This window comes from Arvicanthis niloticus, chromosome 15, assembly GCF_011762505.2.
Source record: "Arvicanthis niloticus isolate mArvNil1 chromosome 15, mArvNil1.pat.X, whole genome shotgun sequence".
NCBI classification, from domain to species: domain Eukaryota; kingdom Metazoa; phylum Chordata; class Mammalia; order Rodentia; family Muridae; genus Arvicanthis; species Arvicanthis niloticus.
Window position 1 is genome coordinate 4,209,707 of NC_047672.1, and position 72,089 is coordinate 4,281,795.

The 72,089-nt window shown below is 46.7% G+C and overlaps 1 protein-coding gene and 1 long non-coding RNA gene across 2 annotated transcripts; one reads left to right on the forward strand and one right to left on the reverse strand.

Annotated features, from left to right (window-relative positions):
- Positions 1-317: 317 nt before the first annotated feature.
- Cnpy1 (canopy FGF signaling regulator 1) lies at positions 318-55,348 on the reverse strand. Its single transcript, XM_076913281.1, has 5 exons — positions 55,112-55,348; positions 36,537-36,649; positions 8,488-8,691; positions 6,729-6,825; positions 318-2,950 (listed from the first exon to the last, which is right to left on the reverse strand). Exons 1-5 carry the CDS (start codon positions 55,212-55,214, stop codon positions 2,913-2,915), a joined length of 555 nt encoding a protein of 184 aa, XP_076769396.1. The 5' UTR covers positions 55,215-55,348; the 3' UTR covers positions 318-2,912.
- On the forward strand, positions 43,492-50,093 carry LOC143434499 (uncharacterized). The gene is made up of 3 exons (XR_013103975.1): positions 43,492-43,665; positions 44,388-45,499; positions 49,473-50,093. It is a non-coding gene; the product is annotated as an uncharacterized LOC143434499 (long non-coding RNA).
- Positions 55,349-72,089: the final 16,741 nt, after the last annotated feature.

Here is a 72,089-nt window from a genome sequence, read left to right on the forward strand (position 1 = left end):
TGAAGAAGCGAAAGAAGTAGATTAACCAACATTACACAAAGACCACCACCTTTCCCACAGGACAGACGATGACAAAGCATAACTGTAACCCCTGCCTCACACATGTCTAGGACAGGGCAGGAAGCACTCCAGCGAGACCATGCCATGTACTGCATCTTTGCCCAGATGATTCTCAAGCCATATTTCAGCTTCATTTGTTGCACTTGATCTTTTCTATTCACTGTTTTCCTTGGTCTAAAAGCAAATTAACTTATAAAGATAATTATATTGCAGTCAGGAAGTTATAACAAAACCACACTGGTCTCTTTTCTTACAAGTATAGTTTTATTGCAATAATTTAATGTTCTTCACTGTATGTAGATACCGAATGATTCTATTGATTGGCCTTTTACATTTCTAAGATTAGCTCACAAGTTTGTATCAAGTTTAAGAGCAGACCGACAAACATTTACAAGATTGACTTCCCCCAATATCCTACCATAATCTGAATGTTGAGACTGATACACAGTTAAACGTTTGTTGTTGTTGTTACATGGAACTATGTGTAAGATTAACACAACGGGAGCCGAGAACTCGTCAGAGCTCCTGCTTTGACTGTGTCTTGGGACTTGTCTCAGTAAAGGTGGATGTTTCCTGGTGGGACTTTGGCTCAGTTCTCCTCTGTACTCTCTAGTGAAATGGGTTCAGTAGTCTTGGCTTGTTCTTAGCAAATAGCAACTTGCAGAGCGAAGATAAGCATGTTGTTTTGGCCAGTTTGGCGTGTGGATTGTGAGAATACAGGCTCAATCATGGAAACACAGCCTCTCACACGGGTTTCCTCCTCCTGACTTTTATTACTCACCCTGTCTTCCCAGGAACTCTAATGCTGTTGTTGTTATTGTGTTATTATTAATTTTTTTTGACCCAGATCTAGACTGATTTTTATTAATTTTCATCTTGCCGCTTGGGATTTCTTTCATTTGCTTGCTTTTAGTGGTGAGTGGTTCTCTCTGTTTTTTCATCTTACTTTGTATTATTTGGGGTCATTTTAAAGTCGGGAGAATGGCAGCCAGTACAGCTTCTCTCTCCTATGGCTACATCCCAGCAAAGCAGGCATCTTACAGGAAGTAAGCAGAGAGACTGGTTCCGGGTAATTCTCAATCAAACCAAGATTTAATCAGCCACTCAGTAAGCTATAGGCATTTACACAAGCCCAACAAGCTTGCTATGGAAAAGAATTTCAAAAAAATATGAGTCATGAGATACCCAAACCACTGTAAGATCTAAGGCCCTGGTTGGTGAGAAATCCAGAACAATTTGGGAAGCCGAGTGTCTGACGATCTATCAGCACAAAGGTCCCAGCAGGTGAAAAGCAGCCTGACAACCGGAAGTTTCCTCACAGTCCACCTTCTCAGCCTTGTTCCCATAAGGGCAAATCTGAAGAAATGGAACATTTCCTAATAAAGCTCAAGTAAGACGATGCTAAAAAGACTTCCTACCTCAAATGCCGAGTTAATCTTACAGGTTACAGAAATAAGATACAGGGACCAGGTCCCCTCTTTCTTTTTGTGATATCTCCCACTATAGCACAGAATATGCTTTAAATAATTTTTTTCTTCCCTGCTGGGAGGCCTCACCTGTCCTTGTATCTCTTCTTCCTTGTCTGTGTGGTGCACAGAATCTCAGGGTTACAGAGGACTTGCAATACAACTACCACAGACACATTGCAAAAGCACACACTCCCTCAGATTCCCAGATAAACAAGTGACATTAAGAGTTAAGACTAAGGGGAAGGAAAAAATAGAAATCTCTTCCTTTTATTTTTGTAAAATTTTGCAAATATAAGAATATATATATTATATTATATCTGGCCGAGGAGCCCAATGCATGACCTAAATAGTGTCATTTCTGGATGGTTTAATAAACAACCATTTTAGCTCTTCTGGTAAAATGTTTGCCTATTACTCCTGCAAGTTTCAATGACAATTTCTTTAATTAAACAGATGTAACCTGTACCCACACATGCTGAATAATTAAAGTTCAATTCCACTGAATGCAAATTTAGCAGAGACAATGAGAACACCCAGGAGAAACTGTTATTACATTTTGTTACAGTAAGTGTGGTAAAGGTGAATTTCCCTCCACATCCAAATATAAATACATAAATAAAAGTCCCATAGAAGAGAGACAAATCAGCCTGTAGGAAAATCTAGACACTGTGATCAGTGAGAAAAAAAAAAAAAAACGAACCAAGAGAGATTCAAGCAAGACAAAAAAAAATATGTTTAGTGCTGCATCTTTAGAAACCCAATATGCAATACCCTGAGCTTGGGGCAAGGCCAGGAAACCCTGATGTGATGGCCAATCCACTGTGAGAAGTATTCACTCTTTTATCTGTTCTATTGAATCTTAGGGGTAAAGTTCTAAATTTTAAGAGTTTCCAGATCTGTAAGTCCCATTCCTGATTGAGAGGGGTGGCTTTAAAAGCACCACACAGAACCTTCCAGAATAACCAACCCATGGTATTAGTTGCAACCAAATGCCTTGAATTTGTGGCTGATCAAGAATTTGAGAAATCAAACTGAGTTCTTCTGAAACTGCAAACCATGTATGGACGTGTCAGGCACATTTGCTTGGACCCACCCTTAATTCTTTACTGACTTCAAGAAATAGCTTCACCCTTTTCCCACGGCCAGATTTAATGCTCTATTGCCAACCCAGCTTCTGTCCAAATATGCAAAGGGGTGATCTGTTTTATAAACTTCTCTTCACCTAGAGAAGACTTGGGGGTTGTCACAATGCCAAGCAAGAGATTTTCAAACCAATATCACGCATGAGACAAGTACAGCAGATGGGGGATGAGTTTCCTTATCTCGGCAGTCACACGATGTGGAGGCGCACAGTGACCTGTCGGGCTGACTCCACTCTCACACCTAGGGTTCAGGACTGTTGGTAGGAGTGCCACACAGATCTGGAGAAAGAGTAATGGTGTCACTAACCAGTAAATCCCAGGCCACTGAGCCATTTTCTCTCCACAGAAAGCCCATGCCGGCAGCAGCATGTTTTAAAGATTTTCTTATTAAAAAATGTAAATACGTGGAAAATTAGAAAGAAACACATTTTCAACACCTGCCTGGATCCCAAGCCCAGTTTCCAGAACGATTCATGGGCCAACCCTACTATTCTCATCCCATCTTCCAGTCTTTTTTGAACAAGCATCATTCCAGGCCTCCACAGGATTGGGAGCATTTGTCCCAATAGGGTGTGCAGCCACTACCCCTCCCCAATTGGGAGCATTAAGGGAGATGTATGCAGGGCATTTCACAATCAGAATGGGTGTGGATGCCAGTGGGGAACTCGGGAGGCACTAGCTACTTTAATTCACATTGCTTTCCTGTTGAAAGCAAGGGTAGCAGTTCTATTTAAGAAAGGCTGTTAGCTACGTAGTCCTTTATGTGTTAGAGTCTATACCTACCCTCTTGGGTTGAGAAGTCAGACAAAACTGAAGATTCTCGCTCACTTAAATGTCAGCTAGCCATTTCTAGATATTTGCTATCTTACACCAGGAGTTCTCTTAATATGTTTCTAAAGGTTATGATTGGATATTAGAACAGGGTAATCAATATAGAATGTATTCATTTATGTTTGCAAATAGACCCTTACATCTCTAGGATACAGTGTAACTACTCACAGTCCACAGCCTCATGCCCTCCACCTTTATGGACACAGTTGTATTTTTTGAGTCACAATCTATATTATATCATGTTTTAGTCATTTTGATTTAAGATATCAACATGACTCTCTGGAGGTGCTCGGGTTGCCACAGAAGATACCATGGGAAAACCTTGTGAAGTTACTTCTCCCTCCCCCTTTTCTTTTGTCTATGAAAAAGAAATGAGAATAGCCTCACTCTCCTACCATATACCATGAGTAGAGTGTGCTCAGTGGTCCTTCTGCCTAGTGCATGACACCACAGTGGTACCCACAGATTCAGGCAGTGCCCACCCATCAGATGACAGCAGTGTTTATGAGAGTCTCCCTGCTATTGCACTTCATAATTCAAACATGGCCACCCTGAGATATAGATGGGTCCTCTCCAGCATTCCCCATTTATATCTGAGCATCAGGGTGAATGGCTGAGCCTTGGTGTGTTGAAGAGCCAGACTGGCCTCATCTGCTCTGCTACAAAGAAAGGAAGACAAGCTAGACAAAGCGGGGAAAAAGAAAAACTCATATATAAAGTGTGTTTGTTAAATATGGAAAGTAAGTGTCCAGAAAATCTGTAGTTATAAAAAAAATCTATTTTCTAAATAATTATTTATCTCCCTGTGACTAATAGACAAGCACTCCCCCAGTTCTCAGGATTGCAACTTACCCCTATATACCGCACACACACATATACAGCACACAGCCCTGAGACACAGTTTACATTGCTGAGATAAGGCAGCAGCAAAGCTGTAATGTAACATAAGACACGCTGAATCTCTAAAATCCAGCTGGTACCCTGCTCTGGTAGAAAGGCCACTGTACTGTGTTGTAGATGACACATCAAGGCACCAAGAGTTTTTCTGTGACATAAGAGTCACATTTCATGCCATGGGTGTCTGAAGCCATCCCGTGTTAAGTCACAGGAGTAGTAAGCCTTTGGTACTCTTCCAGTCATTGAATTTATTTGTTAATTTGGTTTTCTTAATAGAGCCCATGTGGCCCAGGTTAGTGCTCTCTTTCTCTTCTCCTCTGCGCTCTCTCTCTCTCTCTCTCTCTCTCTCTCTCTCTCTCTCTCTCTCTCTCTCTCTGTGTGTGTATGTGTATTGGAGGTAAGATACAGGTAATTGTATATTAACCAATAACTATTTCATAAATAACTACTTCATAAATATATGTTACATACAAGATGCTATCTTGAGAATAGAGAAAACATTCACCGATTGGTTTTAGGGAGACAAAATTATTTAGAGAATACACATTTCTAGAACTAGAAATTTGTCTGGTATCATTGGGTTTTTATTTTAATTTTTTTTTCCTGGCAATAATTTAGGTCAGAGAGCTTGGTCTCTGTTAAACAGCAATTTGCCTCCAGTTTTTGATTTACACATAAGCTACTGTGTCGATCACAAGCTTTGTGAAGGAGCAGAGCCTGAGCGAGTTCTGTCCACCATGCTGGGGCACAGCACTGCCGTTGACTCTGCATGGCCCAGCTGCTGCTAGGAGGAGTTGAAAAGCAATGAAATGCAGAGTTATCTAGTGTCCCCACTTTCACGTTAGCAGTTCTACACAGCTCTTCGGTTTATTCTCCAGGGCTGTAGTTTCCATTTTTATTTCCAGCTACACTTATACAGAAACTGGAGAGAGGGTGCTAACATTACTGAAACTGAGTCATAGTGCTGAACTGAGAACAGTCCTCCCCAAGAAGCTGAACTGAGAGACAGTGACCCTCAGAGACAGAGGCTAACACCCCCTCAGGTCTTTCTGGAATGCTTGGGTGTTCATGTGGTCATCTATGGTGTCTATCACAGGTGACTATGGCTGGTTCATGTGTCTACAAGGAAGACTAGCAGACAGATTTAAAACCCTGCCCATCATATATATATTAATATCTGACACACATCTCAGCAGAACTGATTGAAATACCTCAAAAAGCCTTTCTTTGGGAAGTATGGCTATGAACTTATGTGAACGTCACAGTTCTGTAATTAAATAACTATATAAAACATCTCAGGCTTTTAAACAATTTTCTCTGTCATTTTCCTGAATTTTTCTGCAAGCTCCCAGAGGAATGGAATTTTAAATAGAAAGCAACCTTATTGTCTACTCAGAGTAAGAAAACTTGAATTATCTTGTTAGAGGGTTTGTGGCCCTCTTATCGAGAAACTTCTAACGCCATCAATAAGTAGCTACAAGCAACACAGTAATATCCCTTTAACGACTTGAGCACCATATTTGATGTGTCGTTGGCTTGTGTATACTCTGCTGAATTTGACCTCAAGCATGTGCGTGGCTTCCAGAGCACTACACTGGGTTAAACCACTGTCTTCATGTAAACACATTCATTGTCTTAAAGATGTCTGAGAAACCCTGCTCAACAGACTCAGCCCATTCTTATCTCTGTAGAAATATGTGTGAAAATAGAGCAGAGGTGTGCTCAAGCCCACCAAGGAGGGGCTAGCTAGTAGTCACAGGCTTCTGTTCATTATTTTCCTAGCTTCTAAGTGGGCATACATGTACCAAAAAAATATTAAACAAGTATTATTCAAACGTGTTAGGACAGGAAAAAAAACCATTTTAGATGAAGATACTCAGGGGAAAAGAACCTGGAAAAATCCAAATAACCCCCAACCCAAACAAGCAACAAACTTAATGACTATTCTTTCAAAATAAAAATCCCACCTTCTGTTGTTAGGACAAATACTTGAAAGCTATGAAAGACTCATTCCTTCCTGGACCAGGGTATAAAAATCTAACGTCTATGGCTTTGGGGTCACCCAGCTCTGAAAAAAAGTGGTAAAGTCAAGCCTAAATTCTTTGAAAAAAACAAAACAAAACAAAAACAGAGAAGAAAAGTCATCAGGGAAGGCTCTGGAGTCAGCTTCTGTAGCTCTCCTTTCTGGTACAGGGGACAGGTCCCCAGAAGCCTGTGTTAGAGCCAGGCTGGCAGTGAGATAGCCAGGCTAACCTGTAGATGAACTATGCAAGGCTGAGTGAGAGGCGGCAAGCGAGGCTGGGAGCACGTGTTACATCAGACACAGTACCTGATTTTTCACTGCACAGCATATCAGCTAGATGGTGTGCCTCCTGGGCGATCAGTGCGAATATCTCATCCTCATACTTTTCAATGATGGCTTCGCACTGCAGAAACACAATAGCAACACGTGTGAGCAGAGACACATGGGCAGGGCCCCTTATTAGCACAGACTTAGCTGACATTTTAGTAGCTGAACACAGGAAAGCATGTAACCAAGGAGGTCCATTTTCTTTGGCCCTTTTGGTTTGATACATCCTAAGAGTAACCTTCGTCCAGGAATGCTAATTGTATCATTTTCCTGAGATTTAACTAACCGATTACTGTGTTGGAGGAGGAGGAGGAGGAGGAGGAGGAGGAGGAGGAGGAGGAGGAGGAGGAGGAGGAGGAGGAGGAAAGAAAATGGCTGTTTTCCTAAAGTCTGGAGTGCGGCAGGCAGGAAGTAACAGAAAGCTTTTCTTTCCTGTGCTTCAGCATTTTAAAGACCACTTTTCCTAGAAACGTTTAAACCAGTTCCCTTCCAACTGAAGGTAGTAATCCACTTTGTGGTTTGAAAAGTTGAAACAACCGAGGCTCCTCTGTCTTCATAACATAGCACCTGGCAGGCTAGCTGCAGAGAACTGTGAGTGCCTTGCTGGTCAAAGGAAGTTTCTCTGTAAACCCTTTAGGAACTAAGTTCAAATCTTGGGCTTGCTTTCCACAGCAAATAAAAAATAAAACAAGCTGACACTTCAGGCAGGAGGAAGTACGAAGTTACCATGCTATCTGAAAGTGTTAAATTTTGTGTGTAGTGTTATCTCTCAAGAACTCCCAGGCAGCCTTTTTTGGAATTGTGAGGTTACTTACTGATGGCCATCCACTGGAGACATCTCTAAGTTCATTAAGCAAGACTCTAAGATTTTAAAATGGCATTTAAAAATATTTAAATTCCACTATAATGTGTTTATTTAAAACCTGTGAAAGACAAACATGCTTGCATCCGCATCCGGGTTCCATGGGGCTTTTAGCCCTGAATCATTGCCCTCAGTTTTTAATTAAAATGAAATCTCCAAATGTCAGCTACAGCCCCATGTTGGGGCTGAAGCACGCCTGACATTTTGGCCACTGTGTGAACTTAATAAATTTTTTTAACAAGGCCTGCCCATCACTGTGTGATTCTACAGCATTAAGGGAAAATACATTGCAATGTATTTTTGCAAGGCACACCCTAGTAAGACAGAACAGGGGCCAACTTTTTGTAAAATCAGCTTTAGCTCTTGATCCCAAGCCTTGGTGTAGCCTAGTCTGAGCTACAAAACTTGAATTAACCCTAGGAAAACACTGTCCCCGAGAAGCCTGTAGGGGAGAGAGAAAGGATTTGGGGGTCACTGCTCCAACATTTTTCTATACATATTTGTTGCCTCCATACGGATTTCAGCCTAGAAACCACAACCCTTGCTTCCTTAGGCAACAAGAAAGGCTGAGCTCACTCCATATTCAGCAGAATACCCAGACAAGCAATGTGCAAATGGTGTTTGTGTCCCCAGGATAGGGGACACAAGGCGCCTTCCATAAAACCCCCTTTAACCTCCCCACTGACTGAAGCATGCCACGATCCCTGAGGTGTCTCACAAGCCAAGGCACCAAGTGTTCAGTGAAGACTTAAGCAGTAGGGCAGCACAGGATACCAGGGCTTGTGAGCGTGCCCGACTGCCCACTGCTCATCAAGAACTCAAGAGTAACTACAGGCAGGAAAAGGGGACACCAGCAGGCTCTTAGAGGGGGCTTACCGCGAATTTCAAAGGTCTGAAGGCATCGGAATAAAAGAAGAACTTTTTATATTCTTTGTATATTTTGTCTCCCTTTCTCGGAGCATATCTCCTGAAATACTTCTGTTTGGTCACTGGGTCGTCCTCCAGCTGGTAATCGTTCATTCGCATACACACTTTATCCAAAAGGTCGATGAGGAACGCCTCGGACTGGGCCAGGGGAACCTACAAGAAGAACAGAACCAGCCAGGACACTTGCCCACGCCCACGCGGGTCCCAAGAACAAGTGAAAGGACGGCTTCCCAGTGGAAGCCGCCGCATCGTTCTTTATGCAGCTTAAAGCGAGCTTAAATTCTAGCGAGAAATAACGTGTTTGACAGTGGATAGTAAGAGAAAAAAAAAAATCTAGAAGCGGTACTTGTAGATATCATTTTTAAAAGTTGTTGAGTAGAGGCTGAAGCACAGAAAATGGGAGGAGAGGGGAGAGTCCAGAGCGCATCAGTTCGGTGGGGAAGCCACACTTCCCGCGTCGCACTGCCCCCCTCGCCTTCCGGACTTCTCGAGGAGGCTATGCGGGGTCCACGCTGAGGTGGTCATGGGCAACGGAGCCCGGGGCACCCCTCATTGGCCCCGGCTTGCTCTCAGAACAGCTGGCGCGGGTCCCGGGCGCCCCTCTCTCTCCGGGACCTGCCGGGGTGTGCTGGGCTCTGTGCCACCACCTCCGCCCCGGGCGCAGGTCAAAGAGCACCCCGCGCCCTTGGAAACCGAGACAAAACCTCGTGCGGCGTCTAGACGGGTCAAGGTGCAGGAGGCCGGGTCCCCGCGGCTCCTTCCGGAAGGGGCGTGGAGCCGCCAAGGGCGCCCGGCCGGGCCCGCAGCTTTGCGCGCTTTCTCTCTCTCCACCCTCTGCTGATCAAAGAAGGAAGTTTGCATGACAACTGCGCTGAAAGGGGTTGCATGACAAATGAACTCGGTTTCTGCAGTGTTGATATATCCAGCCCCCTTTGTCCCCTTTCACACGCAGTGTGAACCCTTCCGGTGCCAACGACTGCGCGACATTCACTGGCGCGCTCGGGGCGCACAAAGGGTCCCGGCGCTTCCCCGCCATCTGGCTGCAAAGTCGATCCGCAATTAATATGAAAGCGCAGGCGGCGGAGTCCTCGAGGAACACCCCCAGATCGCCGCCGCCCCCAGCCTCCACCAGGAACCGACCCCAGGCGCGTACTTTACGGGGAGCGCTGGGACAGAGCGCGAGGACCGCGCCCGGTCACCGCCCCGCACCTGCTGCGGCCCAGGCGAACCTCAGGCCACCGGGAACTCTCAAGGCCCTGGCTTCACGAGAGCAATTAATTAAATGCGTCTGCGAACTAGAATGAGAACACTCCACCGCAGGTGTCAAGTTCTTTTTTCCAAATTCACTAAATTAAAAATAAATAAATAGCAACAGTTGAAAAACCAAGATTCTACAATGCCACTTTCAAACACAAATGGCATTTTTATTTGTGCTTTTGAAACTTTATAAGTTGCAAAGAAGAAATTCACAGATTTCCTGACACAACTCAAATTCGGATAGCTGATAGACTCTGGTAAAGTCCCAGAGACCACTGGGAAAGGCGCGAGATCGCAAAGGGGAGCTCTTACGTGAAAGACTCAAAGCAGGCCTTTAACACAACGAGGGCCCGCGTTTTCTGGAATGCCTGAGTGTTGAGCAACTTGCCTTAACTGTTACGTTCATAGTTGTCATAGTTGTTACGTTCATAGTGTCAGTTCATAGTTGTCCACAAAGCAGGATTTTAAGTCACAGCGAAAGTAGGGCCGTTCATGAAAAACCTAATAGCAACTAGGAAATTCACTCTCTCCTTCCCTCACCCATTAAAAAAAGCAAACTGGCTACGTGGGGGTGGGGGGCAGGGCCCTGGGTGGGAGGGCCTAGGCATAAGAAAGAGGGCCTTGGGAAGACCAGTCCGGTTACCAAGTCAAGAATGTCCTCACACACTAAGGTTTCTTCTCCTCCCTAGAAACTGTTCTGTTTTTCTTCCCTTTTCAAGTTGACCTAATACTCAGAGCTGTGTGCAGAAGACTGCTGAGCCTTCTAAGTTTGAGGCAAAATCATGAAACATTACTTTTGAAAGCTTTTACTTAAAAAAAAAATCTTCTGGGTTGCACTTTTTGAAAACAGTCCTTCACTTTAAAACCATCTTGTTTTAAAGTAGAACCTCACACCTTTGGATAGGGATGCAGTGTGCTTTGTTTTAGCACAAATAGATGTGAGTATGCGTGTGTGTGTGTGTGTGTGTGTGTGTGTGTGTGTGTGAATTTCTACAGATTTTGTTTTGCCTTTTTTTTTTTTTTTTTTTTTTTAAGTCTGAAGACTGACAGCTTTTGAATGGCGTTAGCTAGCTAGCCTTTTGCAGGAGTCTTTAAAATCAGGCGCAGTTGCTGCCGAAGGCTTACAGGACACTAGATAAGCATCTCTGGAAAGGGAAAGGGAAAGGGAGCCCTCACAACGTGATGCTGCTGAGGTCATTTCACCAAATTTTGATCTTAAAATCCCCGAGCATCGTGTATTCAGAAAATATTTTTAAAAGATGTTTCTCATCGCAGTTTTTTATATGTGTACTAACATTACATTAATATGACTGTACTCAGCTGAACCACCTTTGCTATATTTAAAGACTGTTCATAGAATAATTCCCCCCCCCCCCACCCCTCGATTGTTCGGATTCTAAGAGTGCAGTAAGTAGTGAGACAAGTGGAATAAGAACCAAGTCTTTCTTTGTACACAGTGAAGGTTTTGAATAGGACTTGTCAATAAAGCGACTCCCTTTGTGATCTTCCAGGAACCTCGCCTCCATGGGCAAGGACTGTCTCAGAGATACTGGCCTCATTAAAATATGAATGGAACAGGCCGCCATCACCGCTGCTGTGTCGGTAGAGAACCGGTTCATGCTTCTGGAACAGTTTTCTTCCTGTTTTACAGAACTCCTATAGCATATTAGAAATGTAAAAGTGATCTGGGATCTTTTCCTCACTATTCTGGGGAACCACAATCAAAGTAAACCCAGCATCTCCCAGTTTTGAAGCCCTCCTACACCTCTAAATCACATGTAGCATATGCAGTATTCACCCCCCACCCCCCTACCCGCCGCCCCCTTAGGCTTCTCCTGACCACTGGCTTGTGAAGTGAGCCAGGGGAACTGGGGTGGGAGATACCCAGACAACAACTTAGAAAGTGAAGGAAAGTACCCGAAATTTTTGGTTTGGCTTTGTCCACGAGTCTGCAGCTAGGGAGTTCGTTACAAACCACTATGACTACACTTTAGTAACAGCCAATTACAGCATGCTCCATGTTTTTTCATTACTGTGTCTCTGTTAATCTTGTAGCAAATTTCTTGCTTGATAGCTATCACAACCAGGCAGGAATACAATTATGTCACAGCACAATGGACGTGTAGACACTGGTTGTGATGGGTTCCTCTTCGCCATCACAGCCTGACAGCCGCCAATAAACTTCATTCATCTTCATGGTTGTTTTGTACTTTTCCTTCAGACAGGAAGGTGGCATTTAACCTGCTTAGTGGCTGATAATTTCATATTGTTGCAAAGATTTTCCTTTCTTGAGGGATGGTTAATGTTGCAATTATTAGTGTGTCTTTACAGCAAATATTGGCTACAGTTTAACAGGTAACGGTCCATTTGAAAAGAATGTGGAGTCATCACTGATACTAGTTAAAAGTTACTATTTAGATTAGAAAAGTTACAGCCCCTTACCTCACTTAGGCTTGGATTCAGAAATTCTTGTAGGCTGACGAAACATACAATTAGCCTGTGTGCTAATTGACTGCTATGAGTTTGTTGTATAACACTCCTTCATTTAATATGCAAATTGCATCTACTGTTTGGTTTTATAAGTCATTATGATTACTATTCTAAAGGAAATCATTTTGATTAGAAGTAATAAAAGTTGATGGATTTCCAGTATCATACATAGCAGGGGAAAAAATTAGTCACTTCTGAACCAAACCAATAAGAAACTTTTTCTGGTACTATATTTAGAAAGCAGCTGGAGCAGTGCAAAATTCTCATTACTGGTGTTTCAAGATTCCACAAACTTCCTGTTGGTACAGGTAGGTCTGAGCTACACAGGCTCGGCAGTCACTACAGTATCCTTTCCTTTAAAGAAAAACCATATCTTACAATCTGAATAACGGAAGCAAGCCTTTCTGATTTGAAAGACTATCTTTGCAAGTATTTTCTGTCCTTGTCATTGGAGTATGAGGTTACCTATCAGTAACATGCGTTCTTAGAAAGTTGAAAAATAGTAGCAAAATGAGAACGCTGTGATTTAGGGACTTTCTCCCAGATGCCAGCCACATTTATTATTATTATTATTATTATTATTATTATTATTATTATTATTATTATTGAAGTTATCTTCAACTTAACAGTGGCAAAAGAGAATTCTAAAAACTCATATTGTGGAACAGCCCCGATGATCTCTGAATGGAGGCAGCCACCTGACTCAACTTGATTTCTACAGTTACAAAAGTATGTATCCTTTTCTCACTATCAAGTACTAAATTGGCACTGTTATTAGGTTTCTCATTCAAAAATACTCTGCTACTTTTTAAAACCTATTAAGTTTTGAACATATGACAAAAAATGATATGCACAGTTACCCATGTAAAAAACAGGGCCAGTTTCCAAGCTATGTGAGGTCCTGGAAGCCAGGTACACAGTCACAAAGAGTCTTTAGGAAAATATGCATTTGGGGCTGGAAATGAAGGATGGCTCAGCAGTCAACAACACTGAATGTTCTTTCACAGGGCTGGGTTCATTTTTCAGGACCCTTTGTGCTCAGCTTTGCCCTGTACCTAGCAGTGAAGATCCCTGCTAGGAGAAAGCCACAGTGCCCAGTTGAGGACCAGAGGAAGACAAAACTGTTTACTTAAGGCTGAGCAAAGTTGGAGACCAGCCTGAGCTAAATAGTAAGTTTCTGAGCAGCCTGAGCTACAGTCCTCGGTCTCCAAAGATCAAAATTTAAATAAAAATAAAAAGTATTTGCTTATTCATTCACCAAACAATTACTGGGCCTTATCTATACTGCAGACAAATGCATTTCTCAAATACAAAATTTTAAAAATTACTGTTTTATTTTATATGTATGGGTATATGCATGTCTGTGTACCACATGTGTGCCTGCAGAGGGCAAAATTATGAGCTGCCATGTGGGTCCTGGAAAATGAACCTAGCCCTGTGAAAGAGCATTCAGTGCTGTTGACTGCTGAGCCATCCTTCATTTCCAGCCCCGAATGCATATTTTCCTAAAGACTCTTTGTGATTCTAAGTTAACACTGAAATAAAATGTTTTAACTACGCTATGTTCCCAGTGGGCAATGGATGGTGGTAACATGGCCATGTCTATGTGTGGCTGCCCAACATTGCCAAGTACTATTGCTGCCCCCTCAGCTTGCAGATTCCTTCCAACCCAGCCTTGCCTTTCAGTGTCACTGCAGACCTCTCAGTGGCTGCCTAAGCCATCTGCTGAGCCAGTCAAGCCAAACATGGTCCACAGCTACTTTGTGGACCACGTTTCCATGCCATGGGCATGTGACAAGGACATGGTGAGATTGTCCAGTGAAACCTGTTAAGTCTAAGGGGAAGATAGTCTGGGACCTGAGTAACAAGTTAAGATGTATCATCTCCACAGAGGGAAAGCACACACAAACATCTATTCCCAAATTTACAGACATGCTTTCACACACATGTAGACATGTTACACATCCATATACAGTTACTCAGACACAGCCAACACGTGCACACATAAAAACATACACACATTTTGCACACACACAGACACTTGCACACACACATACACAGACAAATTATGCAGAGACCACCAACTGGCCTCTTAGCTGACAATAAACCTGAAGGCATTCTGTGGCTGGCTTCTGGGTGGGGCTAGTGACAACTGCAGGCAGAATGTCTACTGGGCTGCCATCCCTCATGAGACTACTGGAGTCTCTCATGAGAGTCCCTGATCACCTAGCCTCCGTACCCCCATTCCTGTCTAAAGCCCCCAGCTCATGGGGCTCTTTCATAGCATAAGAACAAGCTTGTGTTCTGTGAATGAGTGGCTAGCTCCTAGCCCCACCCCCAGCTGAGCCTGAGGGCACCCTGGAGAGTTGGCACAGGCCTTACACACCTCTCTGATGTATTCCTGCATCATTCATTTCCCTGTTCAAAGAATCTAGGGACAACAGAGCTTCTGAATTCAGGTCACTGGCTTGAGCCCTTATCCCCTTCACATGATAGGAGTTTTGGTGAGCAGAGGCTGAGCAACTCCCTGGGCTACCCACATGACCTTGCCTCTAGGCAAGCTATCTTCATAACTACAAGCAGTGGGTGAAAAGGGCTCAGACTGGGCTGAACTGAGACCTTCCTACAGGATAATGGAGCCAGCCTCCTTCCAAAGGCCAGCCATCTGGGAATGATGATGATCCCCAGAGATCACAGAAAGTTCTTCTTTCCACCTGTCTATCTATCTATCTATCTATCTATCTATCTATCTATCTATCTATCATCTATCTATGTATCTATCTATCATCTATCTATCTATCTATCATCTATCTATCATCTATCTATCTATCTATCTATCTATCTATCTATCTATCTACCGATCTATCTAATCTCATCTACCATCTCTCTATTTTTATCTTTTATCCTCAGGCTCCCAAGGGCTTCCATATGGTTGTACCTACTGTGCCTATCTGAGACAGCTTTCTTTAAAAACATTTCTCAATACAAAGGATAACACTTGCATTCTATTTCTTTTTAAAAATCCAAAAGGATCAGAGGGGTAAAACAAATAAGGAGAGTAAAGTTCACACCTACACCAGATCTCAGAGACACCTCTAGGGTTTGCTGTGAACTGATTGAAGCTGTGACCTACCTTGAAGCCATGGCTGTCGGGGCACTCTCCTGTTCAGCCCCCAGTGTGGCCAGCCATGTCTGCCTCTGGAGCGTCTCTCCCAGGAAGACAACCTGGCTGCAGTTCCCTCTGCCCTGACAACACTCCTACGCTGCTGTGGCTCCTTGCTTTCTGGATACTACCCAGTGTCCTGGAGTTCTGTTTCTGAACCAACTGCAGCAGCATCTGTTTCTTGTCATGCCCACATTAGCAGGCAGGGTGGGGCATGGGTGAAGGCTGAATGGTGTTCTCCCAAACTCTTGCCTGCGGGACCTTCTATAAATGACACGTCTATAAATAGGCTCTTGGAAGAGAGAATCAAGGTTAAGTGATATTATTTTTTTGGGGGGGGGGCTTTTTCACTGTGCATGTATGTTTCCTTATAAGAAGAGGAGATTACAGCCAGTTGTGGTGGCACACACCTTTAATCTCAGGCAGAAGCTGGAAACCAGCATGACCTATATAGTGAGTTCCAGGCCACCCAAGGCTACAAAGTGAGACCCTATCTCAAAAAATAAAAATAAAACAGAGGAGGTAATTCAGACACAGATACACAGAAGGATGACATACAGAGAACAGAGCATCCATAAGCCAGAATGACCAGAGGCACTAGACCCCTGGACTCCCTCAACTCTGACTTCAACCTCAGGAAAACTGACTAGTATATCATCTGTGAGACTTTGTCATGGGGACCTAGCTAATACACATGGATCCTGAAGGCTCAGCTCCCACTTTGCTGGCTACAGTGCAAGCCCAACACACTGAACTTAGGTTATAGAGATCCCAAAGGCAGAGACAGCTGTCCAGGCCAAGTCCTAAGGAAGGTGCCACCTGCCCAGTGAAGCTCTGCCTCCCGAGATCCTCAGGGTAACCTGGTGGGGAAGGAGCCTTGTTGAAAATGGCTGAAATACAAGCGTCTAGTCAGACTATTCTTACCTGACTGTGGGTAAGGCTGCCAGTGACCTTTGGCCTCCCAGCATCCTTTTGGGTCAACGGGGCCATCGCAACACCATTCTGTGTTTGAGTAGACCAGGCATACTGACAAAAATGGGCTGTTGTTATTCTCTTCTAGAGGGGCAGACTGCCTCAGAATTTACACACTTCAATGACACAAATTTTAGGAGATGGGGTGCCTCTGTATTCATCAAAGACAAAGGGAGGGACCGTCATTCTCATCATGTTGACAAGCACAGCTGTGGGTGAGCTCTAGTCAGCACACAGGTACCCCTGTGCCCCAAAGCTCTCACTTCTCCCTCTCCAGCGTCTCCTGGTGTGAGAGATTCTGGGAGGTGGCAATCACTAGCTCTCCAAGTGTGTTCTGGGACCCCTACAGAGTGCCAGAAACCCTACTATTTCATGATTTTGCCACCTCATCATAGCAACAGTGAGGTGGCCAAAATCAAGAACAAAGAGCTTAGGGTGGCAAGATGGCTTAGATGGTTTGCACTCGCAGCGGAAACCAAAGCCTGAGCTGGATCTCAGTCTCATGGTAAAGAGAGAGAAGTGACTCCTGAAAGTTGTCCTTTGATCTCTACCTGTACACTATGGGACATGTGTGTCCCATTCACATACACATCATGTGCAAATGTGGACACGAATATACGATAATAATTAATTTTAAAGTTCGCAGACCTTGGGTGTAGCAAGTGCCTGGATGAGGCAGGGCGTGGGTTCCACCCTCAGTAAGGCAAACACAAGTAGACTGAGATGTTCACTGATGCGACAGGAAGCAGAAGCAGGGGTTGGAGGAAGAGTCTCAGATAGAGCCCTGAGCCTGTTGTGTTGTGACATCCCTTGTGCTGTTACAGAACACTGCTCAGCACATTGGCTCTTTCTTAACTTCATTCTTTCCTCCTTCAAGTGTCTGGGGTCTTTCAGGGACCACTCAGGGGACATGTGCTGGGCTGAGATGCCCTCCTGACTGTGCCTCCCTACTGTCTTTGAAAAAGACTTCTCAGCAGACTTGGTCCTTCCAGACTGGAGTTGAGACATGGGTTTGATGTTTAATGTTAGGTTGCTGTGCTCCTTCCTAACTCAGAAGTTTGTCTCAGAAATACCAGGTCATGATGAGATGGTTCAGCCGCAAACAGAAAAGGGTAGGTGAGCCCCTTGGGGTCCGGTCGGCGGACTATGTGGATTTTCTTGGCTCTCTTATACTAGGGAACATCTCCTCGGGTGTAGCATGAGTGTGAAACATAAGGCACACATCTTAGATCTCAGCACGAGGGAGACAGAGGAAGGCAAACCTCTATTCATTCAAGGCCAACCTGATCTACCTAGTGATTTCCAGGCCAGCCAAGGCTACATAATGAGAACTTATCTCAAAAACAAACAAACAAGCAAAGGAAAAAAAAAATCAACAGGGACAAACCCAGTCTATGTCTGTGTCCCCAACAAAAGTAAACCCATTCTGTCCTCATTAAATAACTTCTGACCTTGGTTTTTTTTTTCTTTCTTTCTTTCTTTCTTTTTTTTTTTTTTTTTTTTTTTTTTTTTTTTCCGTTTTCTGAGACAGGGTTTCTCTGTGTAGCCCTGGCTGTCCTGGAACTCACTCTGTAGACCAGGCTGGCCTTGAACTCAGAAATCCGCCTGTCTCTGCCTCCCAAGTGCTGGGATTAAAGGCGTGTGCCACCGCCGCCCTTCTGACCTTGTGGTTCACCTCCTCTGGAGCCGTTAGTATTTGAGCCACACAGTCAATGTCTTAATGTCTTCACCGCCCAAGAACTTAGTGAAACACATGTGTTTACTCCAGCGATGGGATCCAGACATGGGGGGAAAATCCACTCAAAACATCAACATCCAAGGCAGCAACCTGCTCCTTCCAGGGCTGTGACTCCACGACTCCGTTCTGCATCCCACGGGGAAGCAGTGAGCCAGACACTTGTGTCAGTCCACAGTCTGCAAATGTGTTAGCAGAGCACTCTGTGAGGTTAAGCTCATGGCCGGGCAAGGTGGCTCAATGGGTGAAGGTGCTTGCTGCCAAGCCTAAGGACATGAGTTCAATCCTCTAGACCCACAGTGTAGAAGGAGAAAACAGAGGTCTTTGACTTCCTTATGTGTGCTGTGGCAAGTGTGTGCTGAGACATAGACAGACAGACAGACAGACAGACAGACACACACACACACACACACACACACACACACACACACAAAACAAAAACCCTATGAATCCCCTCCCCCAAAATTCAGGGTTCATTTCATTACCCAGTACCCTGATTTGGAGATTTTTAGGGTGGTGATAACATTTAAAACTTATCAACAACAGCGCTCTGCATGCTCTTGTGCATGTAGCATGTTCTCCTGGGCTCTTTTCTCCTGGCATATTGCTAGCTGTAGATACCAGGGATGGGGGCCCCAGTCTTACGTGCATTTCCCCATGTGCTGTCTTGAATGATGTCATTTTAGGTACAGACTCAAAAGAGAACTTGGCTAACAGATGTCAGGAATGCAAACATAAACCAAAACAGTGAGCAGGTCCTTACTGGTGACTTCCTCAACTCTGGAGAGGGATAGCCACCAGCAGGTCACTAACTGGGACTTCCTAATCCTCCACCTATGCTGACTCTCTTTAACCAAGCAGAGAAGGAGTGAGAAGGTAGGGAAGGGATAGAGAGGCAGAGACAGAAAGACAGAGAGAGACACAGGCCACATGTGATATGGGCCAAGAAACCAGAGTCATATGAGGAGCTTTTTAGGTGTGATGATATCTTACTGGTCACTCACTCCACTGGGTGGACCCTTGACAAAACTCTCAGTGGTTTTATTCCCCTAGACTCCTCCCTTGCTAAAGTCCCCTGATTGTCTTGGGGGTGCAATGGGGAGACAGCAGGATCAGGTGCCTCTGAAAGTCTTCACCCTAATCATTCTTTTTTTTTTTTCTCCACAGAAGGGAAACAACCTCTGGAAACAGATTTCTTGTCCAGGGTCACAGGCCTAGTTTACATACTGAAGGCAGAAGATAAGCCAGGTCAATCAGATGCTAAAGGCCCTGACCATCAGAGGCCACACTGGAGAGCACCTCTTTAGATTATTGGAGGGTACCGGGTACCTCTGCAGAGTATGACACTGCCCTGTGCCCTCCCTTGGCCATTCACACAGAAAGCTAGTTCCAACCATCTCTGTGCACTTGTCCTATGGCCATAACTACAGAATAGCATGTTGGACTCATTTTTCTTCCAAAATAATTTGTACCCTTGATTTCCTTTAAAGAACCAACTCAAAGCCAAAGCACATCCGTTCTAGTTGCTTCTGTGCCAGGGCATGGTAGTGCCCATTGTGCCACACAGCTCCTTTTGTCTCAGGGGGAAACGGGCAATCCTTTAAGCATTTCCCCCATTACCCTCCATTCTTCTCATGACTTGTAGAGCCACACAATTCTTATGATGAGGGATTTATTAAGGATAAGTCATGCCAGACAGCTTGACAGCTTGTTTTGGGTGTGACAGAATTACCAAATCCAAGGTCAGATGCATTGTGTATTTAGACTTTAGTGCAATGTCTAAGGCCAGACTTGTAGAAGTAGTCCTGCCAAATGGCAAGAGACAGTCATGTACCAGAAACATACTCAAAGGTCAGACAGAGGTAAAGGGCACACGACATACAAACACACACCCAGACAGGCCAGGGATGGGAGGGAAGAGCATGACATTTCATGACGAGCCATGAAGGCACATGTGAAGGCCTGTTCTCATAGGGACATCATGCAGAAGGAGGGAGAGGGTGCCTCTGACCAATAGGGATGGTGGGAAATCCCAGCTCCAGCCCTCATGAGACAGTGCTTGCCCCAGAACTACTCAACCACAGGAGAGTCTGAGCAGCAATGAGACTGGGTTCAGCCTTACCCATCTCCCACTCAAGAAAACCTTGCAAGAAGGCACAATGGGGGATGAGCCCACTTATCCCATTGGAACCACTGTAGTGTCCGGGTCACCCAGCTCTTTCTGCTTGGTGATAGAGTTGTGTTCACAAGGCATATACTCAGGTTCTGATATTAACCTCCATGTTAATTTTGGTTGGAAAAGGGTCTCACAGGCATGGTTATGTTAGGATGGGTTTGAAAGCCCACATGATGGGTATCCTTATAGCAAGAGGGGAGAAGCATGGGCACACAAGGCCACAACTGTGTGACCCCAGGAATGGACTAAGATGTTACATTCACCAGGCAAGAATCCCATTGAGTATGGAAACACCTCCAGAGGCTGAAAGATCCTGGACTGGGCTTTTCTTCCTCCTGAGTCCCCAGGAAAGCCACCTGCCATCCTCAGTGCTGAACTTCTGGTCCCCGATGTGCTATGAGAAGGTACGGCTTACTTTATTCCCCTTTGCTGTACAGCTCTGGAGGACAGAAGGCTGTCATGTCCCACATACCTCCTCCACAAGGTACAAGTCACTGAAAAGCCACACCTTCCTGGACAGTGACAGGGAAGGGGCTTCTCCTCTCCAGGGCCCCAGAGAAGATTTATGCCCTGAGCCTTTCACACATGCAGGAATCAGTCATGGCTTTTGTTTGTCTTTATAAATGAGTGGCATGCACCGCCAGCATTTGGCTAGATAACCCTAATTCTGTGCTAAGCTACGATAATCTTTCATTCTCTCTCGCTGCTTTGTACCTGCCGATCATTACAGTTTTTATCTGTTCAGGAGTATTGAATCACTTGTCTTCTCCTCCTCCCCAAGGGCAGCAGAGCATCTAGTCTTTCTGTTTGCCCAAGTAGTAATGCCAGGCTTTGTTTCTTAACGGAGTCTTTGGTTAATGAGGTCTTTGTATCCCCACTGTATCATAAACACTGTTACCAGATTTTAAACTCGGGCTAGCTGGTCTGATCCTGATAACCTAGTGTATGAGTGGATGTGCAGAAGAGGGTGGGTTGCCCTAAGGTCCTCCTCAGACCTCCTCTGACCATCAGGCCTCACTATAAGGCAGAATCCCTTTCAGGGACAACAGAGTTCCCACAAGCTCGCTCCACTGTACCTTGCTCTTGAAATGACAGTTCCAATCTCACAGGTGGCTCTCTCTATACTGGGCATCACCAGCTAAATCCTCACAGTACAGATTTATAGCAGCAAGAGAAACAGCTAGCCACTGGGATGGTGAGTAACCCCTCTCCTTCCCTATGACTTTGTTGTTTTCCTTGACTTCACAACAGAGCTAGAGAGGTGGTTGAGAGGTTAAGACCACTGTCTGCTCTTGCACAGGACCTGGGTTCAGCTCCCAGCACCCACATAGCAGCTCACAGCCATCTGTAACTCCAGCTCCAGGGGACCTGATACCCTCTTCTGGTCTCTTAGGGCACAAGGAACACACATGGTGCATAGACATACACACAAGTAAAACACCCGTACACATAAAATAGAAAATAAAAATGTAAAACCCAGGCTTCACAACACAGTGGATGTAGCCAGTCCCAAAGGACCTTCTGGAACTGATAAAGTAACAGGACCACATGAACCATTTCTCCCTTCATTGATTTATCTGACAGGTGTACTGTGAGAAAAAACATTGTGGTGCCTAATGTATAAGAAGTCACCTAAAAATCAGTTTAGTGAGGCTGACACACAGCCCAGCAGCTAAGGACAGTTTTGACATTTCTAGATGACCCAAGTTTCATTCCCAACATCTACATGGGGTTGCTTACAACCAGATGGGCTAGAGAGGTGGCTCAGCAGTTAAGAGCACTGGCTGTTCTTCCAGAGGATCCTGGTTTGATTCCCAGCACCCATATTAGGTAGCTTACAGCCACCTGTAACTCCAGTCCTAGGAAATCTGTCCTCTGGGTGCTATGTACATAAGTTTTGCACAGACATATATGCAAGTAAAACACTCATACATTGTAGCTGTCTCTGGCTACTTTGTTGGTTTTTTTTCCACCCTTCTCCACCCCTTTTACTACCCCCCTCAGCCCCCTAACACTAAATAAGAGAGAAAAAAGGATAAAGAAGAAAGGAAAGAGATCTCTGAATAAAGTCAGGGGTTGGAAAGGTGCGACGTTATCATTAGACTACTTCCTGCTGATTAGGGACATCAGATTTCTTGGGGCAAGTTTGATCTTCACTGTCAGGATATCTAATTTCTTCTTGTTTCTCCCTTGGGCATGACCACTTTACAAACCACAACAAACCTCGGCCAACAATAACCAACAATACACCACTGCCTCTCGGGACCCTAGCATTTATGTGTCCTCTGAAAAGTCTTCAAACATCATACAATTATGGAAACTATCTGCAGCTGGTAAAACTCCGTGCTACATGTCCGAGACACATCAAGTCGGCTGCTATGAAGCAGCCCATATCCCACACCTGGGATTAAAATGAAACTATAGTCTTATACGTCTGCGGTTTTTAAAGAAACCAAAATTCCAGAATTCTCACTGCAATACAAAGTCAATAACTATATTTCCTAAGGTGGCAGACACAACCACTTTCCAGGTCAGTCGGGGAGCAAGGCTTGTTTAGGAAATGGTGCTAGCACAGGGGACTTACTGTTCACCAGGAAGAGAGAGCTGGACTTGAGACTCATAGTACATACCATCCGTTAAAAGATATGTTCAACACAGACACTACAGGAAAGCCTAGAAAAGAAGCGAGGGGGGGGGGGGGAACCAAGAAAACTCAGAAATCATTTGCATGACAAAGCCGGGCCCCAAATGCACAATGAAAGGGGAGGAGTCTGTGTGGGGGAGAAGCCCAACTGCTGGGCATCACAACCCAGGAAGCACGCAGCAGTCTACAGAGATACAAAGTAATAAACTACAAACCATAATCTGATGGAAAAATGGGAGAAGCTACAAATAAGCAAGCAGATGCAGGAACTCCAGACAAAAGAGACTGCTCCTGCCAGACCTGGAAGGGGAATTAAAAGAGGACTGAAATGGTATTTTCTGCTCTTTACCATGTCACCAAAGAGAAGACAAATGGTATTTTCTCTAATAGGCAAAAGTAAAACAGCATATTCTTTCTTACATTGCCAGGTGGATTACAAAATGCTGAGGCCTCCGGGAGGTTATCCAGGGCCACAGACGGAAGTTAAAAACGTGTACAACTTACATGGTTTGACCCTAAAACACTGAAGAATCTAGCATCTATTCTATAGAAATCAGGTGACCAAGGCTGGGGTAAACTAGTGGTAATGTGTTTGCTACCTAGTGCAAGGTCCTGGATCACCAAGCACTGAAAAGATAAGATTCTGAGGATCCTTGTTCGATTCCCAGCATGGATTTGATAGCTTACACCCATTTGTAATGCCAGTCCAAGAGGTTTGCTGCAATGGTGCTGGATGAAAAAAAGTCTGGACGAGTCCAGAAAGTTTACGTGCAAGAAAAGGGTCTGAATTACTGGAGCCCATTTTAAAGACCTCTGTAGCTCTCCACTCACTGCTGTGGAAGGTGGCGTGTGTGTGTGTGTGTGTGTGTGTGTGTGTGTGTGTGTGTGTTCACTGACTGAGATGCCTCATGGCCTGTACCGCCACATCCTTCACTTGACACTTGCCAAGATGTGACCGTTACAGTTTCCCTCACCCTCTCCTGGAGGTCAAAGTCCAAGGTCAAGGTTTGGAGGGTTCAGTCCTAGTGACAGAGCTGTGTCTACAAATGACACTGTGCACTCTGGGGTGTCTTCCTATCAGGTCAGGGGTCTTACCTAAGCCTCACTTACCTCTCAGTACAGTCATGGACATAGAGCTTTGTCATATGAATTTGAGGTGACACAATTAGGCCTATCCCAAGAGGTAAGTATGTATGTGTAAAAATAAGCTTAGTTAACATTTTTATATTCTTCAATGGAAGATATATATATATATATATATATTATAATATATATATATATACATATATATATTATATAATGTATATTACTATAGTTAAAAATAACCAAGGCCAAGAAAACACTGAACCTCTGCTACACGTGTGCATTTGCTTGAGGCTGGGGCCAATTGGGAAGATGTTGAATCCGAGAGGGTGGATGGACTAGGGTAGGGTGAAGGCAGTTTATAGAATTTTTCCGTGTATAGTCAGCTCCCCTCATTAACAGAGACCCAGGTGCCCCCCAAACCACAGATAATGTCAAGTCCTGTTTTTTACTATACGCACATACATGTGAAGAAATTTAGGTCGGGTGCTTAGTGGGTAAAAGCATGAATTAAAACTGAATTAATGTTCCTATACCATATGCTCCCATAGCAAATCACCACACTGGAGAGGGCAAAGAGCAATGAAAGGGGGCGTGGATTACACACCTGGAGTCCCACCGACTACCCAGCCTAGGCTACACAAGGAGATGGCTCTAAAATCAACATGGCCTTGATAGAGTGGTTCATACAATCTCAGCACTCAAGAAGTTGAGGCAGAAGACTGTCACAGTTCAAGACAGCCTAGGTTTCACAGTGGGTTCAAGGCTAGATTGGGCTGCACCAGCAAGATCTCACTGAAAAACAACAAAACGAGGGGCACAGGGTAAGTAGAGACCACCCACATAAAGACCCACTTTGTTCACTTTGTTCACAGTTCAAAAGCTATGACCTTAAATGATGGCTTTTAAGGTAATTCTTCATAAGTCTGATTATTAACTAAGGCAGAGATGTTGTAGTTAGGGTTTCTATTACATTACATTATGTAATATTATCATATTACATTATGACCATTACTTTGGACCTCAGTATGTGTGCAGAAAACTGAGACTTTTGTAATTGGAAGTGTTGATAAAGGTAACTGTTCTATCTGTGGAAAATATTAAAGCATACTATTTTATAATTTAAAAATGTCTATAAAAAACATTTGAAAATCCAAAATACAGCTAACTTTTATCCCAGTGCTGGGAGGCAGAGGCAGGCAGATCCCTGAGTTTGAGGTGACCCTGGTCTATAGAATGAGTTCCTGTATAGCCAGGGCTACAAAGAGAAACCCTGTCTCAAAAAAAACCCAAAAATAAATAGAAAAGAAACTCCAAAGAGGAGTTATTAGATAAAATACACCTCAACACTCCTTTAGAGACAATTCAGGATCCCCTGCTCCAAGCTGGACCTTTGTTTAGGGGTTTCCTGGGAGACCTAGGAGCCAGTGCTATGGTTCCCATCACCATGGGGGTGGGGTGGCACTCACAACACAAGCTCTTGAAAGTCAGTCCCATCCCCTCCTCCCAGGCTACAGCATGTCATTGTCTTCACTCCCACAGAGGACCTTGTGATGTGGTTTTAATTTTTGAAGTCACCTTGCCTTTCACATTTTCCCTCTTCTATTAAAGGCCTGATTATGGCCAGACACTCCACCTATGAGGACACCTCTGGGTGAGGAGAATGTGAGCATGGGACCAGAGACCAGAGAGGTCAGAGGCTCCTGAGCATGCCAAGAATTCTGTTTTTGTTGATTTTTGTTTTGTTTGAAACAGGGTTTCTCTGTGTGGCCCTGGATGTCCTGGAAATCACTCTGTAGACCAGATCTGCCTACTTCCATCTCCTGAGTGTTAGGATTAAAGGCATGCACTACCACACCCCTGCCAAAAAATTATTATAGGAAATACTTGAAAATACATTTGCACACACTTCTCACGGCATAGGCAGCTGGACCTCAGAGTGCATCCCTCAAAGGTTCACCCCAGGTCTCACGGAATTAGATGTTTTCTACTGTCTTTGTTTCCTGGACTGCCCATCACAAATGGAGACTCCACACTAGAGAAATGCATTCTGTTTTAGTTCCTAAGGTCAGAAGTCCAAAAGTGAGGTATCAGCAGACTGTCCTCTCTCTCTCTCTCTCTCTCTCTCTCTCTCTCTCTCTCTCTCTCTCTCTCACACACACATACACCACATCACGTGTGTGAAGGTCAGGGGACAATTTGAAGGAGCTGCTTCTCCCCTCCAACCTTTATTTAGGTTCCAGGGATTAAATTCAGGTCATCAGGTTTGTTGGCAGTCCTTTACCCACTGAGCCATTTTACCAGCCATGAACAGATAGACCTTCTAAAAAGGAAAAACTTGGGTTCATTTTATGCATAAACTCTGGATAATCGTTCTTTCTATGCTGAGTGATTTCGTTGTTAAAATGATATTTCAAAGAACTGGATCTATATTTGCTACAAGGCTTTGTTACTTACTACTGACCTAAATTCTAGGACTTCTTCATCTCAGATTATATAAAGTAAACAGTTAGACTAGTCATGACATTTTCATTTGGTAGGGTAAGACAAGCAACTCAGATGTTTCAAGAAAAATGAATGCAGCCTGGTAAGCTGGCTCAGCACTTGCCCAGCGAGCTCTGGGCAGCCTGAGTTTGATCCCTGGAAGCTCTGGCCGCTAAATTTCACATGCCTACACCCTGTCCCCAACACTCAGGTCTTGAGCTCTTCCACCCAGGGTATGCTGGGCCTGGGGTTGAAACACTACCTCCCTCTCTGCACCCGCCTAATTTCCATGTGCCTTCTTTCATCAGGCCCTCCTCCCACTTGCTCTAAGCACAGGATGTCAGCACTTCCCCCACAAATGGGAGTATAGAGCAGGGCAGAGTTGGCATTCAGCGGGGATAATTCCTTATTTGTCCTTCTGCTTCCTGAGAGCTGCTCAGTTGACCCTTTGGGAGCTCTGGCCTCTTTCAGACACATACAATCACACAGGCAGACAGTGGACAGGAAATCCCTGCAGGAATGTTAGACTCTAGAGGGCAGGCCCAGGGCCAGGGCTCCATGTGGAGAGGGTTCTTTGGCCTCATCACCATAGGGCTAGGCCCTGTGATCATCACATCCCAGAATGTCCAAGAGCAATGGCAAGAATCTGGCCAAAGACAGGCTTCTTGTTGTGGCTGCTCCTAGCCCCTATGTGTGTTCCAATTTGTATGAGATCCAGACAAACTTGCGGTCCAAAAGAACCATGGAGCATGCACTGTGGAATGTCTGATCAACGTGTTAAGCAGGAGTCAGCTTCCACTGAAGTCTAGAGATGTGCTCTGCAGAGTTTAGACAGCTTCTGAATGAAATTCAGGCGACTCATGACAGAGAGTTCTATCTATGCCTCTGCCAGAAGACAGTCAGTGAGGCCCCTGTGGGCTGTAAGTCTGCCTCTAGGGCTTTTTGAAACACGGTCTTTCTATGTAGCCCTGGCTGTCCTGAAATTCCTATGCAGACCCAGCTGGCCTTGAACTCACAGAGATCTGTCTGCCAAGTGCTGGGATTAAAACCCTGTACCATCACGAACAGTTTAAGGCTGTTTTATGATTTATTTTTGTTGAATTTTTAGTTATGCGTATGTGTGTGTGGTAGGGGTGTGTGCACATGGGTTCCCATAGAGACAGAAGATGTTGCATTTCTAGGAGCTGGAGTTACACATAGTTTTGAGCCACCTGGCAGAGGTGGAATTTGGGTCCTCTGTAAAAGCAGTACACGCTCTTAACCATCTCTTTAGCCCCCTTCCTCTAGGTCCTAGCCTTCATTTAAACCACTCTTGTAGAATGGCTTTTCCTCTCCTCTGATAGAACAGTTTGTGTGACATCTGCTGTCTCTCTCATTGTTCAAGCCTTGTTTTCTGACATAGTGTCTCACTGAACCTGGAGCTCATGGGTTTGCCTAGACTAGCTGGCAGCAGGCCCAAGGGATCCCTGTGCCTTCCCAGCACCAGATCACAGGCCCTGCTGCTGTACAAGGCATTAACGTGGTGCTGAGGACCTCTTGTGTATGTATGACAAGCGCTTTGCCCACCAAGCAGCTCTGCAGTTCCCAGGACTCTGTTTGATTTTATGATGCCTTTTGCTTGCCTCTCAGAAACATTCTGGATTTTAAAGATAGTCCAGCTGAACAATTTGAATTATAAACCCCTTTATTATATTTTATTTATTATATTATATTTCTGAATTATATACCACCTTTAGGAGAGCATCCCACGCTATCCTAGGATACAGCCTGCGGCAGCAGGGTGTCTCCCCTGGCCAGGAGAAGCTGTAAGGAAGATCCAGCCCAGGGAAGCAGCTCCTCCGAGCACACTGACCTCACTCCATCTTCAGAAAACAGAAACTGCTCCTCTCTCCTTTCCTCCTCACTATCAACTTCCCATTATTCAAATCAGCACCACTCACAGTCCTACTTACAAGGGTAAGATGTCTGTGAAGAATGTCCAGGGCAGGTCCATAGCCAAGAATAAGTGGGACAGGGGCAGCCTTCTCTGGCACACAGTGTGACAGCTGACTCAGAAACGCTGTCTCCAGGAGGCTTCCCTTGCCTGCTGCAGCCAACCTGCAAACTCAGGAAGTTTCACACAGGAAGCCCAGGGCAGCGGATGCAGGAGAAGGAAAGAGCCAGGTACCCAACAGGGCCTGACATTTTTAGCGGGCCAACAAATGAGGCTGTCTGAGTCTTGGAGTGTGCCATTCTCCAAAAGGGGGAAGGTTTGGGCCATTTTTAGGATGGAACAGAGTTATTGTATGTGCTCAAGAGAGGCCATGGGTGGAGTTTGCAAAATCAGACACTACAACAAGCACCTTTGAGCAGAGAATAATATCGGGGGATTAGAGGGTTTTCTTGAGAAGTTTGTAATTACCTGTTTCTGATGGGGAAGCTCTTCCTCCCTTCAAATGGCCAAACTTTAGGATCTGGCTGCTCCTGCATTGTCTCAATGCCCACGAGGAGGGTTAAGATACTCTTTCTCCCCTTTTTAATTCAAAGCCCCTCCCCATACTGCTAGAGAAGGCACAAATGTTAGATTCCCCTAAGTTTGGGGAGGGGGAGGAGCTTGTTAACCCTTTGAGAGGGTCTGGGAGGACGAAAGGCACTGGGGGAAAGATCCACCTGCTGGCTCTTCCTGGAACAGCACAGGTCCCACAGGACTGCAGTAGGACACCACACTGTGAGTCCTGCCCAGTAAGCAGGAAAAGTGACTTATCTCCCCTTCCCAGCTCTGGGATACAAACAGCTTCCTAATCAATCAAGGTGTCATCATTGTAGCTAAGACAGAGTGCCGCACCATCCACAGTGTGTCCTGTCCAGGCTGTCTCTGCTCTGAGAGGCAAATAAGAGCCTGTGTTTCTGATAGCCACCCACTTGGTCACGTGTACATGTACACATGCATATGTTCACACACAGACTCACTTATACACGTGTGCAGACATATAGATGTGCATACACACACTTACACAGGTGCACACACATACACACACATGCACATACATATAATTGAGCATACACACCCAGGCACACACATATGCTCTTACAGACTTGGACAAGTCATTGCCTGGAACCCTTGTTCTCACCAACTCTGGTTTTCATAATGGCCTGCCTGGTGACTTCAGACTTGTTAACAAGAAGCTGATCAGGAAAGGAGCCTGGCTGCTTGGGACCACGGCTCAGCCTGTTCCCAGCTCAGTGTGCAGTCCAGCTGCATTGGCCTTGAAAGAACCCTGATGGCAGGACCTAGGCATTTGGAGGTCATCTCTGCTAGATAGCCAGGGATTGAATGGAGACTTGCAAATGGCAAGACTTTAGGAGCACGTGTGAAGGTGACAGACATCCTACAGCTAACATGCAGAAGAGGTGCTCAGGGCTGTAGGGACAGTGTCAGCGAATGCTGGATGCTTCGAAGTCACAGAGGACCACTGAGGGGTGGAAGCTGTAGGGCATGGCCTCCATCTCTTCAGGGTACTCTCTGGATGTGGACATATGGGTTCTTCCAGGGGTGTGCGAGATGAGAAAGCCTGAGGCAGCCCTAGTGATCAGGGTGCCAGGCTAACCTAAACAAAGGGGTTAGAGGTGAGCTCCCTGTGCTGGTGTCAGGCATCACACAGACACAGGTGTTGGTCTTGCCTGTCACCCTGTAGAACATCTGGGCCACTGCAGCAGATTGAAGACCTTCCTGCTGCTGCTTCTGTTCCTAGTGTGACTGCACTGGAGAAGAGAGGACTGATCAGAGGTACATCTCCATGAGGTGGGAACTGGAGCCTCCAGCCCCCACAGCCGAGCTCAAAATAAAAGTCCTATTATGTCTCGCATGGGGTGGACACTCAGGGTGGTGATAGAGAGACTCTCCCAAAGGGTAAATAACAGCACAAACTGGAAGGCAATTCTGCCATCTCTAGGCAGTGCAGCCATTTCCCTGACACTGAGGTCCATCTTTGTTCCAGAAGGTTAATGAGTGTGGAGGTGACATTTGGCTCTTGTACTCCCCAGACTTTAGGTGGAGTTCAGGTGCAGCCACTTGAACTGACCACCCGTGTCTCTTCTTTCCCTATTCTTTCCCTATCCCGTGAGCGCTGGCTGCCTCTCATTCATCCTGGAGCTGTCTCCCACACCAGGCCTACTGTGTGTGAAGAGAACAGGTGTGAACTGAGGAGAGAGGCAGGCTTTTATTTGGATTTGAGTTTGTTTCTGTTTTGTTTTGGTTTGTTTTTTGCAGATCCAGTGACTAAAGCATAGCTCCAAGACAGATATTCTGAGCCTAAGCTCAGTGCCCTGGCTAAGACTGCCACCTCCTGACCCACCTTCCCCATGGTGAGTGAGCAGGGCCTCTCAGGGTCAGGTGGTGCTGGATGAAGTGCCTTGCCCCTGTATGCCTGTGCCCTTCTGCTTATGGAGTGCTGTATTTCTGTTGAGACCTGCCCAGGCAGCCTTTAGAGTAGAACTGGCTGGCTGAGATTTGAGCTCCTTGGGATGTACATGGCAGAAAGAAAGAACTGACTCCTGTAAGTTGTCCTTTGACCTGCACATATGTACTGTGCGAACTCTTTCTTGTTCTCACTAAAAGAGCAAACAAATTAGAAATTAAAAAAAAAAAATGGTTTCTCTATATAAGCCAAGCCAAGGAAACAGAAGCTTTACAATAAAATACAGTGAAATACTGTCAAAGAAATTCTTTTTAAAATTTGCGTACAGAACAAGTTACATAGTGTTAGAGACCAGGAGTATTCATCTGTCAACCCATCTATCTACTCATTCATCCATCTACCCATCCATTCATTCTTTCATCTATCTATTCATCCTATCCATTCATCCATCTATTTGCCTATCCATACATTTATCCATCCACCCATTCATCTACCCATCTATTCATCTATCTATCTATCTATCTATCTATCTATCTATCTATCTATCTATCTACCATCCATCCATCTATGTACCAACCATCCATCCACCATCATCTACCCATCTACCCATACATCCACCCATACATCCATCCATCTACAATCCATCCATCAGTCTATCTACCATCCATACATCCATCCATCTACAATTCATCCATCAGTCTATCTACCATCCATCCATCTATGTACCAACCATCCATCCACCATCATCTACCCATCTACCCATACATCCACCCATACATCCATCCATGTACAATCCATCCATCAGTCTCTCTACCATCCATCCATCTATCCACTGGTGTTTGCCCTCTGTGAAGTGATTGGAGGTGCAGAGTTGGGGAAAGGGATGAATTATCTTATTGTCCCTGGCCACAGAGAGTCTTGCTCATGCCATGGTAGGTAGCTGAGAGGTCATGAAAAGGAAAGAGGTATCCTGACATCAAGGAAGGCCCCACCTTCTATTTTCTTCATAGGACTCCTTATAGAACAAGTACAATCCATGTTCCACTGGCCTCTGTATCCCCTGAGTGGTACACTTGCAGGGGATGTGACACAGAACGGGCACTAACTTCTATCTTCACTCTGTAGTTGAGACAGACCAGCACCCTCCCTTGGCTTGAGTTTGGGTATTTCTGAGAGGGTCATAGCAGGCTCCACACCCATGGGTCTAGATGTGGGAGTGAGGCCTTCTTGGCTGAGGTGGAAGGGTCTGGAGGTGGAAAATGGCCTGCAACTTCCCACAATTATAAAAAGGGGCATAATGAGATACCGTTTATCTTTCCACAACACTGGTGTTCACTAAACTGTCTGTCCTCTTGCTAGGCTATCCTAAGGCCCCTCCAGAGCCGGATGTGGCCTTCTGCAGCAAGGCATTCACACTGGGAGCCAGAGTTTAGATCTCAGTGGCTGGTGGGAATTCTTTATATGCTCTACAATTCCCAGTCTAGGCATCAACTCATGAAGGCTGTGAGTCCAGCACCAAGGATACAGTCACTGGAGCTTGGCCCTTTGTGTGGGTGCCCAGTCTAGGCTCTGTCTGCATAAAAGCATATTACAGACCTTTAAACCCCAAGCCATGACTGCCAGAGCCTCTGCATTCAGAGAAACTTGGCATTTTCTTCATAGGCAGCCATGAAGGAGCATGGCTGCCTGTGCAGGTTGAGTTAATAGTCTTCTCAAAAAAGTGTCTTCAGGCTACTCTCCCCTGCTGGGAACAGCCACCTGCTATGGTGGCTTTTGGATTTTTAGACATGGCCTACTTCTTATGTTAATGCTTTATATAAAATAACACAGCTTAGAGTTCTCCTTCTCTAGAACATGACTTCTGGCATTTATGTTTTCTTATAAACACCCTGTTATGCTGATTTAAGGGTCACTAACAGTTGCTAAAGTTCCTGATGGCTGGCTGGGACCATTCAAGTGGGTTGCTTACCTCCAAGCTAACTGTTAAAAACAGAAAAGGAACCAAAGACATAAGTGTCTGGACTTGGCAAAATGCTGGTCCCTGTAGTACCAGCCCTGGCTGATGGCACTTGTCTTTTCAAACGCCTTCTTACAGATAGCATGTGTCTTGATTTTCTCTGGGCAGAGGAACCTTCCAGTCAAAATCATACAACATACTTCCCAGCCTTATAGACAACCAGTATAGAGAGTTATAACCTGTGTCCAGTAACTCAGCTAGGGCATCAATATACAAAGTCCATGACCCGTGTCACCAGCCCCACCTGAGGACACCATTCCTGACACCACACCTCCAAGGTGACTCTGACTCCTGAATTACCTAATCTACATTGCAAATTACAGACAAGGCTTTGGAACACAGTGGGAGATATATGAAGATTCCCCCGTTGGGGCAGCTCACAGGTGTGCTCTCTCACTTGTCCCCAGCCTCCAGTGCTGGAAGACAGTTCTCCGAGATCAGCTCTTTTCTTCCTACAAACAAAATGAAAGGGGCTGGGTGTGGTGGTGCTCCCTTTGGCTGTAGGAGATCTTGTTTACATGCAAAACAAGGCAAATGGAACAGAGTCCCTTGGATGAGAAGAGTATTTCTAACCAAGCCAGGTAGGTAGTTTGCATTTGCGTGAGAGCTGAGGCAGTGCACAGCACCTGTAACTGAACAAGTCTTTCTTATCCACTCCTTTATGAATATCTGTAAAATTGGCCAAGAACACCCTGCTTGCTGGGAGATGATGTCAAAGGATATTCAAATGAAACCTGTTTTCTATAACTCCATCCTGCCTGCTTGCTTAGTAAGAAGGTGCTGAGCTATACGGGACCAGTCTGGCTTTGCGCCTCCCACCTCTCTGAGGGCATCCAAGTTACCAGGTGAACAACTCTTGAGTAAGGACTCTTCCTAAGAGATAGTGCCCACTTGGTGGGAAAGGAGGCAGCAATCTAGATGAAGGCCCTATAGCATCCTAGTACTTCACTGGGTCTGTTTGCCACTAGAAAGCCTCTGGGACACCTGGTCTTACTAGGTGCCGCACAGACACCCTCCTTTGGTGGTGCTCCCCACCCTTATTGGCTAAAGTTCCCGATGGACTGAACCTCTTCTTCGCACCCTGGCTGGCTGGGTCAATGGCCATCACCCTCCTTTTGTTAGCAGGCAGGGTTCTAAGCACAGTATATGCCTGAGATCCTGGTGTTGCCTAGTACATAAAAGGAAAGGTATCTTCGGAGATGTGATGGCTCTAGCCAATGACCTCCCCTTACCTATGGTAGCTTTTACTCAGGAACATCTGGTATATGGTGCCCAGGAAGAAAGAACAGCACAGGGACAGAGAGCGGCCATCCAGGACCAAGAGAGGGACAAGGTGGGAAGGCCAAATCAAAGGCTGAGCAACCAGGAGAGGGGAGCAGATCTGCGGAATTCTGATTCCTGTGGTTGGCTGTGGGCCTTGGTTCCTGATGGCTCAAGGAACTAATCCAGGCTATCTGGCTGCCTGCCGGAGCTGCGTTACTAACTGGAGAGTCAGGAAGACTGTTGGAGCGGGCAGGTTTCTCTGAAGACCACAAATGATACCAGTAACCGAAGAGGTAGTGTGGGGAAAAAGTTTGTGCCAGAGGGGTGCAGGATTGAGGGTGCAGGATACACTGATGCAAGGGAGCAACTTGAGAGAGGGGATTTTTTTTTCCAAAGAAGAGATGTGTGAAAAAGAAAGGAGCATAAGAGAGGTGTGTGAGAAAGCCAGTGTCCAGCCACGTAACGAGACACCTTATTTCGCTTCCTGAATCCCATGCTGAGCTTCAGGAAGGACACGGAGATGCCTCTATATCTGCACCGCTGGCAAGGCTATGTGGCCCAGACCTGGTCCAGGCTGTCTAGGCCTGACCTGAGCTGCTGTCTCCTCTGTGGTACACTCTGCAAACTCCTGTGGTTAAGGTTTGGCCAAGTAGTTTAGGATTGAAGCAAATCCCTGGGGGGCTCTGAATCCCAGAGAGAAGAGCTCCCTAAGTGGAAAACATGTGGAACCCTCCAGTCAGTTTCCTCTGAAACTCGTGGAATTCCTTTAAGATTGGTGCTATGGAGATCACTTCACTGTGAGGTAGCCAGAGGCAGAAAACTGATCACCAGATTCCCCCAAAGCCAGTTCTCCCAGCAATAGAAGTGCAATCGATGAGTATACAGGATGTACCACACAGGGAGGAGCCCAGGACAGTCTCTGTGCCACTATCACCTTGAGCTTGGCCCATGTCTAATGTTCTAAGATTCATGTGGCAGAGCAGGCTCCTTGAAGTTACCTTGTGTCCTGTGAAATCAGAAAAACTCTTTGGACTAAGCTTGCCAAGGTGGGTCATGCAGGAGAAGGGAGTGGTAAATGTAACTCCTTTTATTTTTTGAAATGGACCCCAGGAAAGGTGCAGGATTCATACATGGACAGCCCTTGGTGATGTCACTGCAGGATGTTGCAGGAGGGTGAGAAGGGAGATGCTCAAGTCAGTTCATCCAACTCCGTGAGCAGCTGTGTGCCTGGCTCTTCCACAGTGGTCAGTACCACAGGGTCTTATTTCTTCTGCAAGGGCATTTCTAGGATTAGAAATTGCTTAAGAGCTGGGATACTACGGCTCCCAGCAAACAGCCACCCACTTCCTTCTGACCCCTTTGGACCCTTTCCCTGCCCTTCCATGAGATAGTATTTGCTTCCTCCACTTTCCCTGTTGCCCCTATTACTCAATAAAATTACTCTTTTAAAGCAATACTGCCAGATGTGAACATACATGCACACACGCACGCACGCACGCACGCACGCGCGCGCACACACACACACACAGTCAACCTCTACACAGGCCTGGGCTCTCCCCCTCTCCTCAGTGCATGAGAATACCATGTCAGGAAGAAGATGAAGTACAGATAAGTTCTTTCCATGTTTGCTTTAACGCGAGATAAGACACCAAGAATCTAATTTCTGTGGCTGTTCAGCTTTGCCGAGGCTGGACACCATGGAGGACAGCTTCACTATCTGTGCTTAGAAGAAACAATGTCTCCTAAAATGTCTGACTTCCTCTCAGCTGGCCAGCCCTCCTGCCTGCAGGCTGAGACCATTGTTCCTTGTAGCAACTGCCACTGTGGACTCTGGGGGCAAGTCCCCTTTGAATACTCCTGAAGGAGAACCCCCCTCCCTAGCCATGGGCCTCGGTATCCTGAGAAGAGCTTACACTCTGCTTGTGCTCCACACTGGATATCTGTAGCATCGGGAAGGAGGAGGGGTGGAGTACCCAAGAGGGGCTCTGCACAGCCTTTGAGCATCTGCCCTGTCACCTCCCTAGGCTCCCTGCTGGTCTTACCCAGGAACCATGGGCTCGCTATTTTTTATTCTGATGAACAATGGGGCCGAAATGTCTTCCAACTTGACAAAACACAAAATTTAGGTGCTGAGAGAGATACTTCAATTTCAAGCTTAAAGATTACTTTGGGTCCCCCAGGACTCAGAAGCAATTTAGAGCTGACACCCTGAACAAGAGCAAGGTTAGAAGATTAAGACCAACTGCTGTTTGGATAAATGGCTGGTAATTGCCCATATCCGCAATTATACACTGGCACATAATTCCTTTTCCGCTACCTTTTTCCTTTCCTGTGTTCCATCAGGCCGGATTCGGTAGGAGCCCACCTTGGTTTTCTTCTGTCGAGCCTTTGTGATGTCATACTCCACCTCGTCCATCAGGGCCCTGCATGCTAAACAAGACAGATGGTGTGGTCAGGGGGAGGAGCAGGGTGGGTGGAGGCAGTGCATGCCTTACCCTCCGGCACAGAGCTCCTGCAACCACAGATGTGTGTGGACTTTCCCTGCTCTGCAGTGTCCAAAGACAACACGACCAAGACCTGGGTTATTTACGTCCCTTTTGTACAGTGGTCTTTTAATTTCTAAAAACAAACACTATTTGTTCGTATTTATATATATTAGTATTTGTATGTGCACCATGCACATGCCTGGTGGACAAGGATGCCAGAAGAGGGCATTGACTGGATGAGGTGTCAGGTTCTGGGAACCTCTGTACCGTTCTATTATTGTGTTCTGTATGTTTCAATTGACAAATGAAATTCTTACTGAAGTGAAGAAAAAAAATTTTTCCCTTCAAGGTCTGCATTTAAGAAGCAGTCTTTCCCTACAATAGCTGAAACCAAACTCAGGTCTTCTGCAAGAGTAGAAAGTGTGTTTAACCCCTAAGCCGTCTCTCCAGCCCCATTCTGGTCTTTCAAACCATGTGTTTTCCTTTGCACATAGATGGCACTGTTGTAACTGAGGGAGGCTGCTGGTGGTGCCAGCTCATCAGATATCCCAGAGCCCCTCTGGTGGCTTCACTTTGGCCTAAGTAGCCAACTGCACCGCAGGAAAGTGTTGACCAAAGTTGCTCTCTGCTCTTGAAGTCCATTTCTGTGAACTCTGAAACATAATTTAGGGCCTAACTCCATGCCTAAAATCTTTCTTCCTCTCGGGTGCTCACAGTGAAGTTTGAGAAAGTGGAGCTGTTCCCTTAATAAGGCCTTTGATGCCACCACACCAACCTCCTCAGCTGTACTGGAAGTTGACTCTGGATTTCTTGTCTCATCTAACTGTGGACAAAAGGCCAGCACCAGGCGGCAGCATGGGGCAAACTGAAGATGTTGAACAGGGAAAATCCAGGCCCCAAGCAATCTGTGCAGACATAGCTGCATGTCAGTCAAGATGGCTCACCAGGCTGGTGAGCAACCCAGAGATGTCTCTTTCCACCCTGAATCTCTATCCTGGAGCCTCCTTGCTAGAGCAGTGTAACCTCACACACCCAGAGCTAGCCTTTGCCACTGACATCTGACTACAGATTAGGTACTCTTCTGATTTTGCACCAGAGTGTAGCAACTGGTGGCATAGGCTGGGTTATGGTGTGTTTGCTCTTTCCAGGCACTTGCTAGGTAGATGTTGTTCTGGTTCTGTGGTGGCGTCGCTGCTGCCCCGTGGCTAATGCTGAAGCTTCCCTCTCTGTGGGCCTAGCTGGGAGGGACAGAGCCACTTCCCTGGTACCTGCTTCACACGCACATCCAGCTCAGCATAGCTGAGTTAGCCTCAGCTACAGATTTGGAACTAAAGCATTAGTGTCTGCAAGCCCAGATACGATCTTGAGGGTGATGATGACAGCCAGGTCAGAATCAGCTATTGCCAGCCATTATTACATCACTGGGCCAGCTCCATTATTACGGGGACAGCTCCACTTTCTCAATCTTAACTGGTCTCAGAAGCTAAGCAGGGTTGAGCCTGGTTAGCACTTGGATGTAAAACTGTTATTGGATGGTAAATCCAATGCATGCAGCCTAAAGCCTCCAGTGGAACAGCTGGGGTTTCTCCTTAACTATGGTCCATGGGAATGGAAGGTTTGCTTGGCCTTAGCCATGGTGTAACTGGCCATGATTCCAGTGACACTATACTGACATGACCTCTGAGAGGCTGCTATCATCAGATCCCTCAGGTCAAGCATCCCTCTCATTGGTGACTCTTGGCTCCAAAGCTGCGTATTCTGGAGTCTTCCAATAGGGCCAGCTCACCCTTGGCCTTTCTTGTCCTACTTCTAGAGTGAAGAAATTGGCTGGAGCCAGTCTTGGGCAGTCAGTAGCAGGACACTATGTCTGATGAGGAGCACCAAGTCCAGTGCCTCGCAGTGGGCCTCCATACCCCTCATCCTGAGTAGCTGAGAGGAAGAGAAGGCATTTGTGGTGGGAATGAATGAGCATGGGAAAGCAGGGTGGAAGACCCATTGAGATGAGGGATGATTTTGTACTTCAACGTCCCTCCTGGGAAGTACTGCATCTGGAATCTTTCCAGCCAGCAAGCCTCAGGTCATGATCACCTTGCCTGAAGTGGACTGTAGCTGGAGAGGTGGTGAGGACAACTGTGGTGTCCTCTGTGGAACGCAGGGCTGCCACTGGGCACATTTCCTTTCCCACCTGTTCTTCCTCCATTTCTCTCATCCCAGAGACTTGCTGGAAGGTGTTCCTATGCATATCGCACTAACAACTTCACCTAGGGTCCTAGGATCTCAGGGCTGCTTCTGCATTTAGGCCTGATCATAAGCCCAGAGGCTCAGTCAGTCAGGGGCAGGGGCATTGAGGGGCTACTCAGAAGGCTATGGCCCCCAGGGAGGACCCACAGGCATGGCTGGGGGAGCTTCTCAAAGCCAAAAGGCCATTGTTAGCCTCTGGAAGGGACCAGGTGAATGGGGGGGGGGGGGTACCTCCAGCACTGCCATGCCATCCCTGGCCTCCCCAAGGAGGAAGAGCTCTTTGAGAAAAGATCATTTTAAATTCCTGCCCCAGGTCACAGAACACGTTAAAGGAGAGTCACATCAGCGACCTGGGCTCCATATTTCAAGTCCAGCATTAATTTAAATGTTAATCTGAAATCTTCAAGTAAGCCACTGGAGTTTCGAGTTTATTAGAGCAGGCGGCAGGAGTGGAGCCTCATGGGGGCACTGGCAGGTCACATTGCCTGCCAGAGGGCAAGCCACCCGCCCAGCTGGGTCTCTCAATTCCTTCCCTGCCACACTTCCTCTTCTCTTCCTGTCTCTCTCTCTCTCTCTCTCTCTCTCTCTCTCTCTCTCTCTCTCTCTCAGAGGAGACTTTGAAAATGGGGACAGAAAATTCAGGTGACCCCTGGTACTAAGGTGATGGGCCATCTCCAGACACATGCCAGAGCAGACCCTGTTACTAAGATAATGGGCCATCTCCAGACATGCACTATAGCATTACTGGGCATCACTTTCCAGTGCCAGCATGGCACAAAGCCTGCACTGGGCATGGCAAGAGAATCGGCACAATACGAATAGAAAGGCGCTGGCACTCGGGGGCTGCGTGCTCTTTGGTGCTGTATCTTCTGGTGGCAAAGGAGTCTGATGCTTGATACTGGCTATCTTTGAAGTACAAAGAAGTCACTGAGCACAAATTACGTCCCTGCCTGACAGGAGTACACATCTATCTGCCTGGGATATCAGTGAGCTCAATCCCAGAGGAGAAGCCATATGGTGAGAAGTATCCAAAGGACGTCACTCGTGCCCAGTGACATCTGACCCATCTGGGAACAGGACCCACAGAACTTTCTACAGCCCTCTAGGACAAGGAGAGCATGGGTTGGTGGGGGGGGGGGGAGAGGACTACTAATCTCTGCATGATCAATTACTTTTAAATTGTTATGTAATATCCCAACAAGCAGGTGTACTGCAGACTCCATTCCTTCACAGACCATTTCAAAGATGGATGGTCTAGTCTGGGGTCAACTTCTATGTCAACAGACCCTCAGCACCTTCACTTAGGCTGAAACTGCCTCTCAGTGGGTTGAGGATCACAGCTGAGAATGTGCACACTCAGGGCTCTGCGACTCAGTGAGAAAGGCTTACGGGTAGCAGGGCTCTGCTGTCTTTCAGAAAGGACAAATTACACGCTAGGAGAATAGGGTGGCTGGCGCAGATCAGAAGAGTACCGCACAGACTCAGCCTCTTCCACCCTGGGGTACTGAGGTGTCTGTTTTGGCAGTCCTGGGTCCAGGACTGTACTTGTTTGATGTACCTGGCAGAATGGTACTGTACTAAATGTGGGGTCCAAGAGGTCCCCAATCCCTCTCAGCTTCACCATGGCCCTCTGAGAGGGCTACTGTGTAAGCAGTCATACTGGTCGCTTCACAGTGAAAGGCTGTATGAGAATGGAAGCAAATGACAGTGTCAGGGCCCCAGTCTCTGAGACCCCAAGATGACAGTCAGTGTCAGGCCCCAGTCTCTGAGACCCCGAGAATCAGGCATCATTGACTAGTAGAAGAATTGAAGAAACCGTGTATACAAACACCATAATGGAAAATTACAAGGCAAGACAGAAGGGTGAGAAAAAACAGGAGCCCAGTTCCCTGGAGAGGAGGAAGGACTGTGTGTTATGTGCTGAGGTGGCAGGGTGGGTGGAGCCGGAAGGAAAGATGTCTTTACTCTGAGGCAAGAGAGACCTGTCTTCTGACCTTACTGACACTTGAGATTTCTATGTCATCCAGACCCTTAGCCCAAGATGGAGGAGAAAGGGCCAGGGTGTATACAGTGATAGCTGATGGGCTGCCGCAGTCCAGGTGAGAGATGACCATGGCACAATGCTAAGAAGTTGGTGAATCTGAGAGCTCACTGGGAAGTAAAAATCAAGAGCATAGGTGACAAGGTGGATGCTTGGGGCAGGGCAGTGCACTGGCTGCTCCCCGTATTGTCGCTACACATTTTCTTCCACCAGTAACTGCATCCTGGCCAGCTCCTGGTACGGGGATGGGTGTGCATCATAACCATGGAGATAAGAGGGGAAGGAAAGCTGCTGCAGATCTTCTGGAAGCTTCCCCTTCTCACAAAAGCTGTAGAAACACCTCGCAGGGAGAAGGGAGAAGCTGAAGTTCTGCAGATACAGCTGAGACCTCTGTGGGCTCCCGACTTTGAGAGTGCAGTTTAAGCCATTCCCCTGGGCCGGGCAGTGGTGGCGTACACCTTTAATCCCAGCCCCTGGGAGGCAGAGGCAGGTAGATTTCTGAGTTCGAGGCCTGCCTGGTCTACAGAGTGAGTTCCAGGACAGCAAGGGCTACACAGAAAAACCCTGTCTCAAAAAACCAAAAAAAAAAAAAAAAAAAAAAGCTATTCCCCTGGTGCTGAAGCCACTTCGTTTAGTATGACACTACTTGTTCCCGAAGCTGATGGCTTTCTGTGGTATGTGAGGACTGAAGTCTCTCTCACAGCTCTGGAACTGACTGTGGAATGAAGATGTCGGGGACAGGGCAGTGCCTCACGGGGCTATCCTTCTCAGCGGCCTGCCAACACTGTGTCTTACCCTGTGTCCGTGGCCATTCCTTTGCTTATGTGTGGCCTGCTTATTTTATTGGGAACCAGCCATATGGGCAAGGTGCACCCCACAGACATTGCTCACTCTAACCCTGGGCTTAAAGGGCCTGTCTCCCCAAACAGCCACGTGCATAGTTATGGTCTTAGCATATGAATGGACAGGGGCACAATTTCACTCCAACATGCCATAAAAGGGAAAACTGCCTCTGTAGTAAGGAAGTCCATCGGCTAACCATTCCTAGTTACTTGCTGTAGCCCTCACTGGCTGTGTGGTCCATACCGTGGCAATACTCTTGACTCTTCTTGCAGAGTACCCAGTGTCATCCATGGTTCCAGGCCTTAAATTCTAAGCCCTGCATCTGGGTCTCCCAAGCCTGTCCACTTGTCATTTTAAAGGAATGTTTTCCATCTCCGAGGGCCTGCTGCCTTGGCCAGAGCCATCCTGTGGCCTGGCCTCACCTTGTCTCCTGCATGGAAGCAGTCGGTATGCCTGGCGGAGTCAGGCTGTGGCCACCCTTCAGGGCGAGTGAAGGTCTGGCCCATTCTCCAAAGCTCTTGACTGCTCATTAGCTGAACAAGATCAGGGTTCAGCTAGCAAGTATGTGTCTAGCCAGAGAGCAGCATCCCACTCTGTGAGGGTCAGGCACTGGCAGAGATTCAGGAGGCAGCAGGTGGGGGTGGGGGTCTGCAAAGATGAGGCTCCACCAGCTGGTGTGGACAAAACTGGAGCCCGGGGCTCCTGCAAGTAGCAGCAGGTCTTGCATCCCCCATCCCATCACCACGGCAACCCGGCTGAGGGAGGGGCTCCCCACTGAGTTTTAACCCAAATTATACTTTCCAGGTCTAAAATCAGAGCCACTGTAAGGGAAGAACTCATTTTCACAACTTTAAGATGCCTTGGCTGAGAGGCAAAGATGAGGGATGGATGCTGGGAAGGACAAAAAACCTACTGAATACTGCTTTTAAAGGGACCAACTGCACAGCACCAGAATGCTGTTCTCTCCTGCTTCTGGGAAGAATGTGAGAATGTGTTGGAGTGTGGGGGTTCGCTTTAGGAAATTGTCTAGTTTCACTGTCTCTGTTTACCACGGGCCACAATCATTTTTGATGTTCAAGATGATGGCCCTGTATGCCTAAGGAAACAGAGAACCATGATCAGAAGATGCTGTTTGCTTGGTAGAAATATGGGCAGACACATGGTAGGAAGAAGGTGAGAGCTAACAGCAAGTGGAGCCATTGCAGCCAGCCTTCAGGTAGCTGGAAACGCACCGACCCCAGCCAGATAACTAACACGACTCAGACCTTGCTTCTGTATGCTTTTGATTTAGGCAACTCTTAGTCTGAGAGACTCTACTCCGTTTTTCCTGCATGCTGAATTTCTTCCATAAAATATTTGATTACTTTAAGAAAAGTCTGGACCTGGGTGTAGTGGTGCATGCTTGTGACCCCAGCCTCAAGCCACATGAGACTCTGAATCAAAAAACAAAGCAATGGAGGGAAGAAAGGGAGGGAGGGAGGGAGGGAGGAGGAGGAAAGCAAGAATAGAAAAAGCAACAGACTGCGATTGCTTTGTTGTTTCACAAGACACGGGCAGGTGCTTCTGTGTTATTTCCTGTCCCATGGGTCCTGTGGGTCTGTGTCAGTGAAAAGAAACCATTATATAATTAGAGGTGCTCTAGGGAAGCTACACCCTGACACTCCTGGGGGAGCTGGAGGCCACATGCTACTGGCCTTGGGTGCTCTCAGTGGACACTGCTCAGCACCCTAGGTGAGGCCTGTGGTCTATGTCCCGTTCTGTAATGGCTGAAGATTTAAAAGCTAGTGGAGCTCCCTAATCTGGCTATCATCTTTCCTGAGCCCCCTCGGAAGCATGTGAGTAGGTGGCTGGTTGGCAGAGGGTGGGCATGTAGAACCTCTTCCAGGTATAACCGCAGAAGTGGTCCTAAGGCCAGACCCTGACAGAGAGTCCAGCTAGAGCCACATTTCCAGAGGAAAGGAGGCTGAAGTAGGGGGATTACTGTGAGTTGGAGGTCACCCTGGGCTACACAGCAAGATCAAGGCTAGCCAGGAACACATAGCAAGAACTTGTCTCAAAAAAAAAAAAAAAAACCCAACAAACAAACAAACAAACAACTAAGACAAAATAGTCCAGTTGTAGAAAGAAATCTGAAAGGCATGGTTCATGTGAGCTTTCATAAAGTGACAGGGACAGCACCCAGGCCAGCTTTGTCTGCTGTCTTCTGAGCCAGCCACCTCTGTGAATGGGCAGCACTATAACTGAGCACCTGTAGTTCCATCCAGGGCACTGGACCTACTCAAACAGGCTCAGAAACTTGTCCTGCCCAGGAAGAAGGACAATGTCACAATAAAGTCAGTTCAAGTACATTTCAACAAAGAGCCTGGTTCGCGGCCTGCAGAGCTCAGTCTGGGCAGTGTTCGGTGAGGCAGTCAGTTCATGCTGGCTCCTCCGATGGACATTTTGAGAGCAGTGGCCCATACTCACAGGAAGTTTGACTTCCTTATGGGCGAACACCCACCACCTCTCTAATGCTTCAGCCCTAACAAGGGTCCTGGGTATCTTTTTGTTGTGACAGAGACAAGCAAGGCTGGAAAGCACCTGGGCCTATTTAAACACACAGCTCAATTTCCTGTTGGCTTCTACCAGAAAACACTGAAGAGCCCCGTCTACCAGTCACAGCCAGAGTGGAAGCCAAGCCCTGTCCAGCCTCCAGTCCCTATACCCAGCCCCAAGTCTTCAGGTACGGAGAAGGAAATTTGGTCAACTCAGGCTCTATTGTTTGGGAAGGATTAGAAAATACTTTCCAGAAGAAAGTATGTCATGATGCACACCCTCTGACTCCTGCTTGAGGTTCAGGATGTGAGCTCTCAGCTGGCTGCCTTAGCGGCCATAGCTAAAACTTAGCTTGCCTGCTGACACTCCCCTGATGGGATGGTGACAAACTCTTGTCCTTCGGGAACCCGAAGCCACATGAACTCTTTCTTCTGTAAGGAGGACCGGCCATGGTGTTTCATCACAGCAATAGAAAGTACCTAATACACATGGGAACCCAAAGGCAAGGGGTGAGGGTCAAAGGGTCTATGAGCAGTACAAATGTGGGTGGGTAGAGGTGACGAAAGCCCATAGAAAATGCCCAGAAGCCCGATGAGGAGGTAAAACATTCCTGAGAGATGCAGTCGGGGCTGACTGCTGAAGAAGAGGAGGAAAAGGGGGACTTGGGGACATAAGGGTCATCTGGCCAGTGCTCCAGTGAAGTCGGAAACCCTAGTGGGAAAGAAAGGAGGCAGAGCTCCCGAGTTGCAGGCTTCTCGCTGGACAGTGTTCCATGGCGATAAGGACACACACCTCTGTGTCACTGTGAGTAGGTCTTAGCTCAGGTTTCCAAAATGTCACCCTCTCTCAGCAGACACTACCCATTCCCTAATTCAGAATGAACTCGTTACAGTGTTTTCAGTGTAATGAAAACATTAGCTCCAGTCTCAGAGGAGCAGCTGCCATTAAATCAATAGCCTGGGCTGTCCATTATGCTGAGCACTGAGGGGCTGAGAGGTCTGTCAGCAACGAGAGGCCGAGTGGAAGATACAGAAAGCTGTTGTCTACAAGCTGCCTACACAGCACGGGTGTCCCCAGGAAAGCAGGACCGACCTTGGAGTAACCTGCTGGGCTGCATCTGCACTGTGAGCCCAGGTGAGAGGACTGAAGAAATGAAGCCACAGACCCTGAGAATGGGCTACCCAAAGCGTATAGGAAGGATAATGGGTTCTGCTATCCAGGCAGGGCCAGCCCCACAGCAGCCAACACACCCGCCCAAAAGAATGTTTTTAATCTTTCAATTCATTCAAACCACTGAGCCACCTTGGGAATCCAAACACACTTCACAGCCTCACATGTGTGCTTGGCTGGCTTTCTTTCTTTCTTTCTTTCTTTCTTTCTTTCTTTCTTTCTTTCTTTCTCTTTTCCTTTCTTCCTTTCTTCCTTCCTTTCTTCCTTTTTCTTTCTTTCTCTACCTTTCTAAAAAATTTGAGAGAGGGAGGGAGGGAGGGAAGGAGGGAGAGAGAGAGATAGAGAGAGAGACAGAGAGAGAGAGAGAGAGAGAGAGAGGACATATGTGTACCAAGACATGCATGTGGAGATCAGAGGACAGCCTTTGGGAGTCTGCTCTTGTCTTCCTCCTTATAGAGACAGGGACTTTCTTGTCCTTTCTGCTCCCTCCATCTTGCTGTAGAATAGTGGGAATTACAAACACACACCATTGTACCTGGCTCTATTACATGAGCTCTTAGAGTCAAATTCAGATTAGGCTGAATTTTTACCTATTGAGTCATCTTCCTGGTCCATGATCTAGTTCTCGGAGAAGGGATTGATCATTAAGGGAAAGGGGGCAACCACAGGTTGCTCAATACAACAATGATTCCAGGTCGGATGTTATCATAAGATCCACCACATGTGCATGTGTACGCACATGCGTCTACACACACAACCTCCATGACCCAAAGACACACATGCACACACATATATACATACATGTATGTATCTACACACACAACCACCACGACTCAAAGACACACATGCACACGCATATACACATACATGTATGTATCTACACATACAGAACCACCATGACCCAAAGACCCATTTGCACACACACACACCCTACATGGCCCAAAGACACACATACAGACACACACACACATATATGTGCATACATATACAGGTACATGTATGTGCATGTGCAAGCATATATGCATACACATATACATATACACAACCCATACAGCCCAAAGACACACATGCACATACAACTGTCATGACCCAACAACACGCTTGTACATATAATACATACATACACACACATATATATACATACATACACAACAACCATGACCCAACAACGTACAGTCTCTACATCTACATATATACAACCCACATGATCCAAAGACATACATACATTGATACATATACAACCCATATGGCCCAAACATACACACATATGTATACACACACACACACACATTGCACACTCTCACTCAGCTGCTCTAAGGGCAACATCTGGGATAGAACCAAGTTCTCCACAGACAAGGACAGGGCACAGAGAAGATGGGTCAAAGCTCGGCAGGACAGAGTCTGGAAGAGTTCAAGTACCGCAGAGCCACAGGCACCAGAAAAGTATAGGAAAAGCTGTGACTATCAGACATCCACACCCGAGTGGGAAGTGGTGAGGCCAACGGAGCAGAACAAGCCAGAAACACAGGCAAGTGTAAACGAAGGATACTGACTAGTGATAACAGCTGTCAGGATACAACACTCACACAGAGAAATCACTACATTTTCACCTACACGAGGTCATGAGAAAACACAAGGAAGTAAGGCCAGCTGGAGTAAGCTCAAAATCCACTGTGTTTCAGGGCAGCAAAGTGACTCTGTGTGTCATTTGTCATTTATGTGTCCACATTGTAGAGTGTACAGAGAATTACCTTGATGATGACCTGTCAGTAAGATTCATCCGTTGTAGCAAATGGACCCTGTAAATGGTGCTGTGAGAAATGTGGGGTGATGGAGGGGACGTGGGGTGACAGTGGGGATGTGGGGTGATGGAGGGGATGTGGGGTGATGGAGGGGACGTGGGGTGATGGTGGGGATGTGGGGTGATGGAGGGGATGTGGGGTGATGGTGGGGATGTGGGGTGATGGTGGGGATGTGGGGTGATGGTGGGGATGTGGGGTGATGGAGGGGATGTGGGGTGATGGTGGGGATGTGGGGTGATGGTGGGGATGTGGGGTGACAGTGGGGATGTGGGGTGATGGTGGGGATGTGGGGTGACAGTGGGGATGTGGGGTGATGGTGGGGATGTGGGGTGACAGTGGGGATGTGGGGTGATGGTGGGGATGTGGGGTGACAGTGGGGATGTGGGGTGATGGTGGGGATGTGGGGTGATGGTGGGGATGTGGGGTGATGGAGGGGATGTGGGGTGACAGAGGGGAAGTGGGGTGATGGTGGGGATGTGGGGTGATGGTGGGGATGTGGGGTGATGGTGGGGATGTGGGGTGATGGAGGGGATGTGGGGTGATGGTGGGGATGTGGGGTGATGGAGGGGAAGTGGGGTGATGGTGGGGATGTGGGGTGATGGTGGGGAAGTGGGGTGATGGTGGGGATGTGGGGTGATGGAGGGGATGTGGGGTGATGGAGGGGATGTGGGGTGATGGTGGGGATGTGGGGTGATGGAGGGGATGTGGGGTGATGGTGGGGATGTGGGGTGATGGAGGGGATGTGGGGTGATGGAGGGGATGTGGGGTGATGGTGGGGATGTGGGGTGATGGTGGGGAAGTGGGGTGATGGTGGGGATGTGGGGTGATGGAGGGGATGTGGGGTGACAGTGGGGATGTGGGGTGATGGAGGGGACGTGGGGTGACAGTGGGGATGTGGGGTGATGGTGGGGATGTGGGGTGATGGAGGGGATGTGGGGTGATGGAGGGGACGTGGGGTGATGGTGGGGATGTGGGGTGACAGTGGGGATGTGGGATGATGGAGGGGATGTGGGGTGATGGTGGGGATGTGGGGTGACAGTGGGGATGTGGGGTGATGGTGGGGATGTGGGGTGATGGAGGGGATGTGGGGTGATGGAGGGGATGTGGGGTGATGGAGGGGATATGGGGTGACAGTGGGGATGTGGGGTGATGGTGGAGATGTGGGGTGACAGTGGGGATATGGGGTGACAGTGGGGATGTGGGGTGATGGAGGGGATGTGGGGTGATGGAGGGGATGTGGGGTGATGGAGGGGATGTGGGGTGATGGAGGGGATGTGGGGTGATGGTGGGGATGTGGGATGATGGAGGGGATGTGGGGTGATGGAGGGGATGTGGGGTGACAGTGGGGATGTGGGGTGATGGTGGGGATGTGGGATGATGGAGGGGATGTGGGGTGATGGTGGGGATGTGGGATGATGGAGGGGATGTGGGGTGATGGAGGGGATGTGGGGCGACAGTGGGGATGTGGGGTGATGGTGGGGATGTGGGATGATGGAGGGGATGTGGGGTGATGGAGGGGATGTGGGGCGACAGTGGGGATGTGGGGTGATGGTGGGGATGTGGGATGATGGAGGGGATGTGGGGTGATGGTGGGGATGTGGGATGATGGAGGGGATGTGGGGTGATGGAGGGGATATGGGGTGACAGTGGGGATGTGGGGTGATGGTGGAGATGTGGGGTGACAGTGGGGATATGGGGTGACAGTGGGGATGTGGGGTGATGGAGGGGACGTGGGGTGATGGAGGGGACGTGGGATGATGGAGGGGATGTGGGGTGACAGTGGGGACGTGGGGTGATGGAGGGGACGTGGGGTGATGGAGGGGACGTGGGGTGATGGTTGGGGGATATAGGGTGTTGATAGGAAGGTTGGGAGTGATGGTTGGAGTACTGGCTGGTTTTGTGTGTCAACTTGACACAAGCTGAAGTTATCACAGCGAAAGAAGCTTCAATTGAGGAAATGCCTCCATGAGTTCCAGCTGTAAGGCATCTTCTCAATTAGTGATCAAGGGTGGGCGGGCCCATTGTGGGTGGTGCCATCCCTGGGCTGGTGGTCCTGAGTTCTATAAAAAAGCAAGCTGAGCAAGGCAGAGGAAGCAAGCCAGTAAGTAACATCTTTCCATGGCCTCTGCATCCAGCTCCTGCTTCCTGCCATGTGTGAGTTCCAGTCCTGACTTCCTTTGGTGATGAACAGCAATGTGAATGTGTAAGCTGACCATGTTTTGGGGAGGACTGTGGAAGGACTTTGGAACTTTCTGCTAGAAGAGCCATTGGGATGTTAAGAGCTCTGTGGGATGTTCTGTAGGAGCTTGGAAGATAATGTTGAAAACAGTGCAGAAGATGGAGGCCTGGCTTGTGAAATTCCAGAGGGAAGATTGAAGACTCTTATCAGGGCCATTGCTATTTTGATCGTGAAGATTCTGTAGTTTTTGGTTAGTTGGGGCTGAAGATTCAGCTGTGATTAACAAGATACCAGAACTAATAAAGCAAAACCTTTGCATTTCTGGGACTAGTGATGCTGGTTAGCTGGAGCTAAAACGTTAGCAGTGATTAAGAAGAGACCAGCATCACTGAGGTGAAATCTGGGAACTAACTGTTTTCTGAGAGGACAGAGGTTGTGTTCCAGAGATAGCCAGGGCTGTACCTTGTGCTGCAGCTGGACTGGGTAATGTGTAAGAGTCACCCAGGTGGTACTGGTTTTGAAGGCATGAAGGGGTCATGAAGAGCAGCTGAGGCTTGGCACTGTGAGAGTTCATGGAAGGCCATTGGTGAAGGTGTAGCCTCAGTTGCAATTGATGGCCCAGGACTGAAGAGGTCATGCACAGGAGCTGAGGCTTGGCACTATGAAGAGAGCCTATGAGAGGCTATTGGTGAAGCCCAGTTACAGAGGAAGACATCGGTGATTTGGAGATGCCAGTGCCATGAGATGACGGCCAAGAACAGCAGCAGCAGAGGCACACAGGCAGCTGGAGCCTAGAAGACAAGGTGTGTGCTACCAATGGCAGGGCTGGAGAAGTGACCCAAGCCCTTGGAGGAGCCCAGAAGATTGTGAGTGGATCCCAGACATTGGATGGTTGGAGTCTAATTTTGCTTTTGATTGTGACTGTGCCCTGATATTTTTCCCTCTTGAAGGAAGAAAGTATTTTAGTGGAGCCCACAGTTAAGAGACTTTTAGTTGTAAAAAGACTTTGGATTTTAAAAGAGATGGATATTTTAAAGGGGTTGAAATTTTAATACGTAAGAATTTGCAAAGACTGTGGGACCTTTAAAGTTATTTAGATTTTGGGGATGAATAAGAAAGTAAGAGTTAAGGCTTACTAGTGATGTGTTTGTGTGTCAAGTTGACAAGGGGTCAATTGTACTGGCTGGTTTTGTGCGCCAACTTGACAAAAGCTGAAGTTATCACAGAGAAAGGAGCTTTCATTGAGGAAATGCCTCCATGAGATCCAACTGTAAGGCATTTTCTCCATTAGTGATCAAGGGTGGGAGGGCCCATTTTGGGTGGTGCCATCCCTGGGCTGGTAGTCTTGGGTTCTATAAGAAAGCAAGCTAAGCAAGCCAGGGGAAGCAATCCAGTAAGCAGCATCCCTCTATGGCCTCTGCATCAGCTTCTGCCTCCAGGTTACTCCCTTGTGTGAGTTCCAATTCTGACTTCCTTTGGTGATGAACAGCAATGTGGAAGTGTAAGTTGAATAAACCCTTTCCTTCCCAACTTGATTCTTGGTCATGATGTTTCTGCAGGAATAGAAAACCTGACTAAGACAGTCAGGAAGCAGCAGGAACAAGACTTGAGACCAAATGCCCTAGACACAGTGGAAATGCATTCCAGAGGTCAGAGGTCAGTGGAAATTCAGGGTTGGGGGAATCATAGTGCTTTCCCACAAGTGGCTTCTGCCTCTGAGTCTAATGTGGCTGCTCCACCTAGACTGGATCAGAAAGGAAGGAACCACAGGCTGTCACCTCACTGGCTACATGGCAAACTAAGGGCAAGGAGTGGAAGGAAGTGTCAACAATAGCAGGGATCGCGTGTCTTGAACAAGTGGAGTCTGGGTGGAGTCCGTTACCAAAGAGAATAGTTTTCTTTCCACACGGGGTTCCCATCTCCCAAGGGTTAGGTAGCTTGCCAGTGCATTTGTTTCTCCACCCCAAGGTCTTCTAGACTCTTTCCCCTCTGGCATTCCACTAGGCAGTGCAGATGCAAGCCAACAGGAGCAAGGACATGGAGCAAGGCATGGAGCCAGCCTGGAACCCAGCACTGCAACTGCAGGACCCTGGGGAAGGACATGCCCAGGCCTCATCTGACAAACAGGATGATAATTCCGCAAGTCTCATACTGAGTCCTCAGGAAAAAGAAGTGGTGTGGCAGAGAGGTGAGTTCTGAGTAAAGAGGCTGCATGCACGGACCAACAGGAATACTGAGGGTAGATCCAGAGCCTGTACAGCAGGACTGGGCAGCTACCAATAATAACAGGTCCAATTAAGATCCTCCACTTGTTCTTATAAAGAAAGGTTTATTGGAATATAGACACGCTCAAGTGTTTACAGGTTTTCTTTTCATTATATTGAGTTATCTCACTCTGGAGGGGGTATACATGTGCCACAATGCATGTATGGAGAGTAGAGGACAACTTTACAAATTAGTTTTTTCCTTCCTCCATGTGGATCTTGGGAATTGATCCCAGGTCACTGGGCTTGGTAGCAAACACTTTCGTTGTTGACCCATTTATGATTTTGGGGGGGGGGGAGCTTTTGTGCTATAGAAAGAAAGGTCTTAACAGTGTGAAGACTGTCTGGCCTGTGAAATCTAATGTGCAGAACAAGCAAGCACAGAACAAGCTTCAGAGCTGCTTCCAGAGCAAGGGGCTAGCAGCTTGGACCATAGGTTCCAAGAGTTAATCTGAGAAGTACTGGCATCGGTACTGCCTTCAGACTGAGCCCTTCCTGGAGACCAAAACTCTTAGGACTTCACAGCATTGGGGCATCAGCAGGCTACTCACAGGCTGGGGTCCCACCTTAGAAGTCTGTGAGACAACTCCCGTAAGATACACTCCTCCAGTGCTGCAGATGTTTGGAACAGGGTTCCATCTGGCTTTGCTTATCAGTCTCATCAGCCCCCCAAAGGCTTTAAGAACAGCCTGACTCCTTAGATGCAAAGTCACCATCTGCAGCATCCCTGAAGGGGAAACCAAGTCAGAACCACATGTTCAGTACGGAGCACCTCAGTGACAACAATGAGCAGCGTGGACATGGGACAGAATGCTGGCCCACCCTCTGCCTCTGGTGTCACCCCCTAAACGGGGCAGCAAGTGTTTTCTTTTCCTTTGGGTGGTGATAGACTTCCATTTCTGTTTCTTTATGAGGAAGAATTAGGATTGCCTCAGGGCACAGAGTGGCACCACCTCTGGTGTGTTGTGGTACCTGCTGTCTGTGTGGAGACAGGAGCTCAAACCAAACCAGGAGCATCCAGTTCTCCTAAGTGGGCTTGCTTCAGATAGACATGGAAGCAGCCACTGAGAGAGGTTAAGGTGAGAGAGGCAGCCCAGTCAGTAAAGTGTTGGCTGTGCAAGTGTGAGGAGGAAGTGTGAGCGGGGAAGTGTGAGGAGTGTGACCACCTGAGTTTTTAATTCCCGGAACACTGGTGAAAAGCTTGGCACAGTGGCATGCACCTCTAATTCTAGAGGGGAGGCAGAGATAGGAGGGGACCCCAGTGCAGTAATGGCCAGCTAGTCGAGCTGGACTGGTGAGCTCCAGGTTCAGTGAGACACCCTGTCTCAAAAACTAAGATGGAGAGCAACTCAGGAAACAGCCAGCCTTAACCTCTGGCCTCCACACTTCAGATATGCCTCCACATGAAGATATATACACCACAAACACACAAACAAAAACCCAAATGAACCAAGGGGGTGCCCATGCTGGGACCTTGCCTGGTTCCCAACTCCTCACCCAGGTCTTGGGATATTTGTGCACAAAGCACCCCAACACATGTTTACTTAAAATCCACACTAAGGCTCTGAAACCCCACTCACACTGCACACAGCACAGGGGGAAGAGGAGGAAGGTAACAGGAGTTTTTATCCTGCCTTCTAACCTCCCCCCCCCCCAAGTTCATGCCTCCTCTTGCCAGCCCCAAGGGCCCATGTTCTCTGTGCCAGCTGCTCCCTGCACTACCTCTCTTCCTCTGGAAGACTTGGGAACTGGTGCAGTAGGCTTCCTCGGGCAGCTGCCTTCACTGGCACACTCCCTCTTGGGCAGCTGGTCCTCAGCACACCCCCACAGGCAGCAACCAGTCCCCTGGGCCTCCTATTTGCATGGGAGCAGAAGCTTTATAAAATCAGAGTAAAGAAAGGTGTCCAGCACGGGGTCTGTGCATAAGAGGGCCTGTTTGAGGTGCTAGCTCTGCTTCATCTCTGGTGGCCTTTGGTGTGGGGAAAAGTGGGGCCAGGGGCTGCTGTGATGTGCTGGGATGGGCAGAAAGGTTCAGCTGACCCAGAGACTGAGAGAACAACTCTGGGGAAGAGTGTAGCCTACACCCTCCTCATCGCCACCCTTCAGCGCTCCACCTCATTCTACCCCACACCCCTTCCAGCTCCCGCTGGAGAGATGGTTCTCAACCTGTGGTCGCGACCCCTTAACCTCTGTCTCCAAAAGTAGCTGATTACAACTTGTAAAAGTAGCAAAATTACAGTTATGAAGTAGCAACCAAAATAATGTGGTGGTTGGGGGTCACCACATGAGTGTCGGGCTCATGGCCCGACACATGAGAAACTGTATTAACAGTCTGCAGCATCAGGAAGGTTGTGAACCCAGGGATAGACATCCTTCTTGGCCGCTACTCCTCTCTGGACCCTGTACTCAGCCCCCTGTGCCCACTTGGTGCTTTTGCAACTGTTCTAGTTCTGGTCCCAGAGCTAGGTTAGAAGCCAGCATCACATAGCAGAGTGGCTTTAACATCTCAGAGACAGACAACCTGACCGAGCAGCCCCAAACCCAAGCCTCCAATGGTCACCTTGTAGAAAGTACAGATGCCCAGAGGCAGGCAGACAGCAAAGAGTTTGCTCAGGCCTCAAGAGGTAATGAACCCCAAACCAGAAGCATCCAGCTGTGCCCCAGGCTCCCCTCTCCTCTGCACACTGCAGTCCTTTCCCATCTGGGCTGTCTGAGGTCATGCATTTCTGATCCGGGCTTATTGCCTTCCTGCCTGCCACGCTCACAGCTCCCTCACGGCTCTGTTAACTAGAGGTGCTCACTGCGGACTGCGGGGCTGGGACAGGGTGTCTGTTCTTTGTTTTCCAATGACTAGAGCCACCTGTGAACCCTGTGGATCCAAGGCTGAGCCGACATCCAAAACCACAAGAGCTCTTCCTTAGACAGCAGCTACCTAGTTCCTGGAGCTAGTAGCCCATCAAACTACCCAGGGAAGACTGGTACCAGCCTCTGCCTACAGACACACCGGAGTGCCAGCCTACCCCAGACAAGATGGGAAAAGGCAGAGGATCCTCCAGCTTCACACAGAAGCCAGATCAGAACACTGAGTGCCAGAACAGCAACCAGCAAGCACTGTACCCCAAGACTGTCCAGCAGCCATGTAGCAGGAACATCAGAAGGCATCTCTTGAGTACCCAAGGCACAGGAGGGTTGAGGAAAGAGAATCGCCCAGTGTCCTAACTCCCACAGAGTAGAACAGGTTGTGTTCCCCAGAAGCCTGGGGCTGAGACAACACACACACACACACACACACACACACACACACACACACACACACACACAAAGCACTCACCTCCACAGCGCACGTTGGGTTCCTCAGGGTCACTGGCCAGTGTGGGCCACAGCAGCAGAGCAGGAAGAATCAGCAAGGCCATGGGCAGCAGGGCGAGCCCCATGTCTCTCCAAAGATGCCTGCAGTGGCCACAGGTGCAGGAGCAGGGGAAGGACACCTAAAGGTCCCTTAGCTTCAGCTTGTGGAGGCTGGTGCTCCGCCCTCCCCACAGTCTTGCACCTGGCTAGCCCACAGGTGCACTGCACCTGCCTCCTGTTGGTTAACCAACCCTGCCTACCCACCTTCATCTGGGCCACAACCCTAGTGCTGGCCCCACCCCTGTGCTTAATGCCGGTCCCTACCCTCTTCCCTGACTAAGAGCTGCATCTGCCCCCATTCCAAGTCTGTAGCTGCCTCCCCCAACCCAGCCAGCCACAACCCAGACTACCTCCTCCCCCAGATCTTTATTTTAACCCTGAAATTGCCCCTAACCCCATTTTGGCCCTCACTCACTGGTACATCATCCTTTGGTCCCCAACCTTGTCTATCTGAGATTCTCAGCCTATCCCAACCCTGAGCCTAGTCCCCATTTGCTAAGGTCTGGGCTCCAAGCACAAAGCAAGGGTAAAAACCCTCACCCTGTAGATAAAGGTGAAGCCCTTTGGGCTTCCAGTTGCTGTGGGAAACTGGAGATCTCCATGGAGTCTGAGAAGCTCCTATAATTGTTACATAGCAGCAGGCCTTTTGGCTGGGCCCCTATCTAGGCGCCTCCCCACATTTCTCCACCCTGCTGATCCTTCCCACTCTCCTTCTTCCCTTTCTCTATCCCTTCATGGATATCCTCCCACCCCTTCCCACTCTCCCTCCTTTTCTCTATCTTTTCACAGATGTCCTCCCACCCCTTCTCACTCTCCCTTCTCCCTTCATGTATCTCTCCACAGCTATGCTCCCACCCTTTCTTCCTGCAGCCTCCATCAGCTTCCTCTCCTGCTGGCCTTGTCCTCCCTCCCTCAGCTCCTGACAGGGGCTGCTAAACTAATGCCTTGATAGAACTTTGCCTTAAAAAGCATCCAGGCATGTGGCTGGAGTTGTAGTTTAGCTGACAGAATGCTTGCCTAGCATGCATGAAACCCTGGGTTCAATCCCCAGTACTGCATGAACAGAGCATGGTGTTGCACACCTGTAACACAGCCCTCAGAAGATGGGGGCAGCGAGATCTGAACTCAAGGTCATCCTCAGTTACACACCAAGATCCTGTCACAAAATAACAACCCCAGAAATACCCAGGCAGGTAGGTCTCCTGCTCCCAAAAGAGAACAGTCTTCTTGAACCAAGACTGTGTCTTCCTGGCCCCATGGGGACAGGGATAGGCAGAACTCACTGGGGACCTTCCTCATTGGCTCTAGCTTAGCTTCTCCCCACTGCACCTCAGCCAGCTTTGCTGAAGCTTCTCTTGCTTAATCCCCAGTCTCAACAAAGAAAGCCTAGACCAAGACCTGGATTCTGGTTCCAGGGATTTTTTTGTACCTGACTAGAGTTGCCTGCGGAACTAGCCACTAATTCTCTCCCAACTCCAAGCACAGATGAAACCGAGCCATGGGGAGCTTTGTACACATAATTTTAGTTTGTATGGTGGCAGAATTTCACTTTTAACCATGGTGCCTCTCTGCCAGTCACTTTGCTGTCAGATCCTGTCAGTGAGGTATAAGCAGAAGGGATGGCATTAAATTAGGGAAGACTGAACCCTTCTTACTTCCTTTCTGAAAAGTAGATTTGATGGCTGGAGCTCCTGCACCTTTGACCCTGAAAGTCTTGAAAGCAAGAATTTGGAGGTACTATCTCTAATGATCTCTATGAAGAGCTTCTGCGCCAGCCAGTGACTCAGTGCTGGACCTTCCCTTAGTTGAAAAAAGAAAATTAACTTCTACTTGGCTTGAGCCAATGTCATTTCAGGTGTTACCAGAAGCTGAATGAATTCCCAGCTAAAAGGGCAGGTGGAGTGGTGCTTATGTCCCCTCCTACAGGGTCCACAGCTGCCATGGTAACCCTGGGTTCCCACTGGGACCAGGGGAGGAAGTCTGGCAGCCATGTGAGAAACAGCAAACAGAAGAGTCAGATATGAGCACCAGGGGACATGACCCTAATAGCACAAAAGGCAGAGCAAATGGCCAAGAACCTTCCAGGGCCCCTCACTATCAGCTGGGCGCTACGTGCATCTCAGAATTTCTAACAGGAAGCCAATTTTCTTTCCACCTGCAGGGCTCACCATATACCAGATTGTCTTAGGGTTACTACGGATGTAATAAAACACCATGTTTAAAAAGCAAACTGGGGAGGAAAGGGTTCGTTTGGCTTATATTTCCAAACTGTAGTCCATTACTGAAGGAAGTCAGGATGGGAACTCACACAAGGCCAGACCTTGGAGGCAGGAGTGCTGCTTTACTGGCCTGCTCAGCCTGCTTTCTTACAGACCCCAGGACCACCATCCCAGGGATGACACCATCCACAATGGATTTGGCTTTCATACATCAATCACCAATTAAGAAAATGCCTCACAACCAGATCATCATCCGTCTCCTCCTCTTCCTCTTCTTCCTCTTCCTCCCCTCCTTCCTCCTCTTCTCCTTCTACATTTGTTTATTGTATGTATGTATGCCTGCATGCCAGAAGAGGTCATCATAGATGGTTTTGAGCCACCATGTGGTTGCCAGGGAATTGAACTCAAGCCTTCAGAAAGAGCAAACAGTGCTATCTTTTTGAAAGTGCACCGAGCCACCTTTTTTTGGACATCGCAACCATATCTTATGGAGGCATTTTCTCAGTTGAGGTTCTCTCCTTTCAGATGACTCTAGCTTGTATCAAGTTGACACTGGTCCATCCTGGAAAGTTGGTTTTCAGGCTCTGTATCCATCCAGGCTCTGGCAGGCACAGTCTCTCCTCGATGCCAGACTTCCAAGGCTGCATCGTCAGCATCCTCTAGATTTATACAGCTGCATGAAGAGGATGTGGTCCTGATGATAATGCTGATGGTCTTGATGCTGATGCTGATGGTCCTGATGATGCTCCTGATGATGATGGTCCTGATGATGATGGGCCTGATGCTGCTGCTGCTGATGGTCCTGATGATGATGGGCCTGATGATGCTGCTGCTGATGGTCCTGATGCTGCTGATGGTCCTGATGATGATGCTGATGGTCCTGATGATGATGATGCTGATGGTCCTGATGATGATGCTGATGGTCCTGATTACAGTGTAAAGATGGAAGAGATAGTGGAGATGAAGATGGTGATGATGAGAACAGAGATGCAATCTGACCTTCCCATGGACCAGCCTCTGTTCTCCATGTGCTAATCAGAGGATTTCTCAAAAGCCAGCCTTGGGCCCCAAGGAAGAAGGTGATGTCCCCAAAAAGGGATTAGTCAACAAGGGCACTGATAGGAATGTGCCCTAAGCCAGATGGACTTCAGATGAATTCAGAAACAACAGGAGAATACCTTTATACATATTCCAAAGTGCCTCTCCCTCCCCCTCTCTCTTACACACACTTACACACACACACGCACACACATGTGGTGTGTACACGCACACAGAGGGTAGAAATGAGTAGTAGCTGTTGATGCAGCTATAATGGTGAATATTTCTCCATTATATTATATTCTGGGCTGGGGGGCTGGGAGATGGTTCAGTGAGTGAAGGTGCCAAGCCTGATGACATGAATTTGACCCTTCCTTTCCACATGATGAAAGGAGGGAATCAGCTAGAAATTGTCCTCTGATCTTCATAGGCACATCAACAAATACATACATACATGCACACATAAATAAATGAATACATGAATAAACAAACATATTAAAAATCCATTTCTCCAAACACAGGGCTCAACAGAGAATCAGGCTGTATCTGAGGACTCTGAGTGGTAAGGCGTCTGTCTACAGAGAGCCTTCAACGCTGGCTCCTTCACTGCTCTGGCACTGGTTAGAAATGGTTGTAGCTGTAAGGGCCATTTTTGTAATCTGTCAAGTACTGTTGTGAACCTAAAATTGCCCTTTCAAATGGGGTATACTAAAAACAAGATAAAAATCTAACAACCAAGGACTAGAATAAAAAACCAGCAGCATTACAAATTGGGGCTGGAAAAAATGGTTGTTGTTGTTCCCAGCACACACATGGCACCTAACCACTGCCTGTAACTCCAGTTCCAGGGAATTAGATGCTGTGGTGGTTTGAGTAAGAATGGTCCCCATAGGCTCATATATTTAAATGCTTAGTCAGCAGAGAGTGGACCTGTGTCAAAGGATTAAAAGCATTAGAAGGTACAGCCTTGTTAGAGGAAGTGTGTCACTGTAGGTGAGCTCCGAGGTTTCAATAGCCCATGCCAAGCCTAGAGCCTCTCTCTCTCTCTCTCTCTCTCTCTCTCTCTCTCTCTCTCTCTCTCTCTCTCTCTCTCTCCCTCTCCCTCTCCAGATCAAGATGTAGTTCTCAGCTCCTCTTCCAACACCATACTTGCCTTTTTGTCACTGTGCTCCTCACCATGATAATGGACTAGCCCCTGTAAGCAAGACCCCAGTTAAATGCTTTCTTTTACTAGAGTTACTGTGGTCATAGTGTCTCTTCACAGCTATAGGACAGTGGCTAAGACAGATGCCTTCTTCTGGCCTCTGCAGACACAAGGCACAGATGTAGACAAGTATACACATTAAAATAAGCTTCTATAAAGAAAAAGTGGAAATAAAACATGGGAAACACCATAAGATGGCGGGGTGCAGGAAAGCAAAGTGTGCAGTGTCTCTGCGAGTGGGAAACCAGTGTGAGTTCCTAAACGGGCAGTGCCCAAAAGACTCTTTGCGACACAAGCGCACATACCCACTGGCTTTGTTTGCAAGAAGGTGGGCCTCACACACGGATGCAGTTTCCATGTGGCTGCTTATCACAGGGTGTGTCAGCCAAACAAAACAATTCATGCAGTAGCAAACAGATGAGACTGAGGTGCAACAGAGCACTCTGTGTGGAAAAGGTGTCTGTGTGCTGCTCAAGACAGTCTCACACGTGTACACACCCCGGAACTGGCGATGGAACCAGGCCCAGGTGTATGCTGGCGAAATGCTCCTGACGTATTGCTAGTAAGAGATTCCAGGATCTGCAGTAAGCTCAGTGGCAGAGTATTTGCTTAGTCTGTGAGAAGCTCAAGGTACCATCCCTAGCACTGTATAAAATCAAACAGAGTAGCACATGCTGTGATCCCAGCTCTTGGGAGGCGAGACTGGATGATCATAGATTCGAGTTCACCCCTAGCTACACAGCAAGCTTGAGGTCAGCTCGAGTGACTTGAGACTGCTTCAGAAACAAACAAAAATGGCTGGAGAGATGGCTCAGTGGTTAAGAGAGTGTGCTGCTCTCTTAAAGTGCCCAGCACCTATATATCAGATATCAGATCCAATCCCCCTCTTCTAGACTCAGACTCTGCACTCTTGAACAATGTACGCCCTCCCATACAGTCACACATCCATGTCAATAATTAAAATTAAAGATATATATTTTTGTTAGAAAAAAATTTTTACACAGCATTGTGTGGATGTGCCCCGCCCTCTGGGTAGAGTGAACTTCCCCTGAAGGGTCCCGTGGTCTCCTATCAGCCTCCTCTTTGTTGGAACAACCTAGGAGTGCTTGCCTATTGAGAAACTTTGGTCCCTGATCCCAGGAGGGAACTCTCAAGTGACAGAGCCATCTTCCTTACTGGAGGTAACAGGCACCAGTGCCCGAAGCCACAATCCAGTCCTAGCAGCAGGAGCTTCAAGCAGGTCTCCCCCATCCTTGACCCTACAGACTGTCTTGGCTCCTTCTCTCAGCCAATCATCCCATCAGTCCTGCCTGTGAAATAGGGCACAAGTCAGTTCTACACAGCAAGGTGTCCTGAGAGGACATAGCTTGACCACATGGGAAGAGGACACACAAGCTCCTGCAAAGCTCACCCCGTGTGTCTCTTTCAAGTGGCTGAACCTGATTTGTGTCCCTTATTATAAAATGTAAACAGAAGCACATTCTCTACTTCCGTAAGTTATTCAGGGAATTATCAAAGCAGAGAGACCGTGGGGACATTTAGCTTGGTGGCCAGTGAGCCAAGAATGCAGGTGCTTCAGGGACCACACAGAGCTGGTGTCCAGCCAGGGTGAAGCTGTCTGGTTGGCCCCTTCCCTTAAACCTTGGAATATTTTGCTAACTCTCAGAGCTCAGGGTGGATGCCAGCTCTTGTGCTAGTGCAGGTCCCCAGCTTTCAACCTCTGACTGAGGGTCACACTCTTGGTCTCCCTGGCTCCCCGGCCCACACAGAGAGGCTGTGGGCCTTAGCTGTCAGTCACAGACCAAATTCTCTCTCTCTCTCTCTCTCTCTCTCTCTCTCTCTCTCTCTCTCTCTCTCTCTCTTTCTCTTGCCTATCTGTCTCTATCTCTCATCTCTCTCGTATCTGTCTCTCTCTGTTTCTTTGTATGTGTGTCTCTTCTTTAAAAAAATATTATATATATATCCCAACTGCAGTTACTCACCCTTCTCTCCCCTTAGTCTCTCCTCCCCACCTCCCCTGTTTCCCATATCCACCCTCCCTCTGCTTCCCCTTAGAAAGAAGCAGTCCTCCAAGGGACATCAACCAAACTCAGCATGACACAACATCAACATAGACAATAAAGTCCAGTACATAACACCACATCAAGGCAACCCAGTAGGAGGAAAAGAGTCCCACAAGGACTCAGAGACAGCCCCACTCCCACTGTTAGGAATCCCACAAGAAGACCAAGCTACTCAGCCATAACAAATATGCAGAGGGCCTAGGTCAGATCCACACAGGCCCCCTAATGCCTGTGAGCCCCCATGAGTCCTGGTCAGTTGACTCTCTGGACCATGTTCTTATGGTGTCTTTGACCCTTCTGCAGAGCTAGTTCTCTCAACAGCCCCCAGCAGTTGCCTGTATCTGTATCTACATCTATATCCACATCAAAGTTTATAAGCAAATCTACATTATGTGTCCATCTGTATCAGCATCTGTTTTTATTTCTGCATTAGTCATGTTCATATCTACCTCTATATCCATATCTATGCTTGTGTTTGCAGTCATGCCCACGTCTACACCCATGTCCACATCCACATTCACGTCCACATCCACACCCATGTCCACATCCACATTCACGTCCACATCCACACCCATGTCCACATCCACACCCATGTCCACATCCACATTCACGTCCACATCCACATTCACATCCACATCCACATCCACATCCACATCCACATTCACATCCACATCCACATTCACATTCACATCCACACCCAAATCCACATTCACGTCCACATCCACATTCACGTCCACATCCACACCCATGTCCACATCCACATTCACGTCCACATCCACACCCATGTCCACATCCACATTCACGTCCACATCCACACCCATGTCCACATCCACACCCATGTTCACGTCCACACCCATGTCCACATCCACACCCATGTCCACATCTACAGCTGTGCTCCACTGATACTTATATCTGACAGCATTATCTACATGTATAACCTCCATCTCCTATTTGTCTATTCTCTGGAGAACTTAGCATACACTGCAATAAGAACGATCCTCATCTCTGTGCCATGGAAAGGGTTGCATTATGGCTGAATGTAGTCATTGGTGCAGCCATCTACCCAGGGAGCATTTACAACTACTCACTGAGTTGGCTTATGCTGCAACCTTGTGATATTTTGGCATGATGTCATCTACCTTGCTTATGCTCTAAAACTCCCCAATTACACTTACACACTTGGGTATACAAACACATATATACACACATCCACATACATATTAAATACACAAATACACAAAATAACAAGATGCCTCATTGTGTGTGTGTGTGTGATGACTCAGCAGGTAAAGGTGCTTGCTGCCAAGCCAACAACCCAAGCTCCATCCCTTGGACCCACATGGTGGAAATAAAAGAAACCAACCTTCAAGCATATACACTCACACACTAAATAAACAATTTAAATATTTAAAGTCTCAGTGTTTTAAATACATTTTATCTTTAGTAAGTTTTCTTTTAAAAGTTGACCACATGAGCCCAGATGCTATTTATATAGTTTAGTGAGAGCATCCTGGGTTGCTGCTGTGCAAGGCCTGGTCTGTCGTCCAGCAGACCTCTCAGAAATCTCTTTAAGTGATGCTTGCACAGAGATGCTACAGGCAAAGCACATCTCAAGACCACACCATTTGACAACCTGGAGGCTGAGCCACCCACAGAGCCCAGTGAGCCCAGTGTGGGCAGCACTTCTGGAAGAGGCAAGAAGATTGCTGGCATATTTTATTATTATTATTTTATTGGATTCTTATTTCTCCACCTCCCTCCCAACCCATAGTCCACCACAACCCCTTCCAACCCCCAACACTATGGGGTACAGAAAGAACACTATGGGGAAAGAGACTGGCTCTTTCAGACAACAAAATAGACTACTACCTGCTACGATCTTTGAGTTTCTTGGGGCAAGTCCAATCTTTGTCATCTATCTACCAACCCAGCAGTCCAGTAGTCCAGCGATAGCAAATGCAGCAGCAGCTGGGGCAGCAGCAGTGGGGAGCGGCAGCTGCTGCAGGCCCTCCTGGGACTCTCATATTTATTCCCTCTCCAGAGTCCTCTGAACAAAACTATCTTCAAATGGCAAAAACCATACCCCACCCTACAGCATGAGACAATGATAGTTAACGTCTTTGGACAAACTGGAGCAAGTGGCATATCCCACACCTGGGATTAAAACACAGACATATTCATATAACATAACTGGGTTTTTTAAGAAACCAAAACCATCACTACAGAGGATAGAGTTTCTAAGGCAAAAAATGGTGACTTTGCTTTTCTACACAGATCAGCCACCAGAGTGGGGGCTGTTGGGCTCACATGCAGGTAACTAGGTGCTGGGACAGATTGTCCAACATTCCTGGAAACTATGAGAGGATGTGGAGGGGGAAGGGGAAACTACAGGCCTCTGAGATTCTAAGGACAAAGCAACCTCTAAACTCAGTAGCCTTTTCCTGGTAAAATGGTTAGATCCCCTTTGAAATAGATACGATAAGGGTATTAACATAGAAATTCACATTAAAGGATCTGTGGCCAGGTGGTATGGTACCCTCCAGGCAAAAAAGAATGAATAAGAGAAAAAAGCCAATAACCTCGGCCCTCTGGGTGGGAAACGGCCTCATTTAGCCGGAGATGCATTTTTCTTTCCTTGAATTGTTTTGTCTCTTTTACTTAGAGCCCAAACCTCCTGGGCAAGGTCACATGACCTTCCTACCCTAAGCATAACCATCAATAAAGGCTTGTAAGCATGTGAGGTTCTAAATAGACTCTAAACACCTGAGAAGGTAGGTTTAGATGAGAAGTGACTTTCTGTCCCTTAGTGGGTGCCACCTGGAACAGCTAAGAAGGGATGCAAGTGTAACCTCAGCAGCCTTAGATGCACATTTCTGGCAGGGTTCAGGAGGCAGTATTGTTTTGGATGTTAGCTTGACTGAGAAGCTGAGGAGGAGCCCCCACCCCACTCAGCTAGGGAGAAGCCTCACCTTCCCCAACCTCCTCTCCTTATTTCCTTTGGTGTATCCTCTTGAAAAAGCTAGGAAGAGATGTCTCATGGGAAGAATTCTGCTGAAGAAAGAATGCAGAGACAAAAAGATCCTAAGTAAAACAAACATCTCCCCATTTGAGCAACTCGACCCTGACTGCTTGGAACTCAGATCTGAGACACTGATGTCTGACATGAACATTTAGAGCTGAATTCCTAATGACCCCCCACCCTCACCCCCATAGCTAGGCTCCAGAGAGACAAATCTGCTTAACAAGGCAGAGGTGGCAGCCTATACCTCAGGTACGGATCTGTGGGATAGAACTGACCTCCCAGACAATTGCTATAAAAGATTTTTATCCCTTCATAGGGAACCGGAGGGTGAAGCCACAGCGGACTTAATACATTTTCTGCTTCTGTCTTCCTGGTAAACTCATTTACAGCCAGTATTTGCCAGCCCATTGCCATGACATGACAGGAGGAATCTGTCTAGACCTTGTATGGGAAGACGCAGGATTAAGGTGAGCCGTGCACAATTGCATGTACAACAGCAGTCTATGATAAATCAGGGATTAAGAGCTGTGGACCAGGTGCAATCCCAAGCACCTATCTGCTCCCAGGGCACATCAAGGACATGATACACCAATCCAGGCAGAAAACAACTACCTGTGCAAACTGAGTAATTCCAGGAAGTTTAACACAGTGCTCTTCATGACCTGGACAGGGTTCTGGACCATCAGGACCAGCTGTTTCCAACCCGGGGTCCCAACTGGCAGTGGCACCTGGAGAACTTGGCTATCTGAAAGACTAACTTAAATCAGATGGCCTCAGTGGAGGGCTGCAGGCAGGCAGAATCAATCACACACCCCCTGACTCTCAGGAGCTCCAGGAGCCTTCAGGCCAAGCCTAACTAGGACTGCAGAGCCATGGAGCCTAGGAAAGAGCCCAGTAGACCTACCTCCAAACACAAAGAAGCAATTATCACACATGACAGACTGTGGCTGCCTTGCTAGGTCACCTCCCCTGCATGCCTGCCTTAGAGTGCCTTAAATACATCCTGTGTCCTTGCAAAGCCATGGCCTCATTCTGAAACCAGGGCCACTCTTTCCAATTGCTCCTGGCTGTGGAGACTGAAGTCAAGCATTCTTCTTCCAGGAGCGCTGTCCTGCTTTCATGGACAGTCTGCTGTATAGTAATCCTGGGGCAGTACATGAGGCATGGCTGGAGCTCATGTGTGAGAGCACAGTGCAGTACCTACCCAGCAGAGGCCCACAGTGAGACCTCTTCATACAGTCCCAGGGCTGAGCACAGTCTAGTGTGGTACACGGCAGGCACCTGAGAATGAAATTTTTCTCAAGCAAATCTGCAACCATCTTCCCAGCGTTAAGGTTCGGGAAGATGGCACTGAAGTGAGAGGAAGCAAAATTTGGCAAACAGAACAAAAAGCCACTGGTTGTTTGGTGGAATGTGCTCCTGCTGCATCACCCAGGTGACCCGCCACAGATTTCAGGCTCCTGCACTGCAGAATCTCTGACCTTGGGACCTGCAATTCTAACAAAACAAATTAACTGCTAAGCATCTCTAACTACCATTGGGCTTCCCCCAGCAGAGGGGCAGGGATCAGATGAGACCTCAATTCCAAGCTCGGTTGTAATCGGAGGTTGGAGCCATCTGTGCCATGCGGCCCGAGGCACTGCAAGGCTGTGCTTCCCCCAGCTCATGCCAGGGAAACAATGTTTGTGTGGATTGTAAACAATATTGCATTTTCCAGTTTCCTCTGAAAACGGATGATGATGTGTATCAGAGTCTACGCCATACACATACTGTATGCCACCAGAGGCGCATGGGGTAGGGGACCACATTCCCATCTGAAACATTGTTGGAGCAGGATATTGGGGACTGCTGTAGCCAGGCCAGACCACAGGCAGGCTGGGAGCCCACTGGTGGAATGACTTTCTAGGATATATACAGGTGTTGAGTGTAGATGCTTCCACCTACGTAGAGATTTGTACTTCAGAGTTCTGAAAGACTACATCCTCTTTGCGAGTTTATCAAACTTGCACAGTGTAGACAGTGTTTTCAAATGTCAAGTGGCCCTGTCCAGCACCACTGGAGCGAACAGCTTGGATCCCGCCTCAAGACCTGCTGGCTCTCCAAGGCAATATGAAAACTTTCCAACTGGGTTCCTTCATCGTGGAGTCCAGCTTTCTAAATACATAAATCTCTTCTGCTATTTTGTGGCATTTTGAGAACAGGTCTTCTCCACCAACTTCCTCATTTAGGTTAAGGTTCGTGTAGGAGCAGGCAGACCGCACACAGCTGAACACACGCATGCATGCCCTTCCTCCCTGAGTGTCCTGCTGGTATGTGACCTCGTATTTAGCATCCACCTGATGATGGTGGGGCCTTAGTGTGTTGGAATGCACTGCCCTCCTGACTGCATCTGGACATCCTGAAGTTGATGAAAGACCTACCTTGCCATTCACTCTGCTTTCTATACTGGTCTGCAATTCACAGCCGGCTTCTCTGGAGAACACTTGGGACATTGCCGAGTCTTCTGTGTCCATATCCCTTCTTGGCTTACTGTTCTCTTGAAATGAAAAGGGATCACAAGGAGTTTTAAAAAGAAAAGAAAACAAAAAAATTTAACAAACACAAAACTACAGAGTGTCAAGCCTTAAAAGGGTGTAGACCAGGAGGTGAGGAGACAAAAACAGACAAACAGCTGGACTCACAGAAAACCTGAGCTCACGTGGATTGAAACTCTAAAAGAAATGGATAATTTTCTTGATACTTGCCAAAGTTAAATCAAGATCAGATAGGAAATTTAAACAGATCTATAACCCACAGTGAAATATTAGCAATCATTAAAAGTATCTTAACCAAAAAACAAAGAGGGAAAAAGACCAGGGCTGGAGAGTTTTAGTACAGAATTCTACCAGTCTTTCAAAGAAGAGTCAATATCAATATTTCTCAAATTATTCCACAAAATAGAAACAGAAGGAACAATTGATGAGGTCACAGTTACTCTGCTACACAAACCACATAAAGACTCAACAATGAAAGAGAATTATAGGCTAATTCCCCTAATAATCATAGATGCAAAAGTTCTCAATAAAATACTTATAGACTGACTCCAAGAACACATGAAAAACATTGTGTACATTATTAAGCAAGTTTCATCCCAGAGATGCCAGGACGGTTCAACATACATAAATCAATAAATATAACCCAGGATATAAACAAACTGAAAATCAAAAACCACATGATCATTTCATTAGATGCAGAAAAGGCCTTTGACTAAATCTAACACCCCTTCATAATAAAGGGCCTAGAGAGATTAGGGATACAAGGGGCATACCTCAACATAATAAGGGCAGTTTACAGCAAGTCCATGGCCAGCATCAACTTAAATGGAGATAAACTCAAAAGAAATTCCACTAAAATCAGGAGCAAGATGAGGCTGTCCACTCTCTCTATACCCATTTAATACAGTACTCGAAGTCTTAGCTTGACTTCCAGTTATTACACCTTAACTGAAGGTGTAATAGGGCCCTAGACCTTAGCACGGTTGGCTCCATGATGAAAGTACCATTCAGGCTGTAAAACCCAGCACATAGACAGCATCACCTGCCAGAATGAAAACAAAGACCTAATCCATCAAAGTCCATTAAAAAAAGCCTCAAAATATACTAACATGGCTTTTAAGTTTTTGTAGTTCTGCTTCTGGCTAACTGTTCTTCTTGAGTGAGGTGTGTCAACCCATTTTTGTGCTGAAAAACTCACCCTAAGAAAGGCTCAGGGGTACACTGGGATCCTGAACACCTAGGATAGTTGTCTGCCAGCTAATAAAGACTTTCTATTGACTTAAATCCATGTCTGAGCAGTCTTCTCTGATAACTATTCCCCAACAAAGGAGATACAAATTGGAAAGGAAAAAAAGTCAAAGTATCATTAGGTGATATGGTGTGTGTGTGTGTGTGTGTGTAGTTGACCCTAAAAATTCTACCAGGAAACTTCTACAGCTGATAAACACTTTCAGCAAAGTAGCTGGATATAAAATTAACTCACAAAATTCAGTAGCCTTCCTGTATACAAATGACAAACTGGCTGAGAAATAAACCAAGGAAACAACACCCATCACAATACCCTCAAATAATATAAGATATCTTGGGATAATTTTAACCAACCAAGTGATAAAAGCTTTAAGACTTTAAAGAAAGAAATTGAAGAAGATAACAGATGATAGAAAGATCTTCGTTGCTCACGGATCTGCGGGATTAATATAATAAAGTTGGCCATCCTACCAAAAGCAATTTACAGACTCAATGCAACCCCATCAGAATTCCAACACAATTCTTCACAGATCTTGAAAGGACAATTTTAAGCTCCATATAAACACACACACATGCATATACACAAACTAGATAGCTAAAACAATTCTGAATAATAAATTATCTGCTGGAGCTATCACCATGCCTGATTTCAAGTTATTCTACATTAAAGTAATGAAAACAGTATAGTATTGGCATAAAAACAGACATGTTGATCAGTGGAATCAAATTGAAAACCCAAACATAAATCCACACATCTATAACACCTGATTTTTTTTATAAGAAGCCAGAATTCTACACTGAAAAAAAAAAATACAGCAACTTCAATGGTTCTGGTCAAGCTGGGTAACTGTGTGTAGAAGAGTGCAAATGATTCCTACCAATCACCTGCTCAGAACTCAACTCCAGATGGACCAAAGACCTTAACATAAGGCCAGACACACAGATTCTGTTAGGAGGGAAAGTGGAGAGTAGTCTGGAATTCATTGGCATAGGAAGAGATTTTCTGAACAGAACATGATGTTAACACAGACACTTAGCTCAACAACTAACAAATGGGACTTTAAGTCCTCTGCCCAGTAAAAGACACTGTCATTTGGACAAAGTGGCAACCTAAAGAATGGAAAAAATTTTATTAAATACATATCCAATAGAGGGCTAATATCTGAAATGTATAAAGAACTCAAGAAATGAAACATCAAGAAAACAAAGACCTCAGTTAAAAAGAGGACACAGATCTAAAGAGAGAACTCTCAAAAGAGGAAAGTCAAATGGCTGAGAAACACTTAAAGAAATGTTCAATATCCTTAGTCATCAGAGAAATGCAAATCAAAATTACTTTGGAATTTCATTTTACTCCAGTCAGAATGGCTAAGATCAATAACACAAGGGCCAGCTCGTGCCATCGAGGGTATAGTGAAAGGGGGGCACTCCTCCATTGCTGGTGGTAGTGAAAACTTGCACAGAAACTGTGGAAATCAGTGTGGTGGTTCCTCAGGAGGATGGGAATAGATCTATCTCAAGATCCAGCTATACCACTCTTTGGCATATACTCAAAGGATGCTCCATCATACCACAAGGACACCTGCTTAACTATGTTCATTGTTGTTCTATTCTAATAGCCAGAAATTAGAAACAACCTAGATGTCCCTTGACTGAAGAATGGAGTATTACTCAGCTGTTGTAAAATGAAATTTTCAGGCAAATGAATGGAACCAGAAAAAAATATTGAGTAAAGGTAACCCAGACACAGAAAGACAAATATGACATGTATTGGTTTATATGTGGATATTAGCTGTTAAGTCATAATAACCACGTGACAATCTGTAGAAACACAGAGCTTAGGTAGAGAGGAAGAGGCTAGGGGCCAGGGGGCAGACAGATCTCTCTAGGAAGATAAATAGAATGAGTAATAATGGATGAATGGTATATGCATTGGGAGGATAGACTGGAATGAGAGGATCAAGTGAAAGGGGGAGAGGGGGTTGTGGGAGGAAATATGGGGAGAGACAGCTAAAATTCAAGGCATTTGAGGGATAGTATGGAAACCTAAGATGGTAGAAACTTCCTAAAAATGAACATATATGACAATGATCTAAATGAATAGCCAAACAATGAGGAAGACATAGTCTCAACAGGCCATACTTGGTCAACAATTGAAGTTTCCAATACCAGAATTGAACTGAATCTAATTGAGCTGTTGGTCAAAGGGGTCCCATGGGAACCCCCAAACAACCCAGGCTAATGCCAAGAGTGTAGATTGCTCTCCACACACTGACAGCAAGGCCCGACTGCTGAAGACAACACCTGCTCAACACACTGAACACGTCAAGATGTTCAATCGTGTTGACATAAAAATGTCCTAGTTGGAGCCTCCACCCCTGCGTTCTACCATCTTGGGTACAGGAAGAGAAACATAAATGCCCAGCCAGCCACAAATCCTTTGATATACAAGATAACTTTGATATACAAGATAAACTAATGCAACAGCAACACAAAGCTTGTAGAAGTAACCAACTAATATCTGACTTGCCTTAAGGCCCATTCCATGAGGTAGAACCCAAACCCAACACTGGGTGACCACGAATCAGAGACTAGATAGCCCAGGGACCTAGGATGAAACAGAATACATCTGTTCTAAAATAAATGTATGTATGTATGTATGTATGTATGTATGTATATGTATGTATGTATGAATGTATGTATATGTATGTATGAATGTATGTATGTATGTATATGTATGAATGTATGTATTATATATGTGTATATATGTATGCATGCACGTATATGTATGTATATGTATGCATGTATATGTATGTATGTATATGCATGTATGTATAATGTATGCATGTGTGTGTATGTATATGTATGTATATGTATGTATGAATGTATGTATGTATATATATGTATGCATGTATATGTATGTATATATATGTATGTATGTATATGTATGTACATGTATGTATATGTATGTATATTATGTGTGTATGTATGTATATATATATGTTTGTGTATATATGTATGTATATGTATGCATGTATATGTATGTATATGTATGTATGTGTATGTGTGAATGTATGTATGTATGTATGTATGCATGTATGCAGCAGTAAAACACCTCCTAATGACATTCTGCTATACTCATCTACAAGTGCCTTGCTCAGCTATCATCAGAGAAACTTTGTCCTGAAGCAGATGGGAGCAAATACAGAGACCCACATTCAGACGTTATGCAGAGAGGGAGAAAGAGAGAAGAGAGAGAGAGAGAGAGAGAGAGAGAGAGAGAGAGAGAGAGAGAGAGTCTTTAGGACATACAGTCCTAAATGAAATGTCTCTATCAAATCTTTCCTCTCGGGGCTCAGGGAGCACAAAACCAAGGAGTCTCCATCGCCTGTATATTATGGCAGTCCAGTGTTTCCGTGGGTTCCTGAGGCGTAATCAAGTGGGTCTCTGTGTCTTGACTCTTCTTTTGGACTATTTCCACCTATTTGTTTGTTTGGTTCAATTCTGATGTGTTCATTATGTTTTTTATCTTATTATATTTGATTATTATCCCAGGGAAGCCTATTTGTTATC

Bases quoted from the DNA above. Each gene is read 5' to 3' on its own strand.
- Cnpy1 (XM_076913281.1), bottom strand. From the start codon at position 55,214: ATGGGGCTCGCCCTGCTGCCCATGGCCTTGCTGATTCTTCCTGCTCTG. The intron at 8,692-36,536 runs GTAGCGGAAAAG...TTCTTCTTGTAG, and splicing joins GAACACAGGAAAGGAAAAAG to GTTCCCCTGGCCCAGTCCGA. The intron at 6,826-8,487 runs GTAAGCCCCCTC...GTGTTTCTGCAG, and splicing joins TCAGACCTTTGAAATTCGCG to TGCGAAGCCATCATTGAAAA.